General features: G+C 43.6%; 1 non-coding gene across 1 annotated transcript; it reads right to left on the reverse strand.

The window, feature by feature from the left end:
* Positions 1–13,409: 13,409 nt before the first annotated feature.
* LOC119799603 lies at positions 13,410–13,542 on the reverse strand. Its single transcript, XR_005282885.1, has one exon. It is a non-coding gene; the product is annotated as a small nucleolar RNA SNORA51 (small nucleolar RNA).
* Positions 13,543–72,089: the final 58,547 nt, after the last annotated feature.

Here is a 72,089-nt window from a genome sequence, read left to right on the forward strand (position 1 = left end):
TATGGTTGAAGTTATCTTCAGATTAGCTATTTCTACAAGTACGTTTGATTTCTCTACCATAAGAGCCATTTTTAGAGATATTATAAAAGTCAGCAGCTGCAAAGTTACTGGCCTGTAGAAACTGAAGGCTCAATAAGGAAATACATTTCATTGTTTTCTTTACAATAGGGTAAAATATACATTAAATTTGCCATTTAAAATTTTTAACTGCACAACTCAACCTGTATTAATTAGACCCACAAAGCTGTGTGCAGATTGCCACTGCTCAACTTGAGAGTCTTTTGTCACTCTGTTCTGAAATTCTGTGCCTATTTAACAGGAATAATTCTGTTCTGTCTCTCCAGACCTCAGTGACCACCATTCTACTGTCTATCTCTGTGAATTTAATCTCTGTTAAGCATGTAATGTAAGCAGAACCATAGATTCTTACTTTTTTGTATTTGGCTTATCTCATCAAGCCTAACGACTTATAGAACTATCCACTGTGGAACGTGTCAGAATTTCATTCCATTTCAAAGCTACATGGTACGCCATTAATAGAGCATGCTCTATTATCCGCTTGTCCCTGAGGGACATCTGGGTGTTCTCCATCTATGGTGGTTTGAATGAGAACGGCCCCTGCAGGCTCATATGTTTGAAAACTTGCTCCCCAGTTAGTCGGACTCTTTGGCAAAGATTGGGAGGTGTTCCCTTGTTGGAGTCTATGCCATTACCAATTATGCTCGCTCTCTCTCTCTCTCTCTCTCTCTCCCTCCCTCCCTCCCTCCCTCCCTCCCTCTGTCTCCCTCCCTCTCTCTCTCTCTCTCTCTCTTGCTCGCTCTCGCTCTCTCTCTCTCTACCTCTCTCTCTGATGGAGGAGGGTCATCTGCCTATGTGTTACTTTCATTGGTTAATAAATAAACTGCCTTGACCCTTTAATAGGACAGAAAATTAGATAGGCAGAGTAGACAGAACAGAATTGTAGGAGAAAGGAAGCAGAGTCAGGCAGATGCCATAGCTCTCCTCTCCAAGATGGACGCAGGCTAAGATCCTTCCCAGTAAGACACCACCTCGTGGTGCTACACGGATTACTAAATATGGGTTAAAGCAAAATATGAGAATTAGCCAATAAGAGGCTGAAGCTAATGGGCCAGGCAGTGTTTAAATGAATACAGTTTCCATGTAATTATTTCGGGTAAAGCTAGCTGGGTGGCGGGAAGTGACCCGCCATTCCTTCTCTCTCTCTCTCTCTCTCTCTCTCTCTCTCTCTCTCTCTCTCTCTCTCTCTCTCTCTCTCTCTCTCTCCCTCCCTCCGTCCATCCATCTTGTGTTTATGGAACAATATGTAAGCTCCCAGTTACTGCTCTAGCACCATGCAGCCATCCTCCCTGCCGTGATGGTCATGGACTCACTTGCTAAAACTGTAAACCACAAATACACGCTTTCTTCTGTAAGCTGCCCTGGTCATGGTGTCTTATTAAGCAATAGAACAGTACCTAGGACACTAATTTTGCATTTATGAGCAACGCTGCTCTGTACAAGGGACACAAACATTTGTTCAAGTCTCTGCTTTCCAATCTTTTAGATACACATAGAATGTGGAATTGTTAGGCCAAATGGGAATTCTCTTTCAAAGCTCCTGGGAGCTGCCGTACTGTTTTCTACTGCTGCAAGACCACGGTACATTCCCACCACAGTGTTATGACTTTCAGGTTCTACATATTCTTAGGGCACTTGTTTGTCTTGTATGAGGGGAGCCACTGCCTCTGCCTCTCCTCTTCCTCCTCCCTTTTCTTTATAGTCATCCCAAAAGTAATAAATACCACTTCACTGTGCGCTTAGCCTGCCTTTTTCTGGAGACTGGCAATGTGAGCTTTTTTTTACATGTTCTTTGCATGTATTCTCTGAAGAAATAACTGTTGGAAACTGTCGCTCATGTCTGAAGTGTGCTGTTCCTTGACTTTTGCTTTCGTTGAGTTTTAGTTCCTCTTGATGAATTCCTGGGCTTCGTCTTTTATCAGAGAATCATTTGCACATGTTTTCTCCAGTTCTATGAAGTAGTTTTTTTACTCAGTTGATAGTGTTCTTTGACAATGGCAATTGTTTCTACTGAATTTTTTAAATGTATGTGTATGTTTGTGTATCGTCTGCATGTGTGTGTGCCACATGCCTGTGGGTATCTGTGGAGGCCAGAATAAGGTGTGGAATGTCCTCGAGCTGGAGTCCCAAGTGGTTGTGAGATGCCTGCTGTAGGTTCTAGGACCTGGATTCCAGTCCTCTGTGAGAACCGTATTTCCAGTCTCGACAATAACACCTTTTAGATGAAGGGTTTCCGGAAGTTAGGGAATCCATCAATTCTTCAAAATACTCTGAAGTCTGTCTCCGAAGTAAGTTATCCTACCAGAGTGGGACACCAAATCTTGTTTGTGCTTTTCCTCTGTATGGATCTGTTCACTGGAACACTCATGCAGGCATGTGCCCAGCATATAGGTGGAGGCCTCCTCTCATGAGCAAGCAAGCCCCTGAACCTGAGGCTCAGTCATTTCTCAGAGCAGACTGAGATCTCACTCCAGCCCCTTTCTGAATTGTGTGTTGCCTCTGACTTAAGGAACATAAAAATGAAAACAGGCAGATAGACCAGTGGAACAGAACAAGAGACTCAAAAAATAAAGCTCCATACCTACAGCCACCTAATTTTCAACAAAGTGTCAAAAGTATACATTGCACAAAAAGAACTCCTCTTCAGTAAATGGGGCTGGAAATCCTGGATATCCATATGTAAAAGGATGAAACTAGAGCCGAGGCTTTCACACTGCAGGGAAAATCAATTCAAAATGGATCAAAGACCTTAATGTAAAACCAGAAACTCTGAAGCTGCTAGAGGGGCCAGGGAGAAGGCTTCAGGAGTCAGTGCTGGCCAGGATGTTCTGAAAACAAATACCATAGTTAAGGAAATAATTCCCAGAACCGGCGAATGGGAGTGCACAAATTAAAAGGCATCTTCACAACACAGGGGAAATGCAGCAGGGTGAAGTGACAGCTCAGGGGGGAAGGGGGCCTCTGCCAACAGTGCATCTGACAGAGGATCGTTGTCTAGAATACAGGGAGAACTCCAAAACACAAACAACCCCCAAACCAAATTATCTAAGCAACAACAGGGCAAATGAAATAAATAGACAGACCTCAAAGAAATGTAATGGACAATAAATACACATCGCTTCTTAAGAAGTTTAACATTTTAGCCATCAGAGAAATGCAAATTAACAGTTCCTTGAGACTCCACCTCACCCCAGGCTGAACTGTAAGTGCTGCTGAGGATGTGGGGAGATGGACCCTTACACACTGCTGGGAGGAGTGCAAACTGGAGCGGCCATGGTAGGAAGGCGCCCAAAAGTAAACATACAAGTGCCAAAAGATCAAGCTGTTTGGCTCCTGGGTACATATCTGAAGGACTGTATGTCACATGATCACAGAGAGCCCTCCACCTACATGTTTATTGCTGGCTGTATTGTATTGTATGTATGCAACCAGCCTGGATGTCCACCAGCAGATGAATGGATAAAGAAGATGTGGTATATGTAGGTGATAGAATTTTTTTTTCCTCTGTCTCTACAGATGAAATTGTGCCATTTGCCCGAAAAGGAGTAGAAGTCAGACTCAGTAAGACGAGTACCATGTTTTCTCTCATATAGGAAATCTAGATTTAAATGTAAGTATGTGTAATACCTAGGGAAGACAGTTCAACCAAGAAAGTGTTTGTCACACAAGCCTGGGAGCCTGAGTTGAGTTGGATCCCAAGAAATCTATGCTAAAAAGAAAACCAAGATGGGTGTGACATTGCATGCTTATGTTCCTAGTGCTGGAGAGGCAAAGACCAGACCATCCTTTGGCAGTCTGTTCCTAGTGAGGCAGACAAGCTTAATTTGTAAGTTCTAGGCCAAGTAAAATACCCTGACTCAAAAAACAAACTGGGCGGCACACTTCTGGCCTCCACACATACACACATACACACAGACATATGCTATCTGCCAACACACGTATGTACACAAGAAATGATAATATATATATATATACATATACATGCATACACATACATACACACATGTGACATGACAGATGGAGGAGGCTATGAGGAAGGAGAAAGGCTTGGGAAGATAGCAGACTAGACAGGATAATGGGGATAAACTGTTATATTTTTCTTCATACATGGACTCTAGAGATACATATGATTACATAGGACATAGAAGCAGAAGGGGGCTACTTGGCAAGAGGAAGGGCTCTGGTAAGAGTGAGGCAAAATGGTGGGGGAGGGGACAGAGGCAAATGGAAACAAGTTATGACATACATGTATGAAAATGTCACAAAAATAACTAATAAAAGTTTTTAGAGAATAAGGCTTGATTAATACAAAAACCCACAACTGGCCAACAGGTAGAGAATAAGAGACTGTGGATAACTCAGCTCTAAATGGACAGCTATATCGTGGCTTGTCTCCACAGGGTCATCCTGGAAGAGGGCCAGGACATAGTCTGTGCATGAGTGATATTCTACAACAGTAAGACCCCCTCGTGACACTGATTTCCAGGTTCACAGTACAGTATCACTAAAGGACATTTTGTGTGTGCAAATACTCATGAGTGTTGTGTCATGGGCATACAGTTCTCCCTCAGCTGCTGATCACAGGGTAATGGGCACCGCTCACCTGTGCACCCCTGAATCCTCTGGTTCTCATCAGGACTGTTGAAAGCTTCAGCTCACATTTGTGGGTGATTCCGGGAAGGCAGAGTGGACATTTCAATGTACTCATGCACAGGCTCAGTTCCAGGTCACCTTAATTGTCCCATCTCATATTTCCTTTGCCTCGTTGAAAGCAGAGTTTGAGCAGGGATGATGAAGCATGCCTATAATCTCATCTACTCAGGAGACTAGGTAAGAGGCTCCAGAGTTTAAGGCCAGCCTGGTCCACTTAATAAGGCCCTTTCTCAAGTAAATAAATTAAATAACCAAGTTACTTCTTGGTTTTGTTATATACATCCTTCTGTCTGTCTTAAAACCTCTTTAAAAACAGTACAAATATGGGCATAACTAAATGCTATATTATATTATCCTTTTGGAAAATCTAGTACAAAATGCGTGCGTTCTTGCCCAAAAGTTGTTAAGAATTTCGAGACAGCAGCAACAAGAGAACATTAAAGCAACATGGGTCTTTGACTGTGTCCTGCCCACTCTGAGCCAACATTAGGAATTAGCACTTGTATTTTCGCCTCTCAAGGATTTTCAAGAACTGAAGAGATGATACATGTGCTGTACATGTGTGTATTGAACAGAGGCAGAGGGATGGGATAGTTAAAGCTGACTTAAAGATGATTTCTGACTAAAAGTGGGGTGTTTGGGTTTTGTCACTGTGCAGGCACCATGTTTTTGCAGGTGTTTAAGGGGCTGGGGTGAGATCTCAGTCTGCTCTGAGAAATGACTGAGCCTCAGGTTCGGGGTCTCAGTCCGGCCCCAGTTTATGTCCTAGAGTTTGGTGTGGAGCGCAGTGATGCCAGCTTTTCCACCACTGAGTGGGTCACGTCCTGACCACCATGGCCTCCTGTGAGGAGGATGTATCAGGCCAGCTCACACTTTCCCTCCCCCAGGGTCCTGAGAAAGATCAGTGGCCTGGACACAGGTATCACTGAGGAATGCAGGGGTGTGGCCGGCACCCAAGGCCATCTCCCTTTCAGCCACTGGAAGTCTGAAGGTGACTTGTTCTTTCTTTTCCTCATCCTCTTGGGGTGTCATCTTTGCATGTCATCTCCCTTGTTTGGGTCTTGGCTTGAGAAGGTATAGACCGGTGGCTTTAACTTAGTAGAATGAAAAGTTGGACAGTTTCCAAGCAGAAGGGTGACTTAGAAAAACTGACCTGGGCATGCATGAAGATGAATTGGGGAGCAGAGCGGCTGCAGGCAGGCAGCACAGATTGAAAGCTGTAGCCCCAGTCTGCACAAAGATGACCAGGGCTCGCACTAATAGTGTGTCAGTGAGTGCAGCCACACTAAAAGGTGGGGAATACCAGGTTCTCCCCTAGGGGAAGAGCACTGAAGAATTCGTGACACATTGAAATCTATAGCGTTTCCTTAGTGAGCATTTGCCGAGCCCGCATCGCTGCATTCACCGAAGTTAATTCCTCAAGCAGTGAAAAACTAAATAGCTGTTTCTGTTGCGTGACGCAGCCAGCGCCAACACGGAGATGAGAGACGGAAGCCTCTCTGCTCAGCCCAGGAAGGTCCCCTGGGAATGCCTCACCCCTGTTTCTTAGGGCCTCAGTTTACCTCTCTTCTGTGGCAAGCCCCTCTTAGTACTCTTGTTTGGACTGAGGTCCACACAGTGAATTTCATGGGTTCCAAACACATGACCTGTGCACTCCACACTCCGCATGCGCACATCACGGAACACTAATGAACACCGCCTGAAACGCCTGTTGTTACTGACTTTTGGGTTTTTACCATTCCTACTCTTATGGAAACACAATGGTTTAATTATGGAAAACAAAGACTCTTAATGCTTTCTTATCACTTTTCCTTACTATGTATCAATAATCTTTGGGTCGGATTGTGTTAGAATATTTGATTTTAAATTAAGTTGATTTAAGTTTCATAAAAAGAATTGTTCAATTAATTTTGACTTAGAATTAGTACAAAATTTCCAACGACTTTTAAGTTGGCCTCAAATATACTTCTGCTGGTCTCTACTATGTATTTATGTGATATAGCGTTCTTAGCATTGACAATTATAAAATCAAAATATCAATTGACTCTAAAAGAAAAAACATCAAGAGGCTCTATGAACTGAGTGGTGGTGGCGCATGCCTTTAATCCCAGCAAAGGCAGAGGCTGGTGGATCTCTGTAAATTCAAGGTCAGCCTGGTTTACAGAGCTAGTGTCAGGACAGGTTCCAAAGCTACACAGAGAAACCCTGTCTCAAAAAACAAAAAAAAAAAGAAACAAAACAAAAAAAGAGGCTCTATGCTCTACAGCCAAGATTAATTATGTAAAAAAAAACAAGGATGTCTTATTAGTATGCAAATTTATTTTCATCTTTAATAAATGGTAAAATCGTATGTATAGCAAAGAACTATTTAAAAATAAATTTCTTTATGATTTATTATCAGTAAACTTTTGTTTGACAAGGTTTTTATGCCTCGGGACAGGAAAAAAACTGATCAAGCACAAAGGGGCTGTGAGTGGCCAAAGCTTGAGCATCTGCGTGTGAGAGTCTGGAGACATTAAGTGTACATGCAAGATGGGAGTGTCCAGGGCACACAGGTGAGCAAGAACCATGAGAAGCCAGAATACCAGGTAGGCAGGCAAGAAAGAACCATGAGAAGCCGGAATGGGAAGAACCTTGAACTTCAAAGAGGGGATGCGTGGATATTCCTATCCATGGTATTTTGTAACAACCTGCCTCACTTTAGAAGGGCAAGAGAGATAAATGTTAAACAGATAGACGCTGTGCATACTAACTATAAATCAGAAAGTTCTTTGGATTACATTTAAAACCATTAAACACTTGGAGTCATGTAAGGGCAACACTGTATACAGAAAAGAGCCTTGCGACACTAGGTAAGAATTATCTTTAAGGTGAACCCCCAGAATACATGAAAACCCATGACGTAGATGGAGAGGAACCAGGCATGCCCACCTGGGGGAGAGGACAAGACCTGGCAGCTGTAAACTGTGGGTTCCAGCTGCTCTTAGCAACAGTAACCAGGGAGATTCAAAGCACTGAGGAGGGCCTCCTTGCCAAGCTTCATAGGGACCAGTCTTGCTTGCTGCTCTTCTGCTATCTTGGCCAGGGGTGTTCAGAACTGACAAGGCATCCCTTCTCCTCTCTACCCTCATTCTGTTGGTCAAGGGGAATCAGGAGAAGCAGCACAATGGGGCGGATGCTGAGAGATACCAGAGTTCCTCTGTCCCTCAGTCTCCCGGCGTCCTTGTGGGAAAGCTGTCTGCTCCAGGCAGAGCCAAAGAAGCCAATGTGTGCTTTGGAATTCACGCCAGGTTCCCATGCCTCTGGTGCCCTCCTCAGAGTGGAACTTTGGGAATTTTAGGAAAATAAGAGCCGGGACTTGGAGAGATGGCTCGGCAGTAACAAAAGAAAGAGGACCGACCGAAGTGGAGACAGGCTCAGTCACAACAGTGGAGACCTTCTGCACAAAGGAACACACTGAGGGTTTAAGAAGAGAGGTGACAGACCTGTGCTGGGGGACAGACACGACAGAGGTGTGCTGGGGACAGACACGACAGACATGTGCTGGGGGACAGACTGCAGCACTATTTCCAATGGAGATGGCAGCACTGGATGTGGGTCTTTCAGAGGACTGTGGAAACACAAGTATGTTCATTAGAGAAGGAACATTTCAGAGAAAAGAATGAGGAGATGAAAGAGTGAAGGTTATAGACTAGGGACAGTCTATAACCCACGTCTAACCTGCACTTTAAGTAAGACACTTAAACGGGTCAGGAAACAGGAGTAGGCCACAGGATTAGAGTACACTGAGCCCTTCCTGCTTCTCACAGAAGCCCCAAATAGTCCTTTTGCCTCACTTGAGACTTGTTCTGCTTCTCTCTGTAGAAATCCATATCCCTGGATTCCACATAAATGCCAGAAGAGATGACCATCTTTAATTCCATTCTTGGAAGGAAGTTCTTCAGAGCAAGTTGGTTAGTCAGATTATCTGCATTAGAGAGTCTGAGTGGAATTGAGAGACTTCCTCCACAGAGAAGGTAGAAGAGAGGTGGAAGAAGAGTCCCAGCATCACACCCACAAATGATGAATTCACACACAGACACACATGCACACACACATACACATAGAAGAGGAAAAGAAGAAGCAGTCATGTCTGAAGCTTATATGTGTAGCTGTTCTTCCTAAATATTAATATCACTGTAAGGTAAGAGCCAGGAGTGCCTCAAAAATACTCCATCAGTGACAGAATGAAGAGTTTCTCAGGCTGATGCATACCCATAAGGTATGCATATTGGGGAAAGAAGGACTATAGGGTTTAGGCACAGTAGACTAGTTAACTCTAATGGATATTGTAAATATATGTATATAAATGGATGGGAGATATAGAGATATATCCCCATCTCTCCAATGGATACACATCTCTCCAATATAAACACATATTATTATATTTATTATATTATATTATATTCATTTATGTTTACAGACACACATATATGGAGAGAGAATATGTATACACACACTCACACACACAAACACACACACACACTTTAATTGGAGTTATCCTACACAGTGAATAATGTCCCTCCTAGAAGCTATAGGCTACCAAATAAAGAGTTCAGTGGCAAATGCAGGACACCTCCTCAATCTCTTGGTTATAGATTTCCTAGAGACTCTCGAAACAATACAGGCTACTACCACAGTTCTTGGCAAGGCCGTATTGCTGAAGACACTACACAGGGCATGAAGCAAGCAAGTTGATACTGACCAAGAAGTTTTCTGTCTGTTGGCTATCTTTCATAGCACTGGAAGGGACTATATAGGCTGCTGAAGGAAAAGAATGTCAGCAATGATTTAACTAGTTATGAACTGTATGAACTTCAATAATGACCAGAGTTGCATGATATATTCTCATGGACACAATGACAACACAGTGTTACTGGGGGTAACCCAGCACTTTCTGGTTGGACAGAAGGCCTGCTCCACAGGAGGAAACTCATCCCTGGTACTGTAAATAGTGTCAAGAACTCAGATGGGACCTCAAGGGTCTCGGTGGTGAGCTACTACTGTTATCCTAGTGAGTTTACAACTTCCCTCTAAATCTGTCTCCCTGTACCTGTAGATGAGTGCAGCTCTCAGATCTCATCAGAGAAGCTTCTTTATGTAGTAGATGGGGCTAACACACAGGCTCACAATGGAGCCAAGTACAGAAAATAAGTCCCAGAAGACTGCTCAGACACAAATCCAACATCTCCATCACCCCCCAAAGGCTCAAAGACCCTGTGGAGGGCAGGGAAGAGTTGTGAGAGCCAGAGGTTCGGGGAGACCTAGGTGCAACGATGTCTTCTGGACATAGTAGGGCCGCTGCATGCACAGCTCACAGCAGCCATGGTTTCCGGCACATGGTACATCAGCCAAAATCCCAGAGCAGTGAGGAGTTAGGAGCCCCCATCCCTCTGAAGCTACTGAAGGTTGATGGTTCTTGGAAAACAAAAGACAGGGTATGACCTCTGGCTGGTCAAACACATCCCAGTGGATAGTCAGAAGTCATGGTCAGCACAGATTGGATTCAAAGCATTTTGAAAAAAGAGAAAGGAGGACTCCAAGCTGGGAGGAGGATGGATCTGGGAGGAGTAAGAAGGAGAAGTTGGGAGTAAATGTGCTCAAAATATAATTACAATACATACATTATGCACACACAAACACGTATATATGAAATTGTTAAAAGTTAATTTAACATCCTTAGGAAGGACACCTGAGGTTGACCTCTGACCTCCAGTTGTATTCACACACATATGCACACACATACACATGTGTATACTCAGGCTGCTTCTTGGTAGAAAGTCTGGTTCAAATCTCTGATCCTCTGAGTCTAGCAGCACAGCTTACCACATAGTTACACTGCATAGATGTTATTTCAAACCAGATCAAATCCAATTCCATCTAGCTAAAGTAAAGACACAAGAAGCAATTCTGCCTGGGGAAATTAGGAATAAACAAGCTAAAACCAACAGTCAGTGTTCTGAACAGTTATGCAAACCCTTTTAACAATTCAATTTAATTGCATGGAGAAAACATGCATTTAATTTTAATAATCCTTACATTTTTTTAATGCAGCATTTTAATCTTTGAAAGCCTTCCAGGCACTAAATAATTGAATTTTCTAGATTGCATTCTTCAAAAATCAGCCACGTTGATTTAATGTTCCCATTAGAGTAGTTAAATGAAAACATCAACAAACTAAAAACAGAGGTAGCACGAAGCTCATAACTCTTGTCGGCATTGCTCAGATTAAGATGGGTTCTAGAGGAAACAGATGGTGCCTCTTTCTGTCTTCTAGTAAATGGGAACCCACTTTATCAGTGTGGACATCAGCATAGTCTCACCAGGTATCTAAGGCAGACAGCACTCCAATCTCCCATCTTCAGCATGAAAAATAGTATTCAAAGCTTGAAACCTGGGCAAGGTTGGGCAAATTTCTCATCACAGCTATTTTGGTGGTTGAAGCAAGGAGATTATTGAGTTTAAGGCCTATAGAGCAAGCCTAAAACCAACGTGGACAATTTATGAGACTCTGTCTCAAAATAAAAAATATAAAAAGTGCTGCAGATGTAGCTTGGTGGTAGAGTGCTTGCCTAGCATGGCATTTGTAAGTCCCCACATAGTGTCCTGGTTCAATCCCAGCAGCAGCACCGCTGATGATGATGACGATGACGGCGAAGATGATGATAATGACAACAATGACACAAACACGCACAAAGCTCGGTTGGCCATTCTATCCTATCCCTTTGTCTCAGTTTCTTCCCTGTGGCTGTGATAATCTACCCTGAAATCAACAGTTTAAGTGTGAAAGATTTTATCCCGGTTCACAACTCCTAGTCCACCATAACAGAGGAGTCAAGGTGTTTGAAGCAGTTGTTCACATCGGATCCACAGTCATGAACAAGGAGCAACAAACACTTGCTGATTTTCAGTTTCCTGTCTCCACCTACACTATCCAGGACCCCATTAGTCAAGTCAGGTTTCGCTCACAATTAGTGAGTCAAGATAATCCTCCTTAGCCTTGCCCAGGTGATTCTCCACCATGTCTAGCTGTCAATTTGCACTAACTTTCACAATTATCTATGGTCTGCCTTGGTAAACTAAAGAACTTCAGGAAATAGTTTTTGTCTCTGAAGTACATGTACATGTTTGATAAGACCCTTTCAGCAAAGGCTTTGATCATAGCCCCCCAGGGTCAAGAGCCCTCAGAGAAAACTCTCTGGAGTCCCTTTCTAGCTTCTTCAACAAAGACTAGCCATTAAGAAGAGTAAATTAATAAATATAGAGGAGGGATGAGTTAGGTAGTTACAACCCACACTCTCAGAAGGGAGAAGCCACTGTGTGACCCACTTCCAAAGGCTGGAAGGCAACAGGAGTTTTCAGAAACCCAGGTGGGGGTGGGGGAGGCAGGAAGGGAGCAAGAAGCAGTGGGCCTTTCCACTGTGTCTTTAAGCCTTAGTTGAGACTGAGATGGGAAGGAAGTCCCTCTGCCTCCAGGAGAAGATAGTATTAATCAGGACTAGAGGAAACATTTTAGCTCCTGAAAATGTCTTTCAGCTTCCTAAGTAAGGCTGTCTTTAACATTGAAAGCCATTAGAAAGCAATGGGACCTGCCCAGTGTACTATCCTGGGTCAGAAGACAGAAGGAAAAAAGACAGAGGTACAAGCCATGAAGGGAAAAATAAATAACCACATGTGCTGTTCGTACCCAGTGAGATCATTCTACTTAATAAATAGCATATCCTTAAGATATAAGCTTGCTTGTTCTTACATGGCCAAAATAAATAGACTTCCCCATAGTCTATTCTGTTAGGGATGGTAATGACTGAATTGGCTTAATCCAAATTCTGTGCAAAAAATCAACCATAATCATTGTTGAAAACTTTTAAGGAGTCACACAGATATTGAGCAAATGACCCTGAAGAGCTGCAGCATGAAACTTATCTCTGTGTTTCTCACACAATAACTCTCAATAAAACTAAATGATGAAACAGAGGTCACGTTGTCATTAACATGACATTATAGCTTGTTTGGATAATGAAAACCTGGCAGACAGTCCATGTGTGGCTGTTGTTTTAAACAAACACTTCCAGTTTTCCACTGGGACACATGCCAAGTAACTAACCTCAAAGATTATTAAGGACAAAGTTTAGCTGTAGAAATAAATTTTAGTCAACCCCTCGGAGGTCCCAAACTCCAACCTCTTTAAAAGAATAAGATACAGGAGTGATGCTCTCCCTCTCTCAGGAGACTGTGTGATTCTCTCTCACTCTCTCTCTGTCTCTGTCTCTCTCTCTCTCTCTCTCTCGACTGTGTGATGCTCTCCCTCTCTCAGGAGACTGTGTGATGTTCTGTCTTCTCTCAGAGGATTGTGTGATTCTCTCTCAGGGAACTCTGTGATGTTCTCCCCTCTCTCAAGGGACTATATGATGCTCTCTCAGGAAACTGTGATTCTCTCTCAGGGGACTGTGATATTCTTCTCTCTCTCTCTCTCTCTCTCTCTCTCTCTCTCTCTCTCTCTCTCTCTCTCTCCTGTATGATGCTCTCTCTTTTGTGATTCTCTCTCAGAGGACTGTGTGATGCTCTCCTCTCTCTCAGTAGACTATGGGAAGGGCTTTGGATTTTGAGTTACTTAGACCTTCAGGATACATTATTTTTTTCCATGTCTTCCCATTCACAATACAGACCAGGCACAGTGGCCTGGGCTGAGGTGTACATGGGGTGGCTTTATTATGCCTCCTCTTTCTATACAGCTAGCACAAGAACACAGCCTGTGGTAAGCACAAGGAGGCCTCAGCATCCATTCTTTACCTGACCAGAATCTGGAAGTAGAAAAATTTTTATTTATTTATTTATTTATGTACATATGTTTGTGTATGTGGTTTCCGCACCTGCTCATGAATAGCCACATATCATTGCATGTATGTGTGTATGCATATATATGCCTGGGGTTGACATCAGGCATCTTCTCTGATCTCTCTTCACCTTACACACTGAAGAAAGCTCTCTCCCTGGGTCTGGAGCTTGCTGGTTCAAAACCTGGATTCAGCAAGTCTCGGTAGTCCCTCTGCTCCTGGGATTGCCCATCTCTGCCTCCCTCAAACTAAGACCTAGAGGTCTTAACTGCAGTCCTCATGCTCAAGCCGCAAGAATTTGATGCACTGAACCTTCTCCCCAGCCCACAGAAGTATTTTTGTCACCATAAACTGTTTTTATTTTATAGGAAGTTATCAGTAAGCTGGACCAAATGAAAAAAATCAACTAGACAGGAGACTGCCAAACAAATTCTCCCATGAAACTTGGAAAGTTATATACTTTGTATTTTGTATTGTAATAACAGCATTTACAATAGCCCAGTGGCTCACTACTTGATTTTGCAGTCCCTGCTCACCCCATAAAGCAACAGCATAACTTGTTTCATAGAAGCAAGATCGTCTGTCTATTCACAAGGCTTCTGCCCATGTGAATGTATTCCATTATGGGTAAGCTGGAGATAAAATGGGAAGTTTAAGATGATTGTAGGTCAGTGGTTTTAAATTGTTAATGTATAAAATATCCAAGAGGCATATGCTAAATATATAGCCCATGAAAGACACAATTAAATAAACAAAAAGCAATCTACAAGCTGGAATGCGCTTTGGGTTCCATGGAGTGTTCTAACATGTGTCCTCTAGCATCTAACTTAACAGGGCTGATAGCACAACACAAAATGGGGCAAATAAATTAATTTTGCTTAATAACCCAGCAGGATAGTGTGTAGGGGAGCAGTGCAAATGGAAAATATGAACTTCAGGATAAACAGCAATGCTTAAGGGAAGCTTCCTAGAAGATCACAGGGAGTTATGAAACAGAAGAGATGTGGTGAATTTATTGATAGCTTTTGTTTGCAGTATTGTGCCTACATCATGAAGGTCTCTCGGTGAATGAAAAACAAGTCTTGAGGTAGGAGACTATTTTCAGTCTAGATTAGACATGTCCCCAACACACACGAGGCCCTGGAGAACTTCTGCTCATTTGCTTCCCTTTGAGAGTTTAAGAATCCCTTGGTCATGATAACCAACTTCCTTATTATCTTGACTCCTGGACCTATAGTTACCCATCTAGGCCACCAGCTTCTCACCTAGCTGACAAAAGCACTTGAGAACAGACTGCCACCCTCAGTGACATGGCACATGCTGTAGAGAAACCTCCCAGCATGACGACTAGACAAGATGGCTCACAAAACTTCAGAAGTGAACACAGGTTCCCACCCGAATCCTAGCTAGCTTACCCCCAAAATAATCACATCTGACTTTTCTAAACTATGTGTGTAACAATTTAATTTATTCTCACACTGATACCCATAGTTGATGGGGAATCTCCTTTAGTCAATGGCCTTTGAAACTAAACTAGTGTGGTTCATGTTTGCTTTCATCTGGTACCCAACATGGGAATATGTCTATATAAATAAAGTTTAAGTTTTCCACAATAAACAATAGATATTCCTGCAGCAATCTTTGAAGTTTCCAAGAAAAAAGCACCCCATAACAACAACTCCACCTGGTTGATATGTCATCATGATGCTGATAGGACTACTATAAGACTGGTATTGGGTACCAGCTGCTCAAGATGGTTCCATCTTGGTTAGCTGAAATTGTGCACCTTCTTATAACATTCTGGCCAGAATTCCAAATAAAAATTCAAAAAAACCTATCAACTACTCAGAAACTATTCCCAACAATGTGTGTCTCAGTGTTAGGGACATCAATTAGTGGTTGGTTATAACTGGTATAGGGTTGGGGGTTGGGATGAAATTTTGTCAGTTCAGGAATCTCACAAAAAAAGGAAATTGAATGGGATAATAGGGAGATTAGGGTGACTTTACTCACACTAATAATAATAATAGTGAGTAATAGAGTAAATACTTGTGAGTGATTATTTATAGACCTTTTATATTGGTATAGATTCTTATATATTGATACAAATGGAAATTATATTTGTTATATTGAATATGCTCCTACTTCTATTTACAATATTTGTACACGTAGGCAGTTATTTTGTCATATTATGTACATGCATGGTTCTACTTCTGTTTAAAACATTTTATATATTGATACAATTTTAGGATATATTTATCATATTGCATTATACATTTCTACTCCTGATCAAGATACTTATACATTGTTTACATTTTGAGGTCATTGTCCTCATTTATTGCACAATTGTTTAAAGATTGCTTAATATTCTAATATGAAGTCTTAGTCTTTAATTTATACAGGTATTAAGTATTTAGGTCAATAGTCATCCACGCTTGTCATACTTATAATTAGATTAATCAGGTTCCCTGGATACTGTTTCTAACACAAAGTCCTTTGATTTGGTTATTTTACAAAATGTCCTTAACCAATCTGGCAAGTTTAGGTTGCTTTATACACATATATATAAAAAAATATTGTACACTTCTATGGTCTGTTCAGTGATCCTGGTGGTTATTTCCTAAGTAATGACATCATTCATTATAAAAACTGCATCTTCTGGGGCTGCAGTAACACTGAGATTTAGAAGTTACTTAACAATAAAACTCTGGGGAGACCCTAAAGGTTCTGTTAGGTTATAAAATGTGCTCACTTTCATTGTAAGTGGAAAACAGGTATTTTTCTTTGTACAATAATTGCTAGACTAACATATTTTCCCCTTTGATTTAGGTTCACATAAGATATAAATCTCTAGATCCATTATTAATCAACAAAACACATAGATACCTGTGGTCCCATTGACAGAGTGGGGCTTATATTATTTAAATCATTTTTAATTATTAGTGTTGATGCACGTGAAAAAAGGTGGGGGAGGGTCACATACATGGAGGTCAGAGGACAAGTCTGTGGAGTCAGGGCTCTGTGCCCACCTTTCTCTGGGTTCTAGGGCTGGAGCCCAGGTACAAGGCTTGCCCTGCAGGAGTCATTGCCCCCTGAGAGGTCAGTTACCAGCCACATTTTCCTACTTAAAAACAAAAAACTGCCTCTTACCTTAACAACATTAAAAATTGTCAGCTTTGTTGATAATTTTTTCCATATAATCATTAAGACTTGCTTTTAATTCCAAGGACACATTTTATTAAAAACAAAGGTGCGTGCTCTCCAGCTCTGGACAGACATAGACAGGCAACTCCTGAAGCTTAGTAGCAATCTGCCAACCTACTCTAAGTAGAAACCTGCAGGACAATAAGAAACCCTGTCTTTAAAAACACGGTGACTTGGACTTCCAGTGTTTCCCATAAGAACCAGAGATGACTAAAACCCTGGTACCAGGCCCAAGAAACCTCCTGGTTGTTCAGGGTTGTCCAAGGAAGTCCCAAAACAGTAGAGATTATAGATGCATCCACTGCCTCTCAGGTATTGAGGGTGGGTCCTACTGCCGAAGATACCTGCACGCAGATGAGTCTAGCTAAATCTACCCTGGAAGCCTCTTTCCTGTGATCTAGCTTCCATGGCTCCAGAAAATACTATGAAAGCTGCTAGGAGTAGTTTAACAGCACTACACAAATATAACACCTACGAACCATGGCTATTACCAGCATGGCAAGACATGCATAGCAGTGCAGTCAGGGCCCTCACATGGCAGTGGTAATCAACAGCTGTTTAATTGGATGTGAGGCCCACTCGACAGGAGAGAAAGGGTGCCTGGTAGTATAAACTTATCCAGCTTCCTGGGGCTAGTGTGGTCATGAACCTTGGGAAAGCATCTACTAATGCCACTTTGCTAGACTAGCATAATTCTTTACTATATTCTAAACCTTATCCTATATCCATGATAAGTGTAGCTATTGGTCTTCATTTTAAAAAATCCTCTTTTTAGAACAAATGGAGACAACCACAGAAAAGCACAGCTGGACACGATGTAGAGATCAACAGATTTGGGGGAGTCCATTCCCAGTGGATACATCTACATCATAGCTCCTGCATCTTTGGCTCTAGAACATCTCAGAAGGGATAAAAAGATTGTAACAGCAGAATATCAGGAAATCAGCTATGAAAGTCTCTCCCATGGAAGCAAAAACAAGATTGGAACAATGAAACTATCAATTGACATGCTAATTAGAAGGTGGGCAATCTCATGGGATCCCACCCCTAGACAAAGGACTACAAGCAACTAAAGACTGCTGGGAAAAGGAGAACTAGCTGTTCTCAGGGATGAGACCCTCATTGATTGTCAAATACAGAGTAGTTAGCCTTGAAACCACAGTTACAAATCACCAATAAAATGGACTCAGCAAGGTATATGCATGTGTGTGGTTTATGCAACAATAATAAACAGAGGGGAAAAAAGGGTTATCAACTTGAAAGGGATCCATGGGAGGGGTGTGAGGGGGGACAGCCAAGAGTGGCTAAAGGGAGAAGGGAAAGGAATATAATTATGTTTCAATTAAAATCATTTTTTCAAAAGGTCTTAGAAGAAGCTCTGACCTCCTCAAGCCTATGCAGACACACACAATTTGTCAATTTACTTAACGTGGTAGTTGAAATGTAATCGGCCCCTATAAGCTCATAGGGAATTTATTAAGAGGTGTGGCTTTGGTGGAGTAGGTGTGGTCTTGTTAGAGCTGTGTCAATGTGGAGGAGGGCTTTGAGGTTTCATATATGCTCAAGCCACACCCAAGTTCACTTTCTGTTGCCTGTGGATCAAGGAATAGGACTCACAGCTCCTTCTCCAGCACCATGTCTGTGTGCACACCACCATGCCTCCCATATTCCCACTATGAATATATGGACTAAACCTCTGAAGCAATTAAATATTTTTCCTTTATAAGGGTTGCTGTAGTCATGGTGTCTCTTCATAGCAATAGAAACCCTGACTATGAAACTTAATAAAGTGAAGATTATATGTCTTACAAATGTATAAATATATTTTAATACCAATAGTTTAGGAACAAAAGAGAGAAATAGAGAACAAATTATACTGTGAAAGGTCCCTCAGGCTTTGAAGGCTGCTGTTAGGAGCTCGGAAAGGGGACTTAAACGGGAGAGTGTTTCCCCAGCGTGCTCCACAAAGATACAGAAAATTTAATTTCCTGTTCTCCACAACCAGAGTTTTGGGGCAAATAAATGGTTTGTCCAAGCTGCATAGACAATGGGAGAGCTGAAGTTGATGGAGAAAGCAGAGATCGCTAAGGTCAATGCAGTCAAAACTCAACGTGTGTGTGTGTGTGTGTGTGTGTGTGTGTGTGTGTGTGTGTGTGCGCGCGCGCGCGCGCGCGCATGTGTGTATGCCTCTATGTCTAGTGTGAATTTATGTCTAGTATATGTATCTATGTTGTATGTCTATGTTGTGTGTATGTGTCTGTGTGTTTCTGTGTGTATGTCTATGTATGTCTAATGTGTGTTTGTATCTAGTGAGTATATCTATGTGTATGTATCTGTGTTGTATGCATGTGTGTCTGTGTGAACGACTATGTAGTGTTTATGAGTGGTCACGAATATGCACATAGAGATAGGAAGATTGGGCGCTGGTGCTAGAAATGTGGCTGAACTGAGCTCAGGTGGCTACAAATGGCCAAAGGAGCTGGGAGGAAGCAGCACTGCAGGATGACCTGGAAGGAGGAAGCAGTGCTGCAGGGTGACCTGGGAGGAGGAGGCAGTGCTGCAGGGTGACCTGGGAGGAAGCCCTCACTGGACCTGAGTTTAAATAGCCCCAGCCTCCTGGTAACAGACTACTTGTTGGTTTCTCTATGTTAACTCTAGTTTTAAGAGGCTTTCAGTGAACACTGCTACTCATTCCTTTCCCTCCACAGTCATCACCAATATCCAGGCCAAACCAGGGAAGCAGTCAGGCTCCGCAGCTGACGCTGCTACTTTCATATTTAAATTCCTCTTACCTGAGGCAATAGGCATCTTGTTGAGTTCCAAGTGGAATTAAGGGCTTATGAATTCTTTTTATAGAAAAAAGATATTTTCCCTCTTCATATTCTTGTTTTAAAAAAAATCCTGGTCCCTTCCCAGCTTGCACCCAGAATCCTCCCCCCCTCCCCCTGCCTCATCCTCCCGTCTTTGGGGCCACAAAATCCCACAGCTCAGCCTGTTTGGGCTCTGGGGACCTGGAATTGAGTGCACCCAGGCCGGTGGGAGGTCCCCTCCTTCATTTGACTGCCCAGGGCAAGGTAGGCCTTTGTCTGAGAGCTGCTTGACCTGCAAGGGGACCTGACAGTCTGCCAGAGGATCCATCATTCTTTGGGGTGAGTGAGGAGTGAGTGCCTGAACCGCGGCAGCTGCCCGGAGAGGGACCACAGACACTCCACAACTCCCCCTGCCACCAGCACACTTCCTGCTCTTCCTGCAGGGGTTATTCTCCCCGGATACTGCCTCTCTCTTCCTGTCCCTTCCCAGCTTGCACCCAGAATCCTCCCCCCCCCCCCCCCCCCGCCTCATCCTCCCATCTTTGGGGCCACAAAAGCCCACAGCTCAGCCTGTTTGGGCTCTGGGGACCTGGAATTGAGTGCACCCAGGCCGGTGGGAGGTCCCCTCCTTCATTTGACTGCCCGGGGCAAGGTAGGCCTTTGTCTGAGAGCTGCTTGGCCTGCAAGGGGACCTGACAGTCTTCCAGAGGATCCATCATTCTTTGGGACACTGCAGTCCTGATGACGACTTCTGGAGATGCACTTTCATACCTCGCTGACCTCTCAACACAGTAGCACCAGTGATATTTTCTTAGTTGTTCTCAGGTGTCCTGCTCTAGTTCTAAGGCCACCCACCCAAAGGGGTCAGACTCTGGCCTCCAGGCAGGTCTGAGGATTCCTGCGGAGGGGTGCGGGCTCCTTCAGATTGTGCTGCCAGGTTCGCTGTGTGGTATTCCATCCCACCCTGCCCCCACCTTGGCCCTTTTTTCTGGGCTGCGACCCTGGGCTGCCTGGAATCCCTGATCCTGTGCCCTGACATTCCATCTGAACTGGTGAGTGAATGCGGACCCTGGGGCAACCTGCCCTGGAAGAGAGCACAGACCCCCTACCCCCACTTCCCTCTGCAGGCTTGTGTCTGTTTCTCCCGTCTCTGTGTCTCCCAAGCTTTCCCTAGTGTTCTCAGGTGTCCTGCTCCTGTTCTAAGTCCATCCACCCAAAGGGGTCAGACTCTGGCCTCCAGGCAGGTCTGAGGATTCCTGCGGAGGGGTGCGGACTCCTTCAGATTGTGCTGCCAGGTTCGCTGTGTGGTATTCCATCCCACCCTGCCCCCACCTTGGCCCTTTTTTCTGGGCTGCGACCCTGGGCTGCCTGGAATCCCTGATCCTGTGCACTGACATTCCATCTGAACTGGTGAGTGAATGCGGACCCTGGGGCAACCTGCCCTGGAAGAGAGCACAGACTCCCTACCCCCACGTCCCTCTGCAAGCTTGTGTCTGTTTCTCCCATCCCTGTGTCTCCCAAGCTTTCCCTAGTGTTCTCACGTGTCCTGCTCCAGTTCTAAGGCCATCCACCCAAAGGGGTCAGACTCTGGCCTCCAGGCAGGTCTGAGGATTCCTGCGGAGGGGTGCGGGCTCCTTCAGATTGTGCTAACAGGTTCACTGTGTGGTATTCCACCAGTTCAGTTCCACCTGAACTGGTGTCCTGCTCCTGTTCTAAGGCCATCCACCCAGAGGAATCAGACTCTGGCCTCCAGGCAGGTCTGGGGATTCCTGCAAGGGAGTGCGGGCTTCTTCAGATTGTGACGCAAGGAATAGGTCCTCCTCTGACACAGGGGAGATCCAACCAGTTTTAGTCACAGCAAAGATTGGTCTAGGACACCAAACGCCTCCGGGCTCCTTTTGAAGGAAGAGATGGGCAGGCGCCAATGCAGGAGCTCCTCCAACAACATGAAAGGCAACATGACATCACCACAATCCAGACATCCCGAAACAACAAGAATTGAACACCCTACCCCAGAAGATATAGAAGAAACCGACCTTAAACAGTACTTTATGAAAATAATAGAGGACCTTAAACAGGAGGTAAAAAACTGCCATAAAGAAATGGAGTTGACAAACAAAAAGGTAGACGAAATAAATAAATCTCTCAAAGATACCCAAGAAAAACAAGAAAAACAAGAAAAAGCAATCAAACAGGTAAGGGAAACAGTACAAGACCTGAAAAATGAAATGGAGGTATTGAAGAAAACACAATCTGAGGGACGACTGGAAATGGAAACTCTGAGTAAACGAACAGAAACTTCAGAGACAAGTATTTCCAACCTAATACAAGAGATGGAAGAAAGAATCTCGGACTCTGAAGATACTATAGAGGAAATAAACTCACAGATTAAAGAACTAAACAAATCTAACAAATTCTTAACACAAAACATTCAGGAAATCTGGGACACCATGAAAAGACCAAACCTAAGAATAATTGGGGTAGAAGAAGGAGAAGAATTACAACTCAAAGGCCCAGAAAACATATTCAACAAAATTATAGAAGAAAACTTCCCCAACCTAAAGAAGGATGTTCCTATGAAGGTACAAGAAGCCTACAGAACACCAAATAGACTGGATCAAAAGAAAGCATCCCCATGCCATATAATAATCAAAACACAAAACATACAGAATAAAGAACAGATATTAAGAGCTGCAAAGGAAAAAGGTCAAATAATATATAAAGGGAAACCTATCAGAATTACACCTGATTTCTCAATGGAAACCATGAAAGCCAGAAGAGCTTGGATAGATGTGCTAAAGACACTAAGGGAACATGGATGTAAGCCTAGACTACTATACCCAGCAAAGCTTGCATTCACCATTGATGGAGAAAACAAGATATTCCAGGACAAAAACAGATTTAAAAAATACGCAGCCACAAATCCAGCCTTGCAGAAAGTAATAGAAGGAAAATCACAAACCAAGGAGTCCAACAATGCCCACAATAACTCAGGCATCTAGCGACCCTTCACCAGCACAACTAGAAGAAGGGAAACACACAAACTCTACTGCTAAAAATGACTGAAGTTAACAACCACTGGTCATTAATATCACTTAATATCAATGGACTCAATTCACCTATAAAAAGGCACAGGCTAAGAGACTGGATACGAAAACAGAATCCAACATTTTGCTGTTTACAAGAAACACACCTCAACCACAAAGACAGACACCTACTCAGAGTAAAGGGTTGGGAAAAGGTTTATCAAGCAAATGGCCCTAAGAAACAAGCGGGTGTGGCCATACTAATTTCCAACAAAGTTGACTTCAAACTAAAATCAATCAGAAGAGATGGAAAGGGACATTTTATACTCATAACAGGAAAAATCCATCAGAATGAAGTCTCAATCCTGAATATCTATGCCCCTAATATAAAAGCTCCCACTTATGTAAAAGAAACACTTCTAGAACTCAAGGCAGCCATCAAACCACACACACTAATAGTTGGAGACTTCAACACTCCTCTCTCACCAATGGACAGGTCAATCAGACAGAAACCTAACAGAGAATTGAAAGACTTAATGGAGGTAATGAACCAAATGGACTTAACAGACATCTATAGAACATTCCACCCAAATAGGAAAGAATATACCTTCTTCTCTGCGGCTCATGGAACCTTTTCGAAAATTGACCATATACTTGGTAACAAAGCAAACTTCCACAGTTACAAAAAAATATTAGTAACCACCTGTGTCTTATCGGATCACCATGGATTAAAATTAGAATTCAACAACAATGCTACCCCCAGAAAGCCCACAAACTCATGGAAACTGAACAGTCAACTACTGATCCACACCTGGGTCAAGGAAGAAATAAAGAAAGAAATTAAAGTCTTTCTTGAATTTAATGAAAACAGAGACACAACATACTCAAACCTATGGGACACAATGAAAGCAGTGCTAAGAGGAAAGTTCATAGCACTAAGTGCCCACTTAAAGAAAATGGAGAAAGCACTCATTGGTGACTTAACAGCACACCTGAAAGCTCTGGAACAAAAAGAAGCAGACTCACCTAGGAGAAGTAGAAGACTGGAAATAATCAAACTGAGGGCAGAAATCAACAAAATAGAAGCACAGAAAACAATCCAAAGAATCAATGAAATAAGAAGCTGGTTCTTGGAGAAAATCAACAAGATTGACAAACCCTTAGCCAAACTAATCAAACGGCAGAGGGAGAACACGCAAATTAATAAGATCAGAAATGAAAAGGGGGACATAACTACAGACACAGAGGAAATTCAGAGAATCATTAGATCTTACTACAAAAGCCTGTATGCCACAAAATTGGAAAATGTAAAAGAAATGGACAGTTTTTTAGATAAATACCATATACCAAAGTTAAACCAGGACCAGGTAAATGCTCTAAATTGTCCTGTTAGTCACGAAGAATTAGAAACTGTTATCAGAAACCTCCCTACCAAAAAGAGCCCAGGACCAGATGGTTTCAATGCGGAATTCTACCAGAACTTCCAAGAAGACCTAATACCTATACTCCTTAAGGTATTTCATAATATAGAAACACAAGAGTCACTGCCAAATTCCTTCTATGAAGCTACAGTTACCCTGATACCTAAACCACACAAAGACTCAACCAAGAAAGAGAATTACAGGCCAATCTCACTCATGAACATTGACGCAAAAATTCTCAATAAAATACTGGCAAACCGAATCCAAGAACACATTAGAAAAATTATCCATTACGATCAAGTAGGCTTCATCCCAGACATGCAGGGCTGGTTCAACATACGAAAATCTATCAATGTAATCCATCATATAAATAAACTGAAGGAAAAAAACCATATGGTCATCTCATTAGATGCTGAAAAAGCATTTGACAAAATTCAGCACCCTTTTATGATAAAAGTTTTGGAGAGATTAGGAATACAAGGGTCATTCCTAAATATAATAAAAGCTATTTACAGCAAGCCGACAGCTAACATCAAATTAAACGGAGAGAAACTCAAGGCTATCCCACTAAATTCAGGAACACGACAAGGCTGTCCACTCTCTCCCTATCTCTTCAATATAGTGCTTGAAGTTCTAGCAATAGCAATAAGACAACATAAGGGAATCAAGGGGATTCAATTTGGAAAGGAAGAAGTTAAACTTTCATTATTTGCAGATGATATGATAGTATACATAAGCGACCCCAAAAACTCCACCAAAGAACTCCTACAGCTGATAAACTCCTTCAGTAACGTGGCAGGTTACAAGATCAACTCCAAAAAATCAGTCGCCCTCCTATACACAAAGGATAAGGAAGCAGAGAGGGAAATCAGAGAAGTATCACCTTTCACAATAGCCACAAATAGCATAAGATATCTGGGAGTATCTCTAACCAAGGAAGTGAAGGATTTATTTGACAAGAACTTTAAGTCTTTGAAGAAAGAAATTGAAGAGGATACCAGAAAATGGAAGGATCTCCCCTGCTCGTGGATTGGGAGGATCAACATAGTAAAAATGGCAATTCTACCAAAAGCAATCTATAGATTCAATGCAATCCCAATCAAGTTCCCATTAAAATTCTTCACAGAGACTGAGAGGACAATAATCAACTTTATATGGAAAAACAAGAAACCCAGGATAGCCAAAAAAAATCTTATACAATAAAGGTACTTCTGGAGGCATTACCATCCCTGACTTCAAACTCTATTACAAAGCTACAGTATTGAAAACAGCTTGGTATTGGCATAAAAACAGAGAAGTTGACCAATGGAATCGTATAGAAGACCCGGATCTTAAACCACAAACCTACAAACACCTGATTTTTGATAAAGGAGCTAAAAGCACACAATGGAAGAAAGAAAGCATCTTCAACAAATGGTGCTGGCATAACTGGATGTCAACCTGTAGAAGAATGAAAGTAGATCCGTGTCTATCACCATGCACAAAACTCAAGTCCAAATGAATTAAAGACCTCAATATTAATCTGAACACATTGAGCTTGATAGAGGAGAAAGTGGGAAGTACTCTACAACAAATGGGCACAGGGAACCGTTTCCTACGCATAACCCCAGCTGCACAGACATTAAGGGCAACATTGAATAAATGGGACCTCCTGAAGTTGAGCAGCTTCTGTAAAGCAAAGGACATTGTCACAAAGACACAAAGGCAGCCTACTGACTGGGAAAAGATCTTCACCAACCCTGCAACTGACAAAGGTCTGATCTCTAAAATATATAAGGAACTCAAGAGACTAGACGGTAAAATGCCAATTAACCCAGTTAAAAATTGGGGCGCTGAACTGAACAGAGAATTCTCAACAGAAGAAGTTCGAATGGCCAAAAGACACTTAAGGTCATGCTCAACCTCCCTAGCTATCAGGGAAATGCAAATCAAAACAACTTTGAGATATCATCTTACACCTGTCAGATTGGCTAAAATCCAAAACACCAATAATAAACTTTGCTGGAGAGGTTGTGGGGTAAGGGGTACACTCATCATTGCTGGTGGGAATGCACACTTGTGCAACCACTTTGGAAAGCAGTGTGGCGGTTTCTCAGGAAATTCGGGATCAACCTACCCCAGGACCCAGCAATTCCACTATTGGGAATCTACCCAAGAGATGCCCAATCATACAACAAAAGCATATGCTCATCTATGTTCATAGCAGCATTATTTGTAATAGCCAGATCCTGGATACAACCTAGATGCCCTTCAGTGGAAGAATGGATGAAGAAACTGTGGAATATATACATGCTAGAATACTACTCAGCGGTAAAAAACAATGACATCTTGAATTTTGCAGGCAAATGGATGGAAATAGAAAACACTATTCTGAGTGAGGTAACCCAGACCCAAAAAGATGAACATGGGATGTACTCACTCATAATCGGTTTCTAGCCATAATTAAAGGACATTGAGCCTATAAATTTGGGATCCTTGAGAAGATAATAAGAAGGTGAACTCCCAAAAAAAGATATAGTAATCCTCCTGGATACTGGAAGTAGACACGATCGCCAGGCAAAATTGGGAACTTGAGGGTTGGGCGAGACTGGGCCAAGGGAAGATGGGGAGAGAAATGTGTGAAGGGGAGAATGGGGGGAGCTCGGAGGAATGGGATGCTCGGGATATAGGAAGGGTGGATATGGGAGCAGGGAAGCATATATCTTAATTTAAGGAGCTACCTGAGGGTTGTCAAGAGACTTGACCCTAGAGGGGTTCCCAGGTTTCCAGGGAGACGCCCCCAGTTAGTTCCTTGGGCAGCTGAGGAGAGGGAGCCTGAAAAGGCCAGTTCCTATAGCCATACTGATGAATTTCTTGCATATCACCATAGAACCTCCACCTGACGATAGATGAAGAAAATGACAGAGCCCCACATTGGAGCACCGGACTGAGCTCCCAAGGTCCTGATGAGGAGCAGAAGGAGGGAGAACATGAGAAAGAAAGTCAGGACCGTGAGGGAACCTCCAGCTGGCGACAGATGGGGAAGGTGACTGAGCCCCACATTGGAGCACTGGACTGAGCTCCCAAGGTCCTGATGAGGAGCAGAAGGAGCGAGAACATGAGGGAGAAAGTCAGGAACGTGAGGGGTGCCTTCACTCATAGATACGGTGGGACAGAACTAAAGGGAGATCACCAACTCCAGTTGGAATGGGACTGATGGATCATGCGACCAAACCCGTCTCTCTGAATGTGGCCAACAGCGGGGGGCTGACTGAGAAGCAAAGGACATTGGCGCTGGGCTCTGATTCTTCTGCATGGACGGGCTCTGTGGGAGCCTTCTCAGCTTGGTGGATCACCTTCCTGGACCTGGGGGGAGTTGGGAGGACCTTGGACTTAGCATAGAGTGGGGAACCCTGATGGCTCCTTGGCCTTGAGAGGGAGGGAGGGGAGGTATGGGTGGAGGGAAGGGGAGGGAAGGGGGAGAAGAAGGGGCGGGAAGGGGGAGGAGGAGCGGAGGGAGGTGGAGGAGGATGGAAGGAGATGGAAATTTTTAAATATAAAAAAAAAAATAAACCATGAGAAAGAAAAAAAAAAGAAAAAAAGAATTATGGGAAAGGTAAAGCAATGACTTAAAAAAAATGCTATCTTTAAGGTATTCTAGCTTGCCTTGTAACTGCAATCATTAACCATGCCCTGGACAATAAGAATTAACATGGTCACATCTCTTTAAAACCCTCTGATCCCTTCTCAGATCTCCCTTAGTAACTTGGTGTAGTATACCTGAAGAAAGACTCTTAATTGTGTGAGCCAAAATAGTTCCGACAGAAAAGGAGTCTGAGTTTCCATTTAAAGGACAAATGCCCAGAACAGCCTTAGGACCAGAAATGTTCAATTAGACTGTATAAAATAATGAAACTTGAATAATTAAACATATAAATATGCAAAAAAAAATCCTGTAGAAATCTAGTCAACACAAAGATTCCCTCTAGATTCATGGCTGACAAACCTTTTCTGTAAAGGGCCAGACAGTAAATATTTGAGGCTTTGGAGGTCATATGGATCCTGTTGTGCCAACTATTGTTACATGAAGCAGCCATAGACCACATGTAAATAAATGAGCATAGCCATGTTTTAATAAAACTTTATTTACACTATGAGGAACCGATTCAGAACATGAACAATGTTTGCCAGTTTGTCCTCTAGTGAAACACAACCGTGTGTCCTTTTGAAGTGAGTTAATATTCAATCTACTTTTGTAATTGGTCAATTTTAATTTTGCTTTCCCACTCAGTTTTTGTTGTCAGCAACTTTTCATTTTCGTATCTGGAGCTACATGCATTTCTTTACACCTCATCCTACCCCAGAGCTCTACAAGGCAGTGCCAATCACTCTGCTTAGAACCCTGGTGCTGAGACCGAAACTCCACAATGGCGGCTCTGCAGCCATCACCTCAGACCCCAGCAATGGTGGCTCTACAGCTGTGTCCTCAGACCCCGGCAATGGTGGCTCTGCAGCCATCACTTCAGACCCCTGCAATTTTGGCTCTGCAGCCGTCTCCTCAAAGCCCAGCAATGGCGGCTCTGCAGCTGTCTCTTTCCTCATCATAGAATAAATCACATCTTTGGGACAGGAGGCACAGGCCAGGAGCATTGGACTGAGGTTTGACTCTAATAACACATTTTCATTCGTGATCTTTTAACTCTTTCCTTTTCCATCCCCTTCCAGAAAGGGATGCCATTGTATGTGACCTACATAATTTGGCATAGCCTATTAAAAATGCCTGTCTGTCTTTGGAGCCCTGTGAGCAGAACAGTCTGAAAGAGCCCCGTGCTGCTGCAGGAAAGTGATAAACGGTAGATTAGGCTTGTTGTAGAGCTAATCTTTGATCCCTGATCCCCCTTTCCTGACAACAGCCAATAGGCTTCTCCTAGTGGTGGACTGCACATACATGCTGGTTTCTTTTAGTCCCAAACAATGCCAACAGCTGTGTTTGCATGTTATTGCTTGCCAGAACTTATTTCTATCATACTTGTTCAAACATCTACAAGCTGAGCAAAGGCTGATGGACGGGAAGGGGGTTTTCTGCCACCTGGCTGGGGAACTGAATTCATACTGACACGGGCTAATAGGAGGATTTTTTCTTACAGTTCTGCCAGAACTAGAGAATGAACTAGAATTGTGATGGTAAATACATATGCTCCATGTGCCTAGAAGACAGTTTTCAAGCTGGGAGATCATTCACCCGGTAACATACTGCCTTTCCACACATGAGGAGCTGTTCAGCCTCCAGTCCTGTGTGAAAAGTCCAGGGATGCCGGTGCACACGTGTAATCCCAGTGCTCATGAATACCTGGGGAACAGTGGCCAAGCAGCTGCCGAGCCTACTTGGCAAGTTGCAAGCCAGTGAGAGACCTTGTCCCACAAAACAAGATAGAGCGATGCTTGAGGTTGACCTCCTGACTCCATACGCAGGTCTACATACATACGCACACTCGCCACACGGACATGTGACTTTTCTGCCCTTCCGCAGCCTCCACCTCAATTAGAGTGTGACTCACCATAGTCACCTATACTGTAATCATCCTGCAAAAGAAATACATGCTTAACCTGGTAATAAAATTCCCAGGGTCGGTCAGTGAGTTCAGAGATCCGAGCTGGTTGTTTGCCCCTCTGATCTCAGCCTCTCTGCTACTCAGTAGTTATTCAGCCATCCAAGGCCTCAACCTGCTCCTAAGCCACAATCTATCAATGTTGGTGTTCTTCCATTCTCTTGCCTTCGTGATTCACACTTTGAACTCAGATTGTTTGAAGCTGTGCCAAACTAATGCTTTTTGATATTTTATTACTGTTTTCAATTATGACTGGGATCCACAATGATTTTTAATTTTGTGCCAAAGTTATTCCAAAGTGCTTACTTTGGCAATGAGCCCTAGAATGTCTGTCCCTCAGTAGGTGCTCAATAAGTACTTATGCATTCTTAGTACACACACACACACACACACACACACACACACACACATATATATATATATATATATATAATATTTCTTTACAAAGTAGAAGCAAGAAGTACCTGGCATATGGCATAATGACTTGAGATCTCTTTAATGGCAGAGGACACTAAACAGAGCCCTGCTATGCTATCTTCTATAAGTAAATGATTTCCTCAATATCCATAAAAAACATTCTGGACACAGTTTTTTGTTCCTAGGAATACATAATTCAGTAGTTTAATCTCTAGGGCTATAACTGAGTTGGTAGAATATTTGACTGGCTTGTAGAAGTCCTCAGCACCATACAAATTTGGCATGGTGGCACATACCTGCAATGCCAGCATTGGGAGGTGAGTGAAGGAGAAGCAGAAGCTCTGGGCCATCCTCGGCTACACATAGTGTTGAGGCTAGCATGCTCAACATAAGACCCACTCTCCGTGAAATCAGCATGCTCATCCCCAAGCTACGAAGACCTCTGTGACAAGTCCTCTTATACAGACTTGTTCAATGGCATCAGAGTTTTACCTTAACAGATTTCTTTCAATGACTTTTTTTAATAAGAGGGGAAAGGTGTGGAAAAGAAGGGGTTAGAGGGACCTTTCAATTCTCAACTTGAACATATCTTATGAGCATGCATCAAAATGCTCCTTGTTTGGGCCTATATCCCACGCCTTTAATCCCAGCACATGGGAGGCAGAGGCAGGTGAATATCTATGAAAGTCAGCCTGGACTCCACAGTGATATGGAGGCCAGCCAGAGCTACATAGCTAGACTCGGCTTAAAAAAATCAAAACAAAACAAACTGAGGGCTGAAGAAATGGTTCAATGACCAAGTGCATTTGCTGCTCTTGCAGTAGACCTTGGTTCATTCTCAGAACACACATGGCAGCTCACATCTATCTGTCTATTTCTCCAGTTCTCTGGGATCTGATGTCCTTCTGCCTCCACCCTATAGACATGCAGCACAATACTCAAACACACAAACTAAGAAGAAATAAATGTGTTTTACAATGTTAGGATACTCAGTTCCATTCTGGGCTGGAGTAGTGACTCAGAAGTTAAAATCACTGGCTGTTTTTGCAGAGGACTTGGGTTCCATTCTCAGCACCCATACAATCCTGGGGATCTGGTCTAAACCTTTTCTGGTTTCTGTGGACACCAGGTACACACATGGTGCACATATATACATGCAAGCAAAACACTAGTACTTATTAAAACTAAGTCCTTAAAAAAATGATAAAATTCTATCCTGTGAGTAGTACACACACACACACACACACACACACACACACACACACACACAAAATCCAGATGGACCTTTCCCATCAGTGACAGCTACCAGGAAAGTTCTGCAGGTTTGGATTCCTACTAAGATGACTCACTGTGGCACACTGACTTTAAATTGGAGGTTTTAACCCCCAATCCATTCTTGTCAGTCTTCCAGCAGGGGGACAGGAGCACATAGAAAATAACAGGTTGGCTTTTCAAATGCTTCCCATAAAAGTGTCCTATGACATCTTCAACTGAAGTTCGGTGCCTCCGTTCAAAGGATGCAGATACTTAAGCCTTTCACACAGGAAGGGCATGTGTTGGAACAAGATATAATTGCTAACACAAAGAGGGCTCCTTTTTCCTTCTTGTGACACAGCTGGGTAGTTACTGCTACCTAACTCTGCCTGAAAAAGAAAATCCATGTGCTTCCTTTCTATATTGTATTTCTTTCTTTTATTCTTTTTCTTTATTTTGAGAGGAGAAGGGGAAACAAGGTCTCATATAACTCTGAGGACAACTTTGTGGAACTGGTTCTTTCCACCTTTGCATGGGTTCTGGAAATCACACTCAGACTGTCAGGCTTATGTAGGAAGCAATTTTACTTTGTAAACCATCTGGCTGACCCAGTAGTCCCAACCTTAAAACTGACAGACAAAGCCCTCTGAACACAAGCATGGGGAAGAGACTGACAGAAAGTTCCTGCTAACCAGTTCATTGGCTACGTGAGCAAAACCCTTCCCTGAAATGCTCAAGCCCGATATGTCTCTGAGCTCATTATTGCCCGATCCTGGGAGTTGAGACACACTGCCCATACTATACACCACTTAACATCCTATTGTGGTACAAGGCTGTGTCTCTAACTAAACGTGTGAGTTACACCAGTGTCAAAATTCTATCAATGTGCCAGTAAGTTCATACACTGGTGACTTCATACACTAAGACTTGAGTTTTTCTATAAATGAGTCTGCTGCAGCCTTATAATAAACCTCTAGAGTTCTGAAGATTCGAGGATTTGGCACATACAGATAAGAGACTGTGAGTTTGCATTTGACTTCATGTCTTAAATAGCTCTGTGATATATCAAGGTAGCAAGATAAGAAAAAAGTCAGGAATAGTATGTAACCTTTATCTCAGAAAGCAGAGAAAAGAATATTTGCCGGGCGGTGGTGGTGCACGCCTTTAATCCCAGCACTCGGGAGGCAGAGGCAGGCGGATCTCTGTGAGTTCGAGGCCAGCCTGGTCTACAAGAGCTAGTTCCAGGCCAGGCTCTAAAAAAGCTGCAGAGAAACCCTGTCTCGAAAAGCAAAACAAAAAAAAAAGAATATTTGCCTATATTTTTGAAATATGCTGATATGGGAGCTGAGGAGATTTCAGTTCATCATGTTTGCATGCCAGTGTGAGGAGGGGACTTTCTCAGAACCCATGTAAAAGGCAGGCATGATGCCACACATCTGCAACTTCTGCATGGGTAGAGACTGGCAGACACCGGGGCCTTGCTACACAGCCAGTTTAGCTAAAATAATAAGCTTCGGGTTCACTAAGAGAGCAGCTTATCGAAATAATAATAATAATAATAATAATAATAATAATAATAATGATGATGATGATGATGATGATGATGATGATAATAATAATATAACATAGAGTGTGATAGATGCAGACACCTCGCATCAACTTCTGGCCTCCACAGACACATGCATACACAGGTACATACACATGTGTGCATACAACACACACACAGTTTTTGTTTATACAAAGAGAAAGAAAGAAAGTTCGTTGGTTGGAGGAGGGAGGTGGCAGGAGCATAGGAAACGAGACAAAGGAGGCTGGGGTAAACTTTCCCTTCTTTAACTAAACCTTGACTGCATCAAATCTGAATTATAGAAGTGTGCTGTTCTTGCAAATATAAAGCAACATGTAGCAGACCCATGTGCAGCTGAGTCCAGAACTGAGGCAGCAAATGACCACAGGAAGGCTGTTCCATGAGTTGGGACCACAGCACTCAAAAGAGCATCCTTCATTGAGCCGTCACCCCAGGACAAAAGCACTATTAAAAAATGATTTGTTTGCAGTTATCACCTTGCCGGCAGTCACACTGCAATTGCTAGTCCAAAGCTGTGGTCAGTGTATTTGGAGATAAAGCAAATGAGGAGATGGACTGGTCGTGCTAGGAACTGGAATTTTCAGCACCTGAAAATGTGTTGCAGAGGCATTGTGGGAAAAGATAAGAAAGGCGCAGGAGACTTTGGGCTGGGGATATTGGTAAGAACTCAGTAACCAATCTGAAAGGAGACTACACCTGAGGATAAAAGGAAAACTAGAGGGTAATTCACACTTCAAAGACACCAGTGAGGTGGCCTGCCTGGAAAAGCCACCCTCTGCAGAAAACAATTCTTCATTCTCTGGTATACAAATGCTGAGGTAAGCAACTCCCTCACTAGGGTCCTTGACAAGCTGTGTCCCTGTTCTTCAGGGGTTCGTCCTCCTCGCCTGGAAATGGCATAAATAATTCGTCCTTCAAAACTTTCCATGTTCCCGGATTAGCACAGATGTTAGTCATGTTGCTGTAACTGACGAAAACAACTTAAGGAAGGAAAGTTTGACTTCGGCTCACAGTGTGAAGGGACAGTCCATCACGGTGGGACAGTTATGGATGGCAGCAGGGTAAGGTCACCTTCCACAGTCAGGAAGCAGACTGATGAATGCCAGTGTCTGTACTCCAGGGACCCCAACCCGCGGCGTGACGCTGTCCACATTCAGCGTGAGTCTAGCCTACCCTCAAAGTTCCATCGTAGAACTGTCCAGAGGTTTATCCCTTAAATGACTCTAGATCCTGTGAAGTTGACAGTGTTGATCGTCACAACTCATGTCCTCGTGACCTCTTCTTCGCCCTACAGGCCTAGGGCACAAGTGTGTTCCTGGGCTTCAACCACGCGGTCAGGTTGCTCTTCATACACTGTTGCTTCTGCTCGTGTGAAGCTTTGCTAACTGTACTGAAGCTCCCCAATGGCTGGGTGTACTCTGTCTGCTGTTTATCCTCCAGTGCAGGTTTTGACACCCAGGGAGCACCCAGTAGACCCTTGTAATTCAGCAGGGGAGTATGTGGTCAAGTGTAAAATCATCAAGAGGACATTTCTTAAGAACCCCTGGAGCAACCACAGCAGCATCTCCTTAAATCCTCGTATCTCCAGCAGTTCCTTGACTTTGGAGTTTCACACAGCGGCTAACGTCCTGACATCACTATTTCATTAGATTTGCAATCTCACAACCTAGATGCCACCAAAACAATGTGAGGATAAAAGCCACCTCGGCGAAACACCAAAAATGTCGCACTGCTAGATGTTAGAATAAACATTCCCTTGGTCTTGTTATGAGATATTTGATCACACTGTGACACCTCAAGAAGGTGTTAATGAAGTTAACCTTGAATCAGAAGGCAGAGCCAGTGACTACTGACTGAAATTAGCCATAGAAAAACTGGACTATGGATGGAGAAGATGCACAGGAAGGAGTAGGGAGGGACTTGGAGATTTCATGCTCTTCAATCTGAGAAGTGCGGAGAGAAAGGTGCTTTCTGAGTCTCTGGTTAAAAATAAGGCGGGGGGGGAGATCAGCTGGTCACTCCTCTGCTTCTTTGATCTCTCAGGTTTTCACTTCAACACTTGACTCCTGAGTCCTTATTGGTTAATAGAAGAACTTAGATAAAAACAACAGGGTCTCACAAAAATTGTGATATGGCAACAAGATTTGCACTACAAGTATCATCAGGTCCTGTACAAGTGTGTGTGTGTATATATATATGATTGGAAATAAGCAGACTTTCTTGATTTCCCATCAAAAGTCAGCTAGGGCACAAGGAAGGCATAGCCCTGCCTAACATATCTCTTCCAAATTTGCTAGGGACAATTGACTTTATCACTAGTCACCAGCAAAGACGAATAACTCTTCTTACTATGGAATAATTCATTAGAATGGGTACTGGAACCCATTCTCATTTCCAGAGAATCAGGATTTAGGGTGGTGGAGAGGAATGTGGCATTGCTAAAAGAGCCCCCACATTAGCAGATATATGATTGTGGTGTTTAGTTGGTTGGTTGGTTGGGTGGGTGGGTAGGTGGGTGGGTGGGTGAGTGGGTGGGTGAGTGGTTGGTTTATTGGTTGATTGGTTGTAATTCATTCCACAAGCACACACTGCAGGTCTACCAGCTGCTACATGACAACTGATCAGTCAACCATCAGGATCTCAGAGGCCGATAGTAGAAATGCACATGAACATACCACAGCATCCTTGAACAGGCATCAGCATAGAGGCAACAGACGAGCACAAGGGAGCCATCTCCTTCCTCACCCACGCCCCCGCACCTAGGACTAGACTCTGTCTACTGACCTTAGTGCACTGCCCTTTAAGTAATTTCCTGTCTCTCTAGCAGGTTTTAGATGTGTTGACGTGGCTTCAAGAGCAGCCACAGTACACAGTAACTCAGAAGCGTAGGTAGACAGGCTTTAGCTGGCTGTGCGGCCCCTGTAAACTCAGGCTGGCAGATGTAGTTCTCACCATGCTGCAGGAAGGACCATCTGGGGAGCTGAAGACATGCACCAGTGCCGGGGCTTCACTCCAAACAAATGCAATCTGAGTCTGCGAAACTGAGCCTGACAGTTACTGCTTCTTAAATTCTCCGGGATTTCTAGTGTGTAGTCAAGCTTGGGAAGCACAGCTCAGAAAGCTCAGCTACAAGTCACAGCAACTGGGCGCCTGGCCACTTTTTCTTTGGGGTTGCTTGTTCATGTAGCTCTCTCAGGCGAGTAAAGGTGAGGGTAAAAACAAGGGTTTACTCCCCGTTTCTTTCCTTTGTTACTCCCTGAATTTAGCCAGTGTGTGTGTGTGTGTGTGTGTGTGTGTGTGTGTGTGTGTGTCTGTGTCTGTGTGTGTCTGTGTGTGTTGTCACATGTGATCTGTGTACCCAGACATCTTTATACAACTGGCCTTTCCCACTTTAATCTCAGTCAGGCACATGTATGTCAGAAGGAGAGAAAAACCTCACACTATCAGCAAAGAAAAAATAACCTTACACTATCTGGTTATATAGCTAGATAGATAGAGAGGGAGGGTGGGAAAGCAAGGAATGGAGGGGAAGGAAAAGGAAGAAGGATCTCAGGAGGTGGTTCAGAAGCACTTGCCAAGGAAATGTAAACACCAGAGTTTGGTACCCCAGTACTAATGTAAATTCGGGGGGGGGGGGTAGCAGCCCACCTAGTAAACAGCACAAGGGAGATAAGCAGGGGATCCCTGGATCAACTAGCAAGTTAGACTACCTTAACCAGATGAGAGACACTTCCTCAATTATAGAAGGTATAGTGATCCAGGAAGAGAACCGATGCCAACCTCTGACCTTCACACATGTGTGTACACATGTGCACCTTAACACACATGTGTGCTCACACATACGTGCGCATGCACACACACATACACACACACACACACACACACTGGCTAAATTCAAGGAGTAACAAAGGAAAGAAACGGGGAGTAAACCCTTGTTTTTACTCGCCTTAGAGAGCTACATCGAACCACTAAAGCTTCTCACCTGCCCCAGGTTCTGCTTGAGACCCGTGCTCTTAATATGACGCCCTTGCGGTCCTCAAAGTGAACCTCATGCAGTAAAACAGCCATGACATTTTGTTTCTGGCTTCTTTCTTTTTCTTCCTAACTAGTTTTCTGGCTATGCTTCTATTTGTGTTTCTGGATCACATGTGGTCCCAGCTGAGGTTTGACCAGCGTGCTAATGGCTCCCTACTCACTGCTGGAAGAACAGAAACAGAAATTCTGGTCTCTGTTAGTAGCATATTGTAGAGGATCCTGAATACCTCTTTCCTTGGATTTGGGGATTCTGAAATCTTTGTTTATGAAATGTTAGCATAAACATCCTCCATGTGCTGTGGAAATATTCTGATCTCCCAGCAAGATTCAAGTTATACCCTGAGCAGCTCTTCAGAAGCAGCTGATTTTCTTGAACACAATCCAAAGATTAATCGGGGACAGAGTCTCTGCCTGGCCTCTCCCTCCCATCCTTGGGAATGTGTCCTGTTGGCTATGACCCTTAAAGAGCACAGCCCTTCTATGACTTCAAGTCCCTCAAAAATATTCCCATCTGCCGGGCCACCTAGAAAGGCAGTCAGCCATTTGAGGTCTGCCATGAATGTGATTGTGAACTTTATGTTCTGTCTTTGTGAGCTTTTACTGCACTTATGACTGGGGTTGTGTTGTTGCTTTGTGTGCAGTAAAGTCAAACCAAACAGAAAACATGCATGTGCACATGCACAAACACACACCCACACACCCACACCCACATATATATGTGTGTGTGTGTGTGTGTGTGTGTGTGTGTGTGTGTGTGTGTGTGTATTTCTTTGAGAATTTCATACATAGATACGATATATATTAATCATACCCACCTTCACTCCCTGGCTTTGACTCCCCTAGTTCCATCCCTCCCAACTTCATGAGCCCTTCATTTAAAAACCAATGTACTGAGTCCAATGAGTGTCACCCAAGATGTGCATGCATATAGCGTTGTCCACCGGAGCATGAGAATCTACCAGTGATCATGACCCCCCCCAAAAAATTTCTTCACCCGGAAGCCGTCAACTGCCAAAACTCCTCAGTTATGGCCATGCTTTGCGTGTCCCTCCCCATGCATGCTGGGATTTTGTTTGGCCTGATCTTGAATGAGTCTTGTGCAGGTAACCACAACTGCTGGGGGTTCACGAGTGACATGGTCATGTCGTGTCTGGAGATGAAAGGCAGCACACCACAGCTCTGTTCCTTGCCTCCAACTCTTAGGTTCTTTGTTCCTTTGTCTATGACATCCTCTGAGCCTTGGGGAGTTTTGCCTTCCTTCCTTCCTTCCTTCCTTCCTTCCTTCCTTCCTTCCTTCCTTCCTTTTCCCTTTGTTGCTGTTATTGAAATCATGTCCTGTTTTCTAGCCCAAACCTGGAACTTACTATGTAGCTAATGCTGGCCTCAAATCCACAATTCTTAGCTCCCCAAGTTCAAGAATAGCAGGTGTTACAAGCCACACAATGAGCTCTCTGTTTCTCTTCTAAAAAATCAAAAGTAATCAACTTTCTTCACAATGTTCGTTACCTTTCCACGTCTCTTTTCTGTTCTTGAAAATGTTTGGAGACTAGTTAAGAAACCTCGCATGTTGAGCATGCCCTCTGGCTGAGCATGTAAAGCAGCTGCAGGCACAGAGAGCAGCTTCCACTACAGAATTATTCCAGTTTAGCAGAGCATTTGTCTTGGTGGCACAAAGAGGCTAAGGTAGCTACGCACACATGCATATTTATAATAGTTTTAGAAGCCTAAACTAAATTTTAAAGTGATTTCACAAGGTAGAAAATCAAATTTAATACTTCCAATGTGATGCTTGTTTAAGAAAAAAGCATCTAGGTTTGCTGAATCTATGCATTAAAGAAACAAAAACAATGTACTAGTTTATAGGTTACAAAAGCAAAAACACTAGAATTTCAAACACAAAGACAAGCCGGTTTATATCCGGCTTGTAAATGCAGACGTTTAAAAGGTATAAATCATTTTAAAATTTTAAGACAGCTATTAGGACCAGGTGGGTGAAGGACACCCCCACACACCTGCCTGGGGCCTCCTGCCCTGGGTGGGGAGGAGTGACCACTATCTTCCCCGTGCCTGCTAGGTGCATTATGGTGAACAAATATATGGCGGGGCTTGGGAATGAGAGAGAGACAGGATGCTCAAGTCCTTCATGAGAGGACGATCTAAAGAGGCCAAGGCAGCGAAAGTCAGGCTGATGTAAGTGACCTGCTTCTCACCTGCAGCCAGATGATGCCCAGTCCCAAGCTGTTGTCAAGGGCCATGTCTAGGTCCATGCCGCATAGCTATGGTATGTGTTGATATCCAAGGTGCCTGCTACCATTGAAGGCCATGTGGACGCTCGGACTTGGGCCACCACCTGGGGCCACGTTGAGGTCTGAGGGAGGTGACACTGTTAGGGCCATGCTTAGTGGCCTGTGCAGCTATCAAGGCTCTATGGTGTCAACTGGGACTAGGCTGTGGCCAACGGCCATGTCTGTATCCATAGCCCTACCACAGCCAGGGTCTATGTTGATATTCATGGTCCTTGTTACCATCGAAGGCTGTGTGACTGTCCAGGCTGTGGGCCCCCACCTGGACCCTAGTTGGAGTCCAGGAACCACGCTGCTGCTGGACCCATGCTGATCTCAGCGATCCATGCTGCTGCTCAAGGCCTGGTGACATCTGGGCCCAAGTCCCTGCTTGTGGTCATGTCTGGGTCTGTGATCCTGCTGCCGCTGGAATCTGTGTTGATGTCCATTACCCATGTTACCGCAGGAGCCCATTCGAACCATGTGTTGAAGAGCGTAGGAGGGCTGTGCCGAGCTGCCCTGCTCCTCACTGGCCCGGGGACAGCCACCCTCCACACCAGAGTGCTGACCCCACCCTTCACCAGCCCTGGGATAAGGGACTGATGACCCAGCATGGGAGAGCTGGTCCCTGCCCTTGGAAAAGCTGCCCCCACCCCTCACTACAAGTATGGGAGAGCTTGTTCTGCCCCTCACCTGAGGGGCGTGGTCCCAGCAGCCCAGAGTGAACAACTCAGCTACTGCCTAGACGCACGTCCAGTGTTTGGAGTTGGCACCCCTAACATCTGCCCCACCTATGAGCTGCTGGAGAGCGGGAAGGGACCAGTCCTGCAGAAGCACGGCCACGCCACGGGATCTCCATGCCCTGGGGCAACAGCAAGCCGTCTGAGAGGAGTTTCCATGAGGATCCAGTACCGCTGCTGTATTAGAGGCCAGAGACCTTGAACCTGACCAACAACGTGTCACACAAGGAACATTGCACGCACAAAGGGTACAGGGCACAACACACAGCAGCTCCCAGTGCCACTCATGACTGAAGAGGCCGTGCAGAGCAGGAAAGACGGAGGAGTGACATGGTTTGTTTGTTTATGTTTTAAGTTAATATTCTCATTTATGTGTTTATTTGTATTTATTATTTTATTTTTATTACTCTTTAATGTTTTCCTTTCGGTGAGACACTACAGGGTGAAGGGTGGATATGGAGGGACTGGGAAATGAGTGGGATTGGGGAGCATGATATGAAATTTCCAAAGAATCAATAAAAAACTATGTTTAAAAAAGTTTAAGTTATAAACTTTTTCTTCTTTCAGTGCTGTGGATCATCGCTCGGACCACCTGCATACTGAGAAAGCCATCTGCCACTGAGCCACACAATCTTCAGCTCAAGGTCTACTCGTAATGAGAATATTCATTTAAAATATTTTCTTTCTTTCTAATTATACTAAAAAACTTGGAATTATTTTCTCAATGAATCTCTAATTAATTATTCTTGGTATTTAGAAGTCTCATAAATCAAGGAAGCTATTGTTATTCTACAAATACAAAAAGACTTGTCTAACTAAATAAATTATAGTCACTGATGTCCTTTAATTTAAAAGATGCATTTGTCCTGAGCATGCTAGCACATGCCTGTGATCCCTCTCAGAGACAGAGGTAGGCACAGTCAAGGGCCTCAAGTGTGTCAGCCTGACCTATACAGCAAGACTCTGTCTCACACATCAGGGCTAGAACATAGCTCATGGCCGAGTGCCACCTAGCATGACTGAAGGCCCAGAGTCAATTCCCTGCACCACAAAATGCCTAGCTATTGTAAAAGTTTATAATTACATAGTTTATATAAATGGATACATACATATGAAGAAACTTTATATGCAATCCCTACTTTTATTGAGGTATAATTCATGTAACATAAAGTTAACTACTTTAAAAAGGACAATTCAGTGGCGTTAATTACAGCCATGATATGCAATTTCACTTCTGTCTAGTTCCAAGGACAGGTGGGACTTTCGCAACCCAAAACAGGAACTCATACACACTGCCCAGTCATCCCTATCTCTCCGGATGGCAAGTTGGTGCTCTCTACCTGTCAGCTGTGGCAATGGTCTGGTACCAAGCCCCTTCATTTCTATGGAGTATCCACGCAGAAACAGAATTGCCCAGTCATATGATGAGCCCATCTTTAACTCCTCAGAAACCACCAAATGGTCTTAGGTCCTCACCAGCAATGTGCAGTTACCGTTTTCCATGAACCTAACCAACATGTATCTTCCATGCTTTTTGGTTACTGTTTAGTTGCCCCAGGGCTGTGAGGTAGTAGCTAGTATGGTGATGACTTTCATTTCCTCAGCGGCTAATAATACTAAGCTTCTTCTTGAGCATTTAGGTCATTTATAGACCTTCAGAGAAATGTCCAGCACAAATTCTCTGCCATTGTTGACATTGTATCTTTTTGTTGTTTACTTCTGAGAGTAAGGAAGTTTTAACTTTTTATAATTTCCAAGATACTTGTTCCTGTTACTTCTCTTTTTAGTGAAAGAAATCACTGTTGAAGTGCAAGGTCATGAGGATTTGCCTCTATGTTTTCCCTAATATCTTTTTATGTTGTCCTCTTATATTTATTTTTTCCTTGGGGTTATTTTTTTATGTACTGAAGTATAGGGCAACTGCATTGCACATTCACACATGGATGCTTAAGCTCCAATTATTCAAAACATCATTTTCCTCATTAAGGCCTGACAGACTTTGTTTTTCCATGATATGTTAGTTAAATAGTGTTTTCAGCATCATTAGTGAACTTAAAGACTTTGACCTAATAGGAAATTGAGTTATTAATATCTATCCTGCATGCCTGGAACTCTACTCATTTATGCTATAAATTAGCAGGTTTAAAAATAGATAAATGAGGTTCAGTAGATCAATGTGTTTGTGGTCCAGCCTGGCAACCTCCACTCAATCCCCAGAACCCACAATGTGGAAGAAGAAACCCAACTCTTGTCTCTTGTCCTCTTGGCAGCAACCCTACACACATGGAATAAATAAATCGATGTGGTGGTTTTTGTTAGCTAAGCATATAAATTTATTCCTCCAAGATTTTTTGAAACATAAGGAGATATGTATTTTTTTAAATGGTTGATATAAATAAAGTCATCTGGTCATTCCAGATCACACATCACAACAAAGCCAGGAGGAAGAAACTATAAATACAACACAGGTATAGAAAGAACCTAACAGTTCAAGCTCAGAAAGCCTGAATATAGCGAGTCTGAAACAGGTCAGGAGGTATTAATATTCTAAGTAGCACAGTGATACTTCATAAAGTTAAAACATCGTGTAACTTATTTGACACAAATTACTAAAGGTAAGTCATTGAAAGAATTAAATACAAATCTAGGTTTCTTTTTGTTAAAGTGCCAAATCGGTCTGTAAGCACATACAATGCTTGTAACAAAAAGAAGGAATGAAGAAGCATTTTGTGGTTTTAAGGGCTCTCTCACCAAAAGATCCTGCAGTTCATTGTGTGTTATTCTTTTCAATTCTTCTTCACAGTCTTCAGCTCTGAAAAAGTTTGAGTGTTGAGAAATCAATATGACTCACTACTCTGTTCTTCTATTAAACATCACCGCAAGCCATTTCTTTTCTAGAGGCACCGGTGAGAGATGCCCATAACATATATTCTCTGTAAACCCTGTATTATCTTCCCAAATTAAGGCCTCAAAATCAGAACACCAGAACCATAGTGACAGAACACCAGAACCTCAGTGACAGAACACCAGAACCTCAGTGACAGAACACCAGAACCTCAGTGACAGAACACCAGAATCATAGTGTCAGAACACCAGAACCATAGTGACAGAACACCAGAACCTCAGTGACAGAACACCAGAACCACAGTGACAGAACACCAGAATCATAGTGACAGAACACCAGAACCATAGTGACAGAACACCAGAACCATAGTGACAGAACACCAGAACCTCAGTGACAGAACACCAGAACCATAGTGACAGAACACCAGAACTGCAGTGACAGAACACCAGAACCATAGTGAAGGAACACCAGAACCGCAGTGACAGAACACCAGAACCAGAGTGACAGAACACCAGAACCTCAGTGACCGAACACCAGAACCATAGTGACAGAACACCAGAACCATAGTGACAGAACACCAGAACCATAGTGACAGAACACCAGAACCTCAGTGACAGAACACCAGAACCAGAGAGACAGAACACCAGAACCATAGTGAAGGAACACCAGAACCTCAGTAACAGAACACCAGAACTGTAGTGAAAGAACACCAGAACCTCAGTGACAGAACACCAGAACCGCAGTGACAGAACACCAGAACCTCAGTGACAGAACACCAGAACCATAGTGACAGAACACCAGAACTGTAGTGACAGAACACCAGAACCAGAGTGACAGCCATTTCACCTAAATTATCTCTGGTATTCCCTGATGGCCACTGAGTAGCACTAGGTCTGATTCCCCATCTTATTAAAAACAGAAACATCACAGACGCAACCTAAACTTTCATGTTTCAATAAATATTTTCATGTCTGTAATATAAAAACCCAAGACGACCAAGAAATCCTAAGCTTCTGTTTAGTTAAGATGAGTCAAGTGATCGGTACTTCAGCATTATGGATGTCAGATATATCTTACGGTTCATTTTAGCATGAATAAGTACACAGATACCCACAGCTGTCTATAAGTAAGTTAAGGATTTGATTTTCTTTTGAATGCTTGTTAATCTATGACTATCAGAATTCACAGGAGCACAGTAAAGATGCTGGAGATTTGACAGTGCCTCACTGTTTATTTATTTCAACCCCTGGGGTGAGCAATTAGCTAGATCCTAATAAGCTGATTGCTTATTGCATCTCATGGGGTTTTTTATTTTCCACATTCTACTATCACGGCTATTACAATAAATAGCCACACCCTAGAGTCTCATTATTTATAACTATTTTCTGCATTTTCCTTAAATGTACATAAAGGTCCTTGTTACAAAGAACAGACTAGAAAATGAATATGAAACAAATAAGGAGGACATCAGTGAAGGGCTGAACAAGGCACTGTTGACAGACTGGCAGGCCCAAGCTCCCATCGTAGGGGGATACGCTCACCGCAGACTGTGAGATGATTCCAAGAGGCCAAGCCAGGCCCCCAGACACTCCTCCCAAAGCAAACGCCTTGTGGAAGCAGACTGCGTAGTCCCTATCAGTCAAGCACAAATAGTTCCCTAGGTTTAGATGGTTAAAGGTAATCATTCAATTGTGTTCATTGTTCTATTTTAAGTGAACACAGGAGGAAAACCTCTCCTTTCTTTGTAATTTAGTACTGAGCTCAGTTTAGCAGACTGCACCCCTCAATGGTAAAACCTCCTCCAATGGTGTTTTCTTTCAATCGAACCTCAGGATTTTGGGGGATTTTTTTCTAAAAAATATTAATCTAGAGTATAAATGAATAATCCATAAAAACGACTTAAAATGTAAAGTTTCTATTACAAAATAATTCAGAAATTATTTCACACAAAAAAATAATAGGACAGTAGCAGCAATGCTTGGGTGTTATGAAAAATACTCTCTTAGTTCCTTTTCCTCCTTTGTCACTTATTTGTTTTTAAATATTTTTGTTTCTGTTTTATGTGTATGCAAGTGCATGCCTTTTTTGTCCAGGTGCCCACAGAGACCAGAGGAGGGCACCAGGTATTCTGGAGCTGGAGCTACAGATATGTGGGTCCTGGGAACTGAACTCCAGCCCACAGGTCCTCTTCTCTACAGCCATAGCAACATTTGCTTGGGTTCAAGCAAATATGTTTATTTCCCAAACAGAGTAATTGGATGAGTCAAATCTATCATCATGATCATGCCAGAAGCCTCCTGGATTGGATGAGGCGGAACTTCACACATGCAAATAAGGGCTTGGGTAAATTCCTGGGGAAGTGGCCAGTGCTCCACACTGCCACCTCCTCCCCGACGCCCAGGCAGGTCAGGAATCCTAACACAGTGGCTGTCAGAGAAAAGAGAGACCTCATCCATCCAAAAGTTAGAAGCACTTTGGGCAAAGTCTGGGAGAAAGAAATTGAATGGTTCTTTACCCTGATCTCAGTGTGTTCTCAAACGGACAAAATAAAACACTTCTGAGACATAAAGTTCCATTCTTTCCCTGGAGGCTGAGCAAGGCTCTGCCTTGGGCTGAAACTTAAGCTTTAATATTTCCTTACTCTAGGCTCTCGAATAGGCATAAGGGAACCTTTGTGTTTTTTACAGTGCTTACTCATATAAAAATGAAACCCATTCAATACAACTTAATGATACTGAATGAAAGAACCATCACTCGCCCCATGTGGTAAAATCTGACCATTAGAAGCAGAAATTAGGACCCAAGCAGAACTCTGGCTCTTAGATCTCTTTTCACTAGGACTGGTGAATCACAAACTGAGAAAAGAAAAACCAAGTCCTCATCCTGAGTTAATAAAGAAAAATAAGATCACTGTCTATCTCTCATAGCTAAAAAATAATAATAATTTGAATCATCCCTTTAACCCCGCTGGGTCCCTGCCTTTGTCCACTGCCTGTGTGCCAAGCACAGTGAACTGAGCTGAGTGATGGAATTTGTACCCCTGTAAATGCAGTCCTGCCCTCTCTGCTGTTGATTCAGCTTCCCAGTCCAGGGCCATTCCCACCAAACCTGATGCTGGCTTCACTTCTCTGCACCTTAACTTTCTCCAGTTCCTTCTTTCTGATGCTTGCATTGGTTAGTTCATCAGACTTACAGAAAATGACATTTCAATAGCCAGACATTCCAGGAGGTAATGGGCCCTCTTTCAAGGCATGTTTTAATGAATCCATGCAATGCAGCACAGTGTCCCTAAGAGTAGGTGGCTCCCCACCCACTACCCCCATGCCAGAGCAGCTACATATCTTTCCCCAGGCCTTAAAGTCACCACCACTTTGAGTGGGGCTTGATGCAAATAGAGCAGATAAGTATTTGTGCGGCATTTACGGTCAGTACTTCTGGTGCGTTAGTTCTGCGGTACTTGTAGCACAGTAGTTGGGAAGTGCTTATGGTGGGCTATTCAGGGCCGCTTCTCTGCAGAGCGGCACTATGCAAAAATGTATATTCAATCGTATTTATTTCACAGTTTAAAAAGTGACGGAGTGAGGTGGTGCTGGGAAGTGGCTGGGCCATACAGTGCTTGTCATGCAAGCATGAGAACCTGAACTCGGCTTCCAGCCTTAGAAACTGTGGTGGTCTGCAAGGAAATGACCTCCAAAGGGAGGGGCATTACTATGGGGTGTGGCCTTGTTGGAGGAAGCCTGTCACTGTGGGTGCAGGCTTTGAAGTCTCACATATGCTTAAGCTGCACCAGTGAGACACTTCACATCTGCTGCCTGCAGATCAAAATGCAGGACTCTCAGGCCCCTCCCCAGCACCGTGTCTCCCGACATGCCACCATGTTGCACCATAATGATAATGAACTAAATCTCTGAAACTGTAAGCCGGTCCCAATTAAATGGCTTCCTTTATAAGAATTGCTATGCTTATGGTGTCTCTTCACAGCAGTAGAAGCCCTAACTAAGACAGAACCTATGTTTTTAAAAAAGCCAGAAATTGCCAGGCAGAGGTGGCACATGCCCTTAATTCCAGCACTCAGGTGGCAGAGCAGGGCAGATCTCTGTGAGTTTGAGGCCAGGCTGATCCAAGATCCAAGACAGGCTTCAAAGCTGCAGAGAAACCTGTCTCAAAAAAAAGGAAAGGAAAGGAAACAGAAGTAGTGGTCCATGCTTTGATAAGCCCAATGCTGAGGGGATGGAGACCCACAGGTGCCTGGGCTCAGCAGTTGGTGAGCCTAGCGAGTTCCAGATCAATAAGAGATGCTGTCTCAACTGCAAGGTGGATAGCAGCTAAAAGAATGACCACTAAAGTAAATTCTGGGCTGCACATGCATCTGCACACACATGGACACATACGTGTATACATACGCATGCACACTTAAGAGAGGGAGAAAGAGAGACAGAAAGGAGAGATAAAGGCAGCCGAGAGGCAGGCTCAGAGCACCATACTTATGGACCTGGTGCTCCTTTGCTGTGTGGCATCTGTAAGTTGGCTGTGCATCCTTTATCTCATTATCTGGCCAGAATCTCATGTTTCTGTTAAACTCAGGAAGCACAGCCCCTGGCCCCCTGGAATGCAAAAAGCAGAAAAGGAAAAATCCATACTGCTATTCTTGTCAGTTTAATAATAGAGAGTCTCAGATTTTCTATAAAATGAAAGAGATTCAATTGTGTGGTGGCACCGGGTCACAGTGTCCCTGAGAACACTGCTATTTGGAGCCCAAGCATCCTTCTCAGAAGGGTCCTGGAGGTTTAATAACATCAGTCGACTGCAGCGAGACCCTGGGAGGGCATGATCCAGAAGCGCGCATCTGTGGGCTGTCTATTGCAGGGAGCCCCGGGTTACCTTGTGTGCAATTTTAGATCATCAAAGGTGACATTGGATGCTGTCTTCTAAATTTCAATCACAACCTTAAAAACTTTGTGATGTAGCTAGTAGCCGCTCTGTGACTCTTTGGGAACAAAAGGCCACCTTTGCAAGGCTGGGGGGAAAGGCACAACCGCAGTAGGTGACCTGAGAGGCTCATGCTGTAAAATCTAAGCAAGAACATAGGCTGACTTAGTCCCAGACACAGGGTCCCTAATTCCCTAGGAACTGCTGCTGTCTGGTACTTGCTGCATAGACTTCCTCATAGAATCTGCATATCCTCTTGATGTGGCTCTCAGAGGAATGTAAGCATCAAAGGGAAGGGGGAAATGTATTCTTCAAAGGGCTCCCTCCTCCTGGACCTCACTTAAGAGATGCAGAGTAGGAAGGACAGACAGGTGAGTATCCACTCTTAAGGCTCAGTTTAGCTGAAGCTCAAGACCAGGTTAAATCAACCTGTGATGACAGACCTCAGGAAAGGGTTGGCTCCGAGCATCACTGAGGACCTGGAACGGAGATGGAATGAGGACAAGTAAATTACCCTTGGTCAGTGCAATGACTCAGAGGTGAGGGTTGTCTGATCCCTGAATCCTACATACTGGAAGGAGAAAACAGACTCATGAAAGTCGTCCTCTGGCTCTCTATCTATCCATTTATCCATCTATCTATCTATCTCTCTATCTATCTATCTACCTATCTATCTATCTATCTCTCTATCTATCTACCTACCTACCTATCTATCTATCTATCTATCTATCATCTATCTATCTATCTATCTATCTATCTATCTATCTATCTATCTATCTATCTATCTCGTACACACAGAGAGAAAGAGAGCGGTCAGTAAATGAATGTAAAAAGGATGAGACTGCTTTAATGCTTAATCTCTGCATGTGGAAAGTCACTATGCAACCTTAAAAAGTTTGTCTTTTGATTTTAAAAGCCTCTCTGCCTTCACACATTAGCTCTAAAATTGGGGCTTGAGCATCCAAAAGTGTCAAAGCCTCTGCTGCCTTTGCCAGATAGTAGCTTTTCCCAGTTTGCCCCCCAGCACTCCAGGTCTGGGATACGAACTGGTACAAGTCACCTGTAGACTGAGCTGCCCTGACTGCAGTGCATAAAAGATCCTCAGCCCATTCTGCTGTTTGCTTTACTGTACCTTTCTCTTCACATGATATCTGTGCACCCACTTTGTGTGGTGATCATGAATCACTAATCATTGTCTTAGTGACTTTTCTGTTGCTGTGATAAGACCTCCATGACCAAGGAAGCTTATAAAAAGAAAAAAAATTATTTGGAGCTTACAGTTTCAGACTGTTAGAGCCCGTGACCATCAAATAGGGAGCATGACCCCGGCAGACAGGCATAGTGAATGTAACTGTAGCTCAGAGCTCATACCTTGAAACACAGCCACAAGGCAGAGAAAGCTATTAAGAAAAGGCATGGGTTTTTGAAAACCTCAATGTTTCCTCCAACAAGGCCAACACCTCCTAATCCTTCTCAAACAGTTCTACCAACTAGGAACAAGTATTCGAAACATTTTGAGGCTACGGGAATCATTTTCATTTCAGACAACCACAATGGTGGAGGTTGAGTTGGAACAGAAACTGCAGAGCTTCTTGAATCAAAGAAATCAACATGGCATGAGGGTGAAGGGAACTTGGTACAAGGAGCATGGTGCTCAGGGTTCTACTTGGCTGTGGACTCATCCTGTGCTTCTCTCTCTCTCCACCATGCCACCCTGCAAGTCTGCTTACAGGCACCTTCCCATTCTATTTAGGACTCAGTGACTTAGCTTTGACACAATTAGACATAGAATCAATAGTTAATAGAAAAGATGAGAATTTATGTTATCCATTGCCAAGCTCAGTAGGAACATTTAACAGTACAAAGGGATTTTCCCATGTGCCCTCTTGTTTGGCAAGAATTCCATAAGCATCTCTGGGATCTGAGGGACAAGCAGTCACCCCATGCTTTATCTTCATCTCACTCAATAGGTTCAAAGGAAGGAGTTTCTGTTTGCTTCCCGAGAGAGCAGGGCAACATTCTCTAGACCTATTGAGACTTCTGAGGACAGGTACTTGGTATTTTTGAAAATAAATAGCAATAATATTTTTCTCCTCTCAATAATTGTACTCTCTTGTGCCCCACCAGGCATTTCCTCCCATAAATCTTCAGGTTTAAATTAAAATTCACACAGGAAGAAAAGCCTGCTGACTTTAAACCATATAAATGTAATACCTTTCTGCATCCACGTTAGTTCCCTTTGCAGGCTACACAAGGTCAAAACACAATGTTCTTTGTTCATATCAGAGTTTTCTATCTGCAAAATGGTTTATGTTACTTTAGTTTGTCATTTCCTTTGGCATTTTAGATATCAGAGGAGAATTACATTCCCATTTCATAGATGAAAAGGTCATGATCCTGGACTCAGGTGGAGACAGAAACTCAAGTTCATCCTAGGCTGCACAAGGAGTTCATGAATATGAGACCCTGCCTCCCACCCCTCCACCCCCCCCCTCCACTTCCCTGACAAAGGCTTGAGCTTCCAATCACCATTCCAAGTTTTAACAAATCCTTCTGTTTAAGATCCACTTCTTCAGCCATTAGGGCCCTGCTGAGAGAAAAAAAAATCACCTGAAATCACAAGCTGACCTTTGAGGTTCCTAAGAGAAAGCCTGAAGTGGTTCAGCTAGATTGTCATTTCATGTGCTATTCCATCATGGCCAACCCAGAAGCATGGTGACATGCACACAGTAAATTCTCCTTCGGGGTCATAATGCTAATCTGTTTGCCATTTAACCCATTATTCACAAGCAAATGTGAGGTTTCATGGTGTTTCCTGCTTCCTCTGCAGGCAGTTAAATCTGGAGGAGGGTAGGCATGTTTAGGGACAGACCACAGAAGCATCCATGATAAATTGAGGGTGTCTACCCAGTTCCCAGAGAGCTTCCTCTCAGGGTGAGCATTCAGCAAATGCTCTTGGCTTGTCAGTGATAGCAACATCAACAGCTTTGAATATTAACCAACCCTCTAATGACTGAGAAAACCAGTTACTCAACAGTTCTCACAAGTGGAGATGATGTAGAAGTCATCTCCATATCTGTTAGCTAGAAAAGTTCACATATTGTGGTATGAACATAAACAGTTGAAACATAAGGCACAGAAACAATTTCCAGATACTTTTGGTGGCTTCTTCTGGTTCACAATGCATTATTTGCTAGCTCTGATCACTAATGAGGCTTCCCAGATAAAACAGAATTAAGACTTTGAGCTGCTTTCGCTCACCCTAAAACTTGCTCACCATAAAGAAGCCCCAAGCCCTAACTTCACTGAAATCACAGTGTGGGCTGCTTCCAACCTGGGACTAAGGACACGTCACTATAAGAGAATGCAACATGCATGTGTCCCAGCCCCAAGTACTTCCCCGGGGTTGTGGAGGAGCCCTTGCAAGTTCCCACCACAGCTCACCAGAGACAGTGAAGGGGAAAGAGTGTTACCTACAGATGGCATGAATCATTCCCTACAGTGCCTTCTCAGAAGCAATGTCAGCCTCCTGCTACCTGAAGCTGCCCTCTACTTTTGCTATTCATTTTAAAGCAATTGTTAGAAATGCAGAATGCATCCCACACCCCCACTCCCCGCCACGCCCAACACCCAACCACCCCCTAACAGTACTAGTCGTAGAATCAGAGAATTTTTATTCTTCCAACTAGACAGATCTGGCCTTCCTGCTGCTACCTTGTGAAACCTTGTGGAGTCAATAAGATAAATAAGTGTTAGAGTTTTAGATACTCCCAAGTATTTGAAAGGATAAAATCAGGTAGCTGATATCAAAGGAAAATCCTATGGATGGATACCCTATCAAAAGCAGAGGATGAAGGTACATGCTTATAAACTCTGGACTAGGGAGTTAGGAGAAAAAGGAGCAGAAGTTGAAGGTCATCTTTGGCTACATAGAGAGTTCAAGAAGAGATTGGCCACATGCTAAAACATGCTAAGCAGTTGGGATATCACAATGAGTCAAATCCAACATGCCTTCATGGAACATGCAATGAAGCCAGTCTAGTGCGCGAAGGTGGCCACTCATCATACAAGTACAGAAACTGTACACAATGCATCTGTTTGTCCTAAGTACAAAGAAGAGCTCATGGTTCCTGTTAGAGGAGAATCCAAGCCAGCCAAGAATGCAGACAACAACCCCTGAGGAGATAACTATTGAACTGAGCTTAAAGAAAGGACAAGGCAAAGACAGTGGCATATGCCACGGCCCTGTGGACAGGCAGGTGGTTGACAGGCAGGTGGCAACAGTCAGCAGGAAGCGAAGGAAGCCATCATGGCTAATGCACATGAAGAAAGCAACAGCTTGGGTGATATACAGCCGGGACGTGATAGAGGCCAACGGCACCCAGCTTCAGCTAAGAATTCTGGCCATGCAATAAGAAACATGAGAAGACATTAAAATGAGGTCAATGGTGGGGAGGCGGTTATGACAAGATGGGATTAGTGTATCTAATTGATTGCAGTAAGGACAATGAGTAGAACAGAGTTGTGGGGGACATGGGGGGACCACATAAGATCTCAAAAGGCACAGATGGTCCAAGGCCAGGGAACAGTTGTGAGAGCTTATGGTAGAAAAAGTGTAGACTTGGAGTTAGCGATATGACTCGGTCAGCAAGAGCACTTGCTGAGCACCCAAAGCCCGAGTTGATCCTCTCACCACATAAGATCAGATACAGTGATACCAGTCTGTAATTCCAGACTGGGAGGTAGAAACAGGAGGAACAGAAGTTCAAAGTCATCCCAGCTACATAGTAAATTTGAGGCTATCCTGGACTATATGAGATCCTGTCACAGGAGGGAAAAAAGAAAATGGGAAGGAAAAAGAAGAGGAGGGAGGGAGGGGAGGGGGGGAGGGAGGGGAGGGGAGGGAGTGGAGGGGAGGGAGGGAGGGAGGCAGCAGACAACAGAATTTCAAGTACTCAGTACTTAACTGAGGTGTGTTCAGTGGAGAGGGGAGGCTGGAAACTTCTGGAGACGAACTGAACTCTGGAAAACGCCTGGGCTCTCAATCCCAGAGTAGAAGGATGAGATTCCTTCCTGCTCCCTAGCAAGAGGGGGCTCTGGGGAGTTTCAAAATGCTTGCATTTTGCCTTTGCTGCAATTTTCTACATCTACCTTCTCTGCCTGGGTCTCCTCATCACTCAGAGAGTAGATGCCTTCATTTCCCACAAATTCAAATGGAAACAAACCAACCTCCTTATTATCAGCTGAGGAACCAAGGTGAGAAGACTACCCAGGATGTTTGATGTTGTTTTTGAAAAAGTGAGAAGTGTATTTTCCCCAACTGAGCCTCCACTGAACACCACTGTGAGACACCATTAGGTTGCTTGGCAGTACTGACTTGTGACAAGTTGCCTACTACAGTCCTCTTTTAGGTATTTACAGTGCTCATTAACCTATTAAGGGCTCAAAGGAACCCTGCACACACACACACACACACACACAAAACCCTTACAAATCTAGTTTAAAGTAAACTGTATAGATATAGATACAGATTTGCTTATTCTCTAAAATTAAAGTTATTGGGGAGGGTGCCTAAGCGAATGTGTCAAGGCTAAAAGACAACTTGTGGGAACTGACTTGCTCCTTCCACCACCAAGTCCCAGGAATCCAGCTCAGGGTGAGACTTGGCCAGGCCGCACTTACCCATTAAACCACCTGGCTAGGTCTCCCTCCATCCTCCTCACATCCCCCTTCCTTCCTTCCTTCCTTCCTGTCCTTCCTTCCTTCCTTCCTTCCTTCCTGTCCTTCCTTGCTCCTTCGGTGCTTCCTTTCTTTCTTCACTTTCTTTGGAAGCCAGCTTTTATGCATGCACACACACATAGCTGCAGTGCCGAGGCTCACACCTCAGGAAGAGTGCCTCAGTCCTGATTATGACTGCTGTAGTTCACTGCACTGCAGCCTGGGGTCACATCTCCTGACTGCTGGGGTGAGAGTCCACGTTCTTGAGTAAGGACCCTTCCTAGGAATAGATAATCCTCTCAAACTGTGCAAGCCTCCACATTTACCCCGTGGTTTCTTGGTTCCTTCCAAGCCAAAAGCACATTGCCTAGACTCACCAATGCCCACTACAGTAGAAAGAAGTGGGCGTCTTCATGAACACTGTGACCAATACGTTACCACTTCTATGACCTACAAGAACATTTTCACCTAGAAAACCCTTACATTTAGTGATTTCTTTTTTTTTAGGAACATAGTACTTTTAAAGCACATGAGGGGTAAAGATCTGTAGGCAAAACAACATATAAAGACATTACCAGAACTCTGCCCTAATAACGTCACCTACATAATTTTCTCTCTTCCAGACACTTCAGTTCCTCTACCCTGTAGTCACAGGCTTTATGAAGTCTTACAAGTTTTCCATCATTTCATATCACCTATTACCTCACCAGCCCAGGGCCACCCCCACTGTGTGAACAGCTGAGAGGTACCTGGTAGTAGTCCCCAGACAAGATGGTCCTTGAGCTGGGCATTTGTGAGTCCTCAGATTTTCTCAGATGCATTTGCTTCTGTGAGGTCCTTAACACCCCCATGGAAAGTTAAAATCCAAGTCAAGCTGCCTTAATTCCCCACAGTTTGCTCCTTCTCTGCCACCACTTCTGTCTGGGATGAGACCAGGGTGTTGGCATCCTTGCCCTTGGTGATTTTAACAGCAGCCATCAACTTTTACTGATGTGTTCCCTCTCCCTGGTTGAGTGATGCTTCCTTTGACTTTTCCCTTTGCTTAGCCTTTTCTCGTCTTTAGTCCCGGTCACAAATGCAGCCTGGCTTAACTTGGCTCATGTAGGTTCCTCACAGGTTTCCTTCAGTTGGATCTGAAATTAGGGAAAGCTATATGTGTTCAGGGTGAGCATGTGATCCTCTCCTGGTTCTCTTCCAGGTGGCAGAGAAGAGGCAGGTGACATGACTGGAGGTCACATCCTTCAAGTACACTGGCAGTGTGCGAGCCATGGCCTCAGTGATGTCCACTCAGTGGATGAACCATGATGTCTGAACTCGCGATCACCAGCGTTTAGTGAGACTATCCCCTTTCCTACTCCTTTGGGATTCCTATTGCTTAAGCAATTGGTGTGATTTCTACTTTCCCATCCCAATGACCTTTTCCGACATTTCGGATCTCCTGTAGTCAAATATCCCACTCCAGATATGATGCTCTCACTGTAGTCAGGGGTGCCTAAATCCACTAGGGAGTGATGGTCCCTGCCCCCTTTCCCTACGTGCTCACACACACACACACACACACACACACACACACACACTCACTCACTCACACGCATGCATACACACCATTGTTGGCCTTCTGCTGTGATTTAAGTAAAATGAGCCAAAAGCCTAACAGTCACTGGGAGCAGAAGCTCTTCTCGCTGCCAGCATCTTGCAATTGTCAGGCACCTACAGTTTTTCAGGCTGCTGGTGCCAAACACCTTGATTGATGCAACCCTGCATTACTTCATATTTCCCTAAGTTCCTTATGAGAGGTATTACCCCCTGGCCTGTGCCCAAATAGGTATGAAAATGTCATCCAAATATGGTGTATCTGTAAAGCTTAGATATGAAGGAAAAAGCATGACTTAATGAATGCCATAATAAGGCATGCACACTGGCAACTGTACCGCTCCTGCCTGGCAACAACACTTTCCGAAATCTCCTCTGGGACTGCCTCAAAGAGTGTGAGAGGCATCACTATGAACTAGGGCTTTGATGGAGAAGAGTTGTGGCTGCTGAAGTAGCTAGCGGGTCAGCATTTGGTACAGCATCAATGTGGGATTACAAAGCACGGATGAGGACACATGACTGGAATGGATTGCGGCTGGGGCTCTGTGAAAAGCAAGCCTCAGGCTGAGGAGCAGCCCAGGCACAGTAACATGTCGCAGCATGGACAACCGTCCTGAGCTGCATCACTAGCAATCAAAACAGAAAGTAGGAAAAAAGGAGGATGGAATGATTAAATGGGGAGGAAGACAGGGGATGTGAGAATAGGTAGGTACGGAACCAGTAGAGGACGGGAGGGGAAGTAAAGAGGTAATTAGTACGATTAGTGAGGTATGTTATGGGAGACTCTCTTAATTCTAGATAGTTTGCTACTTGTCTCACACACCCTTCAACCAATAAGCCAACCCGAGCCACTTTTTTGAAGTCTCTACTTACTGATTCTTATTTGGTTGTGTGGTTGGGGTGGATGGGTGATGTGTTGTTTTGTGTATGTGGGGGGTGCGGGTCAGAGGTGAACTTCAAGTGTCATTCCTTAGGAGCTATCTACCTTGGTTTTTCTTTTGAGACAGGGTCTCTCACTAGAACAAGGGATGTGAAGTAGCTCTCATGTGTTTGAACACTTGGGCCCCAGGCTGGTACTGTTTTAAGAGATCGTGAAACCTTTAAGAGGTGAGGCCTGCCTAGTGGAAGCAGGTGGTTAAGGTCAGCCAGGAGGTTCTAGACCTGGCTGTAGCCCTAGGTACCCTCTCTGCTTCTTCCTCACTGCCCTAATGTGAATAGCCACAAACTGCTATGCCAAGGCATAAATCCAAGTCACAGTGCATCCCTGCCATGACACTGTGAGCCACAATAATGTGTCTCCCCTAAGCTGTTTTTTCTCAGCTACTTGGCCACAACAATAAGGCAAGCAAATACAGAGAGAAACCAGAGAAGCCAGTGTCCTTCTGAGGACACCAGAGTTCCCTTGCAGAGAAGTTCATAATGTGACAAGTCAGAGTTTCTGCCAGCAACTAAAATCAGCTGCCACTGAGAAGCTGTGTCTCTCGCAGGTGGATGTTCCAGCCTAGTCAGTTCTAGAGAAGACAGAACACAGGCCCATTTCCTGGCTGCACCCTTGGATAAGACCCAGAGCCAGAATCACTTGGGCCCCTGACCACAAAAGCTGTGCTATAATAAATGCTGACTTTTGACTTATGCTGCTAAGTTTGGGAACATTCTGTCCTGCAGTGGTTAATTAGTCTGCTAGGGAAATACTAACTACACAGAAATGCTTAGGTCTTGCTGAATCGCTCCGGAAACCTGGAGGTAGCCATTGCCCTCCACGAAGACAAGATATTTTGTCTTCCTGGGGTCTGACCATGTCAAAGATTTGTCACTTGAAGGACAGTGGCAACACCAATCTACATGCTGGGCTGCCAGAGAGTCAGGACAAACGCGATGCAAGCAAATGATCTGGTTGAACAATGAGTAAAGGGTGCCAGGTTAGCTCTTCCTTCTAATAACCAATGTTGGGAATAAATTTCCAGCAACCTGGAAGCAAACAAGCTACTCCTGAGGATTAGCCACACAAGAGCCTTGGTAGGCCACACGTGATTAGTCATACCAAAAGTTCAATCAATGTCAATCATCTAAGCCTATTAGCATTCAGTTTAACCCCTACAGTCTCTGGAAACAAGGCAATAGCAGATTGAGAAGCAGCCAAGCTCCTTGGTGTATGCTCTTCTGGGGGTTTAAAGGTATATTTAAAGATGCTCACCCCAGAGCCGGCAGAAGCCTGTTTGATTATTTGACCGAAAGGGTTATTTAGTTAATTAAACTCACTGGGATCAATCTAATCCAGAGATTCAGCAGGCTGCCTGGAGGCCTGATGCCCGCAATCACACAGATAACAGCAATGGAGGGCTAGCCATGTTCAATGTGCTGTCTGAACTTCAAAAGTCACCCAAAGACTTGGCTTCAGCCCCAAAGTAAATTTTCTGAACACAGATCAAGGAACTTTCCCAAATGGCCAAACTTCAAGCAGAAAAGTTAAATCTCCAGCCTCAAGAAATTTCCAGAAGTCAGTGACAAGCATTCCTTAAGAAACCAGGAAGCCAGAAGGCTAGGAAGAAGGGAGTTGCAAGGGACCTGGAGGGACAGTGCCCTTCCTGCAAGGAGCCCTGACATATAAGGTGATACAGTGACTTGGGCAAACCTTTCCTTCAGAATGTAGTAGTTTTAATCAAAAAAAAAAAAAAACAACAAAAAAAGTAGGGTACTGAAGTTGTAGCCTGGGTTACAAGTCAGCCTCAGCTTACATAGAAGTTGGAAGCCACTCTGCCCTAGAGAACCTGTCTCAAAAAAAAAGCTATAAAATTTAGGGCAAAATATATGTTTTCTCTAATATCTCTTTAGGGTCACAGCTGGGCCTGGTAGAAATATCCAGTGCACAGTATAAGCTGGAGTCCTCAAAAAGCATCTTCAGCTGCCAAGGCTCCAAGGGCATCTTCAGCTGGCTGGTTAACTTCAAGCCAATTGGCTCATCTGACCCTCATTGCACTGGGTTTTAGAGATTCGCATGCCCCCCCAAAGCCCAAAGGTGCAGAACAGTAAACAAACTCCCTGAAACCAGGGACTTGCTTCCTTGACTCTGGCCAGCAAACAGTGCTTCCGTGCAAGCAGAGGTTGGGTCAACAGAGCACAGTGCCAGCACTGTACTGTTATGCCATTTCTGATAAAGCTCAGCTCTCAGTGCCCCATCTTTGGTGACTTCACTAGGCTGGCATAGGCTGAGACCTATTACAGGAGATTTTGCATGCCTATAGGAGGGAAGATATGGAAATGGTTCCTAAGTCCCCAAGACTGGGTTAGTTTTGAAGTTAGGTGGATGCACTTCAAAGTGAACCACCAACTCAACTAAGTTCCTTCTAGGCCTAGAAATACAGAAATTTACCTGTAGGCAAAGCTAAAGCTAGAATTTACACATTTATAGACTTACCATTTGTTCCCCACAACTCAGTTTTTAGCTGATTTATTTACTAACCAGCCTTGACTATTGAAATCCTTCTTGACTGTACTTAGATTTAAAATCGGAACAGGGATCAGTAAGAGTGAATCAGCCAGGTGTCTCTTCCAAAGGGACACCACGCAGAGCACCAATGAGCTGCTGTCCTATGAAGAACCACCACTCCGGGAATAGGTGGGGGTTGATAGCAAAGTAAAGAGAGCTCGGGAATGTAGTTAGGAAGTACTTATGCATAGGTCGCCATCATGGGAGCATGACATCAGCTTTTCAGTGTGCATGGATGGAAACAGGAGGGATAATGGAGGGGAAAGTCCCTCTAGGTATGTGGGGGAGGGATAGGAAGGTCCTCAAGAGGACCAAAGGATACAGAAAAGTCAGACTCAGCAGCCTGGAGGCATGTGGTGATCTATATGCCGCCTTCAAGAACCCCTGTTTTCCTTCCACTGGTTGAATGGATGACATCATTTGACAAGCCATCTTCAATCATGTTAGGAGTCTCAGGGACAGGGAGAGACAGCAGCAGGACTAAGCAAGAGACTCAAAGGCAGCGCTCCTTGGGATGCCAGCGCAGTTCTACTGCCACCTCATCAGATGACTTTATTATTCTCACTGTTATTTGGGATATTTTATTAAGGACCAAAGCAATACATAACAAGGTCTGGAGGTCACTGAGGACCATTCCTTGGGGCTTAGTATCAAAATTAAAACTAAGCATTCTTTCATGTGTGATTAAATAGAAAGATATGAAAGCTATAAAATCCAAAAAAAATGGGATGGAAAGTTTTGTTGAATCAGTGTCCGCTTTAAAAACCTTTTAGGGCCTGTGAGTTGTCTTAGAGGACAAGGATACTCGCCATCAAGTCTGACTACCTGATTTCAGTCCCTGAGGCTCTACATAGTGGAAGGAGAGAACTGACTCCCATAAATTGGTCTCTGAACTCCACACATGTGTGGTGGCATGTGTGTGCGCATACACATACAGAAACACACACACTAGACAGACAGACATAGATATATTATATCTATTGTATATATGTTAAAAACCTTACTTTTTGTTAGGGTGAAATTTATATATCATAAAATTTCCCATTGTAGAATGAATAATCCAGTGGGATTTAGCCACAGTTACAATTTTGTAAAACTATCTCTTCTAGTCCAGAAGATCTCCAATATTGTGAAGTAAAACCCAGAACCTGCTAGGTAGTTGCTCCGCTCCCCACACCTCCCCATCCTTACCACACACCTTTCATTCTGTCCCAGTAGATTTTTCTATCTCAGATATTGGTCATGGATGAATCACAAAAAAAATTTATCTTGGTGAGTCAGGTGGTAGTAGCACATTCCTTTAATCCCCAGCCACTCTAAAGGCAGAGGCAAGTGAATCGGCTGTGAGTTCGAGGCCAGCCTGGTCTACAAGAGCTAGTTACAGGACAGGCACCAAAACTACAGAAAAACCCTGTCTCCGAAAAACCAAAAATAATTGTGTCTAGCCCTTCTCATTAAATAATGATTTTGCTGTTCATCTATATAGGACATATATCAGTTCTTTATTTCTGTCTATGGCTGAGTGATATTCCTCTATCCACGAATTCTGGGATTTGTTGTTCATTATCCTCTGTCAATAGACATTTATGTTTCTACCTTTGGGTCATTGTATTTTTTCCTCCAACACATGAACATACTCCAGACTTACCATGCTTTATCATGTGTCTTTCCTGTTGAAATAAAGATATTATTGGTAGTTTATTTGAGCGGGATTCTATGAGCATTGTAAGCAGAGGAGAAGAATAAGAAAAGAGTTGGGCCAAGAACAAAGACTGGCATGAAGAAGAAATGAGCAGTCCCACTGTGGAGGGATAGAAAGCTTGGGGACATATGGAGGTGGGGATGGGAAAGTCGTCATTCTGACCTGAGGGCTCAACAGAAGTTTTGTAGGGAAACTGAGGATGTTGGTTGAAAGTCACCTAATAGTCCTCCTTATTCTGCATTAGTTGACACTGGGGATAGCCGTCCCCTCCTGGGTTTCTCTAGTGAAGGTATTTCAGTAAAGGTTATCATAAGATTGCCTTGAATCCTAAGTTCCTTTCATATAGTCACTTAAATTTTATTCAACTTTAAGTGTCAAATAATAATTATACAAAAAATAAATAATTATTATTATTATACATATTTGTGTGGTATAGTGTACTATTTTGACACATGTATACACTCAAAGAATTAATATACCCTAACCATCACCTCACATATTTCTCATTTTTGTGACGAGAATATACAATACACATACGTACACACACACATGCACACACACACACACACACACCACACACACACACACAAACTTCATCAAGAGTTAGTGACCTAACTCTGTCACCAGAAGAATGTTAAAAATTCATCTTTAAAGAAAAGGGAAGCCTAGCGTAGTAGCTCATGATTTAAAAATCCCAGCACTTTTGGGAGTTCACCTTCTTATTATCTTCTCAAGGATCCCAAATTATAGGCTCGATTTCCTTTAATTATGGCTAGAAACCGATTATGAGTGAGTACATCCCATGTTCATCTTTTTGGGTCTGGGTTACCTCACTCAGAATAGTGTTTTCTATTTCCATCCATTTGCATGCAAAATTCAAGATGTCATTGTTTTTTTACCGCTGATTAGTACTCTAATATGTATATATTCCACAGTTTCTTCATCCATTCTTCTTACTGAAGGGCATCTAGGTTGTTTCCAGGATCTGGTTATTACAAATAATGCTTGCTATGAACATAGATGAGCAATGCTTTGTAGTATGATTGGGCATCTCTTGGGTAGATTCCCAATAGTGGAATTGCTGGGTCCTGGGGTAGGTTGATCCCGAATTTCCTGAGGGAGCCTCCACCTGGCGATAGATGAAGAAAATGACTGAGCCCCACATTGGAGCACTGGACTGAGCTCCCAAGGTCCTGATGAGGAGCAGAAGGAGAGAGAACATGAGAAAGAAAGTCAGGAACATGAGGGGGTGCGTTCACTCATGGAGACGGTGGGACAGAACTAATGGGAGATCACCAACTTCAGTTGGAATGGGACCGATGGATCATGCGACCAAACCCGTCTCTCGGAATGTGGCCAAAAGTGGGGGCTGACTGAGAAGCAAAGGACAATGACGCTGGGCTCTGATTCTTCTGCATGGATGGGCTCTGTGGGAGCCTTCTCAGCTTGGTCGATCACCTTCCTGGACCTGGGGGGAGTTGGGAGGACCTTGGTCTTAGCATAGAGTAGGGAACCCTGATGGCTCCTTGGCCTTGAGAGGGAGGAGGGGAAGGTATGGGTGGAGGGGAGGGGAGGGAAGGGGAAGAAGGACGGGAGGGAAGGAGGAGGAGGAGGGGAGGGAAGGGGGAGGAGGAGGGGAGGAGATGGAAATTTTTAAATATAAAAAAATAAACCATGAAAAAAATTATAGATTCAGCCACAGAGAAAAATAACACATTTATGTGATTTCTATGTTTAAGATAGTTGAATAAATGTCTTTGTAAATAAATAAATAAATAAATAAATAAAATCCCAGCACTTGGACGACAGAGGCAGGTGGATCTCTGTGAATTTGAGGCCAGCCTGGTCTACAGAGAGATTTCCAGGACAGCCAGAGCTACATAGTGAGACCCTGTCTCTGAAAAGAAGGAAGGAAGGGAGGGAGGGAGGAAGGAAGGAAGGAAAGAAAGAAAGGGAAGGGGAAAGGGGGAAAGGATTTTTGAAAAACTAATCTATCTATAATCCTGAGATGGCTCAATGGTAAAAGTCTTTTCTGCTGATGGGTCAGCCTGACTCTATCTTAAGGATGGAAGTCATTTTGTTAAAAATTCAGAACAAGTTCATTTCTGTTTACTACAGAATTCAAGCTTTAACCTGTTTCTGGAATTCGATCGCCTCCCTACCCTCTTGAGTTTGAGTTACAACTTGGACATACCCTGATAAGATAACATGTTCTGCCAAATAATTAAAAATGTTCAGACAAGTTCCTATATAACCATAATTCCTTGAAATCCCCCAATCCTTGAAAAATGTGTAGGCTTGGAGTTTGAGGGTGATATAAACCCTCTCCTGTGTTCGATGCTATTTTCAAACCCCACTTTAGGGAGCTAGCCCTGTCTGACAGAAAATAAACCTTACCTAATATGACCAAAGAATTTGGGTAATGGTCTTTCCTCTTTTTTGGTGGGATGATCTAAATAGTCACAGGACAAAGAGCTGACTCCCACAAGTTGACCTCTGACCTCCAAGTGTTGTGGCACAAGCACCTACACACCTACTCACATAAAACAAGATTTTAAAGTTAAGCCCTGGCTAACCGTAGTTGGTTACACTTGTAGCGTCAGCCCTTGGAAGAGGGAAGAAGGAGTTTGGAGTCTGAAGTTAGCCTGGGTCACATAGTAAATGCAAGGCCAGCCTGGGCTACATAAAACCCTGTCTCAAAAAAGAAAAGAAGAGAAACAAACAAAAGCCAACCCCAAACCCAGGTCATGAAAAAGTCTGTGGTCTCTGTGAATGTGATCTGCTTTCTTGTTAATTAGTATTGAAAGAGATGAGAAAAATCAGACAAAGAAGGAAAGGCCTGCTTCTCTTTCTACTGACATGGACTATTGAACCTGTTCTTGGTCTCCGAATTTCAAAATACTGCTCTAGTGAGAAGGATCAGGACGATTACACGTGGGGAGAGTAGGAAAGGCTGGAATATGGAAGGCAACCCACTCTCACACTGAGGCCTCTGACACCTCTGTTATGATCCAGCTGCCCTGACTCCCCCTGACCCACAGCAGAACTTCCTTGTAGTCTGTAATTGACAAGGATGTTTGTGTTCTTTCTGGCCGGTGGGGTTCCACAGAAGGAGTAGAGGTATAAAAGACTGCTGGGCACACTAAAGGCTGCTGGGCACACTAAAGACTGCTGGGCACACTAAAGGTTGCTGGGCACACTAAAGGTTGCTGGGCACACTAAAGGTTGCTGGGCACACTAAAGGCTGCTGGGCACACTAAAGGTAGGTTGCTGGGCACACTAAAGGTTGCTGGGCACACTAAAGGTTGCTGGGCACACTAAGGCTGCTGGGGCACACTAAAGGCTGCTGGGCACACTAAAGGGCTGCTGGGCACACTAAAGGTTGCTGGGCACACTAAAGGCTGATGGGGCACACTAAAGGTTGCGGTTGCTGTTCTTCCACCTGAAAAGAAGCCTCCATGTCTCAACCCCGGCACCTCCGACAGTCTTGGCATCCAGGCCTGCAAGCCGCAGCAACCTCAGCTTGTGAGCAGCGAGGGAGTGAGCGGAGACCAACACTGGTCCGCAAGTAGAAGCTGAAGCTGGTGAAGCAGAGTCTAAACAGGTGCATCCATTGGAGGGCGTGAAAGCCACGTTACAGGTCAAAACGGATGTAAGAATCAGATCTGAAACACCTTTAATGCCCTCTTCCAGGCCTGGGAATATTTTACTTTTCTAAAGCCAGAATGGAGGGTTTGTGCACAATTTTATGTAACTGAAAAATTACCTCCGGTCCCCATCCAGATAAGAACCCCAAATTCCCCTCTGTGGTCAGAAAAAAGACTGTTAGTTCTTGCTGCTTTTTTTGGGAACACTGTATCTGGTTAATTTTGTGCGATACAGGAGGATGGTGGTAGAGATAACAGGGTGTATTTTCTCGTGACTGAGCGTGAGGCAAGAGCTGTTCTGTCCCTCTCTTCTGCTATCTCTCTGTGTGTGCGGAAAGGCGCGTGTGCCACTGTGCACATGAGGAGGTCACGGGACAACCCCGGGTGCTTGTCCTTGCCTTGTATCAGCATCTCTTGTTTTTGTCACTGCAGTTGCCAGACTAGCTAGCCCGGGACTGGCCAGGATTTCCATCCTTTCTCCCATCCTGGCATGCACATGCTACCGTATGGGAGATCTGAATTCAGGTCCCCATTCTTGTAAGGCTATCTCCCCCTTCAAGCTGTTGGTTCTTAAGTTCAAGACCAGCCATTCAATTCCAAAGGGACGATTTTAAAATGTCATTAATAACTCACAAAGGCCATCAACTGGCGTATGGACAGAGAATGGCGTATGGAAAGAGAATGGGAGTTCTAGTGTGAATCCCGAGCCAGCTCTAACCACAGGGATGGTGTTCCTGGTCCATCACTTTGCAGACAACTCTGAGGGCATTCAGATCATCATAGCAGAATACGGTGCCCTGGGGGCTTCAACAACAGAAAGTTAGTTTCTCAAAATTCTGGATTTTGAAGTGCAAGACCACAGTGCCTTCTGTGGTCATGCCTTCTGGTGAGGCTTCTCTTTCTGACTTACAGAAGGCTGGCCAAGTTAGGTTGCATTCTCACCACACACAACTTTCTGCTGTGCCCTCTGGACTGTTTGTTACTATCCATATCATCTGAATTGATCTTAATTAGCTCCTTATAGCTCTGCTCCCAAACAGCACATTGAAGGTTAGGGCTTCAATATGAATTTACATAATTCAGCCCCTTGCACCTATTAAATCAAAAGCACTAAAAATTGGTCCCAGCTAAAATTGAGCCTTAGCAGGTCCTGTGGGTTATTCTGGTAAATACTTATACTTGAGAATCAGTGACCAGAAAATGAAAACTTGCTCTTCCGATATCTGCGTTCCTAAAGTTTTGTGTGTTTGTTCATCTGAATAGTATGTGAACTTTAAAGGCGGGCCCATAAAATGTGCCAAGATGATCAGCTGTGTTGGCCTCTCTGTTATCAAGGTTGAGTGTTTTCATTAAGGACCTTTTGGAAGGACCAAAGCAATCCACACACAGTGAAAAGGAACTGAGCCAAACCCTTTAATGGGGCTCCAAAGGGCTTTCCTACCAGGACAGCTGCCATTAGAGGGATAGCCTGCATTATATCTGCATATTCCTGCATTATCTGCATATAAACATGTCCATTGGCCCCTGACCCCAGCACTTGTGGGAGACAGAAGTTTAAAGAGAAAAATCTAAAATCAGAAAAAAGGGATCCTTTGCTCCAAAAGGGGATGGCTTCTCTGGAAGCATTTACCTGTAAGACATTGATTTCCACCACAGCAGCAGAAGCAAAAATACAGCCCCTTATATTCTAGAAAAGCCATAAGACAAACAAAGCAAAGGAAAAACATGAGAAGGCAACCGAGAAATATGTCCTCAAAAGACAGCGCCTCTTTATGGATGGCTAGAGCAAGTGCGAAGCCTTTAGGAAGACACGCAGGCTGGGGCTGATCCTGAGAGAGAGACAGGCAACACCAGACAAGACGGAAAAGCCATCCAAAACAGGGATTCCAGTCAGCCCAGCCCACTGGAAGGAGGAGGAGGCTGAGACACAACACAACATAGATTTTTGGAAAATGTTTCTTCAACTGAACAATAAAGAGACAAGAGGTTTTTAAGTCGTCAAATGTTACTTTTACTTCTGTCTATATGGTCATAGTTTTTTTTTTTTAAAGAAAACTAATGGTTAAGTGTAGCTTTCACTCTAAATCCAAGTTTTGTCTTTATTTTTGTTTGTAGAGAAGAAAGAGACCATTACAGAAAACCACAACTAGTTAAAATGCTGTGGACAACTGGGCATGGGGGCGGGGGGCTGGAACCCAACTGATACATTTAGAAAACAAATGAGGGCTACACCCGATGATCGGGGTGCATCATGGAGAGAGGGCTACACCCGATGATCGGGGTGCATCATGGAGAGAGAGGTGCGAGATTTTACAAGCTAGGATGTCTGCTGTGTGATTGTGTCTTCTGGAAGTGATGACAAGCTAAGCCCAAGAAATCTCAACAACATGACTGCTTAAACAAGACCTGAAAAATGACAGCAACAATTGACATGCCTATGTGCCTGGGGGGATCTCTAGGGACCTCAACCCAAGGTGAAGACTAAAAACACTTACCATCCTGATCAAAATGCTTCTCTCATCCAAGTGTGTGTGAGGCTAAACATATAAGGAATTCCTAGTAGCCTTTTTGCTTCCAGCTTAACTTCACTTAAAGAACTATTCTATATGATTTCATATTCTGGAATTTCTAGAGCTTGCTTTATGAAAAACTGCATGCTAGTTTTAATAAATGTTCAATATGCATTTTAAAAGAAGGTGCACTCTGCTGTTGGAAGTGGCTCCCTCCATGTCAATCACAATAAGCATATTAATAGCATGCTTCAAACTTCTGCAATTACTGACTGTAATTTTTAAAAAACTCACTAGTGTGTTTTTCTGTCTTTTTCATATGTTTGCTTATTTTGATAATATATTTTAATTACATTTCTCCCTTCTCTTCCTTTCCTCCAAGCCTTCTCTATGCCCTTCCCTACCCCCTCAAATTCTTTTTTATTAATTGTTCTTACAAGCATATATTTGTATATACATATTTTCCCCAAATATAATCTGTTGAGTCCATATAATGTTACTTGTATGTATACTTTCGTGGCTGTTTAGCACTGAACAAGCAATTGGTGTGCTTTTCCATGGGGAAACCCACTCTCCTTCTCCCAGCTTTCCTCAGTTGCCTGAAGTTCTTTGTATAGGACTGAGACCTCACGGGATTTTCCTTGTGAAGTTTGGCAGTCTATAATCCATAGAACCACAGAAGTCTAGTCAGGCGGTGGTGGCACACATCTTTAATCCCAGCACTCGGGAGACAGAGGCAGGCGGATCTCTGTGATCTCGGGGCCAGCCTGGTCTACAAGAGCTACTTCCAGGACAGGCTCCAAAGCTATAGAGAAACCATGTCTCAAACAAACAAACAAACTAAAAAAAACAGAAGTCACTTACAGAGTAAGGGACTAGAAGGAGAGAAGGCTCTCCCTAGGAATGGGAAATAGAAGAGAGAGAGAGAGAGAGAGAGAGAGAGAGAGAGAGAGAGAGAGAGAGAGAGAGAGAGAGAGAGAGAGGATAAAGATATAGATGGGAGGACTGGAATGGGAGGATCAAATAAGGAAGAGGAAGTAAGAACCAAGTGAAGGAAAGAATGCAAGGAAGAACAACTAAAACTAAGGGCCATTTGAGGGGTACAGTAGGCTACACATATGAAGGAAACCTAAACAGAAACACCAAATACTGGGGAGACAAATCCCCAACTAATTATCTCTTGCCACCAAATGAAACCTCCAGTGCCAGGATTGAGTTACATCTAATTGAGTTGTTGGCCCAAAGGGCTCTATGGGAATCCCCAAACAACCCAGACTATTGCCAAGATTATTGTTCTTATCATAAGCCCCATTGCTGAAGCAACACCTACATAATTCATTGAACACAGAGAAGTTAAGTTGGTATCTACCTAGAGCCTTCACCCCTACTGACTAGTGTTCATGGTACTAGGAGATAGATACGCTATGTGCTAGCAGAGGAAAAAGGTGAACACCATCCCAGTTAGTTACAAATGCTTCAGTCTGCAGTGGTGACCTGCCTGCATGATTCACAAGGGCAACAGTGTGCATAGCTTCTGGGAGCTACCAACTAATCTCTGATTTGATTTAAGGCACACTCAGTGAGATAGAACCCATGACAGACACTGCTCAGGTGGCCAGGACCTTGAGACTAGATGGCCCAGGGACCTAGGAGAAAACCAGATACTGATGTTCTGAGAAAGGAATATGGCAATAATATGGCAACAGTATTCTTCTATGCTCAGCCATCATCAGAGATGCTGTCTCCTGCAGTAGATAGGAACAAGCACAGAGGCCTGAGAGTGGGCAATGTGAAGAGAATGGGAGCTCTTGAAACTCTCCATCTCATAATGCTTTGTCTGGCTTCTTTTTCTTTACAGGTCTTTTGCTTATGTATTATGATATCTGATTTTGTGTTTTTAATGGGATTTTATTGTGTGGTCCTCTCTATATATTTATGTGTTTCTTGTCCTTTTTCTTTGCTTATTTCCTCTATTTAGATGTCTATCTGTTTTTAATATATGGATTTGGGTAGGTTTGGAGGTCTGGATCATCTGGGAGAAGTTGCAGAAGGGGAAACCATGATCAGAATATATTATATGAAGAAAACTATCTTCTCCACTAAATTGGAAAATATTTCTGTTTCCCCCACCCTCAATAAGGCTTCATGCATCCCAGGCTACCCTCTAACTCTCTATGGAGCCCAGGCTGACTTTGAACTCTTGATCCTCATAGTTCATCTCTCAAAGTGCTAGGATTACAAAGTATGTACCACCATGCCTGGTTGTATCTGTTTTGTTTTGTTTTGCATATTGAAGAATATATGTCACATTAATATTAGTATCATGATATAAAACATTACAACTTTTAAATGTTCCAGAGTCTTTAAAAACTCCAAATGCTTTAAGAGTTCAGTCTCTTTTAGCATCCAAAGTTGGGGCTGGAGAGATGGCTCAGTTCTGAGTTTAGTCCTCAACATCCACAAAGTGACTCACAACCACTTGAAACTCCAGCTCCATGGGATCTGACACCCTCTACTGTTCTCTATATTCACTCAAAACACCCATTAAAATAAAATATAAAATAAATAAATTCCAAATAAGCAAATAAATCATCAAAAATCCATTTCAGAGCTCAAACCTCTCTAAAATACATAAGGTCTCTAAAATATCTATTCAAAGCCTACTTAGAACACTGTCTCTTTAGAAGATCAAAATCGCTTTACTGTAGGAGCTCCTGTAAAATGAAAAATAAATCACATCCATTCTATTCCAAGAGGAAAGAACCAGGGCACAGCTACAATCAGACCAAAGCAAAACTGGGGTTCAACAGTATTAAAAGTTCAGTATTTGACACCTGGGACCCTCTCGTGTTCCGCTGGGCTCCAAACAGCCTGGGTTAGATGTGTGGCTCTGCCCTCTGAGCATACCCAGCTTGTCTCCTAGGCTCAGGGCATTTGTTATCCTCCTCAATTTGACCCTGTTGTTTTTGGTTTGGTTTGGTTTGGCTTGGCTTTTTATTCTTGTTTTTGTTTTTTTGAGACAGGGTTTCTCTGTAGCTTTGGATCCTGTCCTGGAACTAGCTCTTGTAGACCAGGCTAGCCTCAAACTCACAGAGATCCACTTGCCTCTGCTTCCCAAGTGCTGGGATTAAAGGCGTGTGTTACCACCACTTGGTGACCCTATCAATGAAGGCACCTCACACTTGAGTATTAAGGCCTGGGGAAACAAGCTGGTATCTACCTGGAAGCTTCATTCCTACCAACTAGCTTTCACAATGCAAGAATATGCTATTTATGAGTGCTATTGGGTGGAGCGCAGACATGTGGTTGAGAGAGAAAAGTGATGGGGAATAGAAAGGGAATTAGTGGGCAAAGGAGGATATGATCACAATGCATTAATGCATACATGAAATTTTTAAACAATAAAAATAACTATAATTCATTAATTAATTTAAAAAATGCTACCATCAGTCACTAAACTGCTTTTAGATGATTTTAATCCATTATCTGAGACAAACAAAACACAGCCTGGGTGCCTTCTGATTCACAGCATTTGTTGCCCCCGTGGTAAAGGAGGCTAAAGTCCCAGTCAGACTGTTGGTAGTCAGTGTCTGGTGAGACCCAACCCCCGGTTCCCAGACAACAGCTTGTGTCATCACATGGAGAAGGCTGAGGGAACTCTCTGGGGTCTGTAAAGGCACTAATTCCACTCATGAGCTGATCACCTCCCAAAGACTTCATCCCCAAACACCACTACCATATTGGAGATGATGTCTGAACATGAATTTGGGTGACACAAATATTCCATCCATGGTAGTGACCCACTAGTTGGTGTGGTCTTCAATCTGAAAATAAAACACTCAGTCACACACACATGCACACACACACACACACATACACACTCCACCCTTATATATGTATGATCTAGTTTTTAGAGCCTTCGGGGTGAAACAGAATTTGTGTACTGTTCCACGACTCTGGATTCTAGTCACCATTTATAACATTGTTCCCCCTGGGAAAATGTACTCCATTTCAAACAACTGGATTAGAGTCCAATTTGAAGAGCTCAAAAACATCTGTAAACTGGAGCCTAACTGTTCTATATCAGGAAAATTTTTATCCTAAGAGTTCATTTACATCAACAGAAAAGCTGAGCCAGCCTTCACAAAAGCATTCCAACACACCCCACTGCCCAGAAATAGCACTTTCAGGGAAGCAGTCTTCCCTAACATCTGCGGGGCTTCTTTTCCCCTTGCACAAAGGTTTACTTTTCACTTCTGGAGATTGCATGGAGGTACCTGACTTCCCCATAACTAATGGATTGAAAATTGCTTGAGTATATTTGCCATATAATATAACTACAGTGGCTGGATGTGTTTCCTCAAATATGCTTGCCTTTACTCCCTTTGCCCCAAGGTTCCATCTGCATGGAGGCAGGGCCTTTCCCAACCCACATGGACATGTTGGCTTGAAGGATTCAGGTAGTTTGGAGTCCTTCCCATGCACAGGGCCTTATCACAGATTCCTTCAGAGACTTCCACAATATCTTTTAGAATGATGGAAGCTGGTCTTATTTTCTGACCTGTGTAATCTAGTTTCTGATAGTTTGAATGGCAGGCTCACTCAAAGTGTTCTAAAAGTACCAAGAGTTATCCTGAGGTTTCCCTTAGAGACACACATTACTACTTTATGCGGTTATCTTAGAAAATATTTGGGTTAGGAAGTACTTAGGTTACTCCTACTTTATCATTTTAAAAATTAATTTTATTATTTCTTTTTCTGTTTTCTCTTTGAGGTTGCACAGTGAAAGGCATAGAATCACTACCTGCCCTTGTGTTGATGTATACTGCAAAAGGCTGGGAGAAAGAGCAAGGTTCTCCTCAAGCACATCTTGTGCCTAAATATCCATTAGCTTGCATGTGTACTGGGTCTTTTGTCCCGAGACATGGTGAATATTAATCTAAGTCCAATATTGTGCAGAATATGAATGGGATGGTGGATGCTTCAAGGATGCAGAATATCCCTCTCTTGGGTGCCAGAAATGTTCAGATCCTATTGCCATACTCATGAATTTCTTGCATATCACCATAGAGACTTAACCTGTCGTTGGATGGAGAAAATGACAGAGCCCCACATAGGAGCACCGGACTGAGCTCCCAAGGTCCTGATGAGGAGCAAAAGGAGGGAGATCATGAGCAAGGAAGTCAGGACCGTGATGAATGCGTTTACCCATTGAGACGGTGGGACAGATCTAACAGGAGACCACCAAGTCCAGTTGGAATGGGACTGATGGAACAGGGGACCAAACCGGACTCTCTGAATGTGGCTGATGGTGGAGGAGGACTGAGAAACCAAGGACAATGGCGATGAGCATGAACTCTACAGGATGGATGGGCTCACTGTGAGCCTTGTCAGTTTGGTTGCTCACCTTCCTGGACTTAGGGGGAGCTGGGAGGACCTTGGACTTAACATAGTGAAGGGAACCCTGATGTCTCTTTAGCTTGGAGAGGGAGGGAGTGGGGGTATGGGTGGAAGGGAGGGGAGGGAAGGGGGAGGAGGAGGGGAGGAGATGGAAATTTTTTATAAAAAAAATAAAGAATTAAAAAAAAGAAGAGAAACTATGCAGGAAAAAAAAAGAAGACTATCCCTCTCTTTCCAATGTTAGCCTTCCATCCTTTTGAACCATGACGCTAGGAACATTTTATAACCT

This window comes from Arvicola amphibius, chromosome 12 (assembly GCF_903992535.2).
Source record: "Arvicola amphibius chromosome 12, mArvAmp1.2, whole genome shotgun sequence".
In the NCBI taxonomy this organism is placed as follows: Eukaryota; Metazoa; Chordata; class Mammalia; order Rodentia; family Cricetidae; genus Arvicola; species Arvicola amphibius.